The sequence below is a fragment of the Prinia subflava genome, chromosome 16, assembly GCF_021018805.1.
Source record: "Prinia subflava isolate CZ2003 ecotype Zambia chromosome 16, Cam_Psub_1.2, whole genome shotgun sequence".
Taxonomy (NCBI): domain Eukaryota; kingdom Metazoa; phylum Chordata; class Aves; order Passeriformes; family Cisticolidae; genus Prinia; species Prinia subflava.
The window spans coordinates 7399396-7456766 of record NC_086262.1 but is presented as its reverse complement, the minus strand read 5'-3'; the positions used below and the strand labels follow the sequence as shown (position 1 = coordinate 7456766).

The following is a 57371-nucleotide window of genomic DNA, read 5'->3' as shown; positions in this document are numbered from 1 at the left end:
CCCCGAGCTACACAAGAGTGACCTTCTCAATGCATCAAGCCGCTCGGATAAATCATTGCCAACTCTGCTGAAACGGTCCCGCTTTGGATGCTCTGACATCCAGTGGCTGCCGAAGTTAAAGTCATATGTGGTTCTTGCTCTCAGGGAAACATCACAGAGCTCCAGTTTTAGAAACGTAGAGTGCTTCCAGAGGATTCATGTCACTTTGGGTTTTTTAATGGAACTGCAGAGATAATGGTGTAAACTTCCAGAAAAAACGGCGAGGAAGCCCACATTCACCACTCTTTGGAAAGAAAAGCAGGAATTTTATGTCTAATAACATCTCTTTTCTGTTTTTAGAGACACCAAAATGTAAGCCTTGAAACAGTGTCAGGCTGGATGTTCTCATTCAATTGGTACTTGGATATGATTTAGAGATATTTCCTGTAAATACTCCCCTTAGTCTGGAGAGTGGGATTTCCAAAGATGAAACTGCTCTGAGGAAAGGTTTAAATTGGGAATTCATAAACCTCCAAAGAAGAGTAACCTTTGAGCCTTTGTATGGAAACCGTAAGGCTCTATTTGCCAGAAACTTGAAATCAGGTGATAACCGGTTGCAGAGTAATAGCTTGGCAAATGGAGAGCCAAATGTGTGAAACAGGATAAATGGAGTAATCTGGACTGCTCAACACAAGGTTTCTCAAGCCACTATACAGCCCAGGAGTGAAGAATCTGGACTGTGCTGTTGTTCAGCCATCTGACATATTTTCTTTCATCAGGAACTTCCAGGGAAAATGCATATCAGGATTGCTCTGTCTGCAAACAAACAAGTTCTGTGGCTACCCCTCAGTTCTCAGTGCTGGAAAGGCATCAAAAGAGGAAATCATACTTAGTACAAAGATCTGGGATGTTGTTTTATAATTTTGTTTGTTTTTGTCAGTGGCTCCCATCAGGAAACTGGCTCACACAGCTGCCACAAAGTGTCCTGGACATACAGAGAGCTCATGACTTCTCTTTTATTTCTGGAAAATTCCTTCGCCAGAGAGCCCAGGATTTGGGAAGTGCCAGTTTTCCAGAATCTCACATGAAGGTATCCTCCCCTGTCCTCTTTGGAATTCCCTAAAGGACCCTGCAAAGATGCAGTGCTGGTCATGCCATCTGATTCACCTGAAGGCAAAAGTCATTCCTCATGGACTAGGCTTAAGGAATGGAGGGGTAGGAGGGTTTGTATTTGTCCCATTTTACATTTCACTGATGCCTTGTATAAATCAGGGGCTTTGCATTTTGTTCTGGCTCAGTCAGAAAAGTAGTAGTTTTGGGAAATGTGAAATAGTTGGGGATAATGTGGTACAGCAAGTAAGACCAGCCAATCGATGGTAAAACCATAAAATTGGTATATTAATTGTGTTCAGCACTATCTGTGAATTCCATCTGTTAAGGTAGGAGAAGGTGGAATTCACTGAGGCCTAACAAAAAGCCAGCCCCATTCCAAGCTGCCTTAGGAAGCTCCATGGCCTCTGTGTACAATGCAAACAGTTTTACTTGGCTGCTTCTCTAAGTGCATCAGAACCATGGAAAAATGCACAGGAGTGCCTTAACAGCCTTGTCTCTTTTTTGCAATAGTCTAGAAATGCTACTTTTTACCTAGTATTTTTACTACTAAATAAAGCAAAACAGTGAAACAGATAATGTGATGAGTAGCGCTAAAGAATTTGGTGTTTAGTCTTGTCTGTTCTGTGTAGCTGCTTGGCCTTTTTACTTCTCCTACAATGTTCAGTGTGTTCCATAGCTCCTGGGTGCTATTCTCATGGCAGCCACGGTCCTCCCTCTCACCTGAATGCAGCTTCAAATAAGACATAAGAAAGAAAAACTCAGTACCATTGCCATGTACCTTTGGGGAGTCACAAACCTGGCTCTGGTCCCAACACTCAGCAAATCCAAGGGCTGTTAAAACTCTTGCAGGGTGAATCAAAACCTACTCCTGCCTCGAGTTTCTCTGCTGAGGCTGACTGAGTGGAACACGTGCTGCATCGAGGCTTCAGCTTTCCCAGGGTAGGAATAATGAGCACCCTCAGGACCTTGTTTGTAAGAGCTCAGTTTGGGAGGCCTGGGTGCTCCTGGCCCCTCTCAGTGCTCAAAGGAGTACCAGGCTTTTGTAAGCACAGCTAGAGCCAGATGGTTTGGGGAACAGAATGAGTGCTCTAAACTGCTCCAAAACGTGCCCTTGCCCTCCCTCTGTGGACACAGCCGACAACTTCCTTCATTTCAAGCCTCCAGCCATCTGAAATGCTAATCAGAGCACTGAAAAAGATTTGATTCTTCCTTTGGAGATATGTTAACAAAATCATCAAAGCACTTACTGTATTTTTCTCCTAACTCTTCCTTCCCCTCAGGGCACAGCTCTCTGTCAGGTTACAAAAAAGCGGTTCTCTGGATTGCAGAAATCAGCTCCCAGTTCCAGTTTTACCCATATTTGTTCACCTTAGCCACCAGCATCTTTAACAAGCTGTTGGCATCAGTAAAGATCTCAGTCAGCTTTTCCCTGGCTAGATTACTGACTGGGAATGTAAAGAGCATGTAATCAGTTTATACACAAAGCAGGGATGATGTTTGGCAGCAGATTTAGGGAGCAGTCAGGGTCATTGCTGGGGAAGGCCATTAAGCAAATATATATATACACACACATGTATGAACTTAAGTGTTTGGTGAGGTTCCACTGACCTCATTAGAATTGTTTGTATGGACTTAATCCAACTGCTGTGGTTAGTACAAAGAACTCATCTGATTCTCTCTGCTAAACAGAAATTACTCACATTATCATTTTTAATATTCTGGTTTTTAGATTACTCTGTTTAATTAAACTTGAATTCACTTGAATTTCCTTGTTCTATTTCCAGCTTCTGTAGCTAAACTAATTCAGAAGCAACTGTAAGAAAGAAAGTTTGAAATTCATGTATGTATCATAGAACAACAATGATTTTCCCCAAGAGTCTTATCTTCTTTACTCAGTGTTTTCTTCTCCCTTCAGGCCCAATTAAAATATCTGCAGTGCACTGCAATTTCTTGCCTTGTCCTTGAAGCAAAAACCAATGAAGATGAGGTCTCTATGTTTCATTTTAAACACACTAAAAATTGTTCACGTTTCCAGGTCTCTCAACAACTTGGACACAATGTGTCCAAGTTGTTGAGACAACTTTGTTAATTTGTTTACCCTAAGTAGTCCTAGAGAGGTGAGAGTGGCATTTTCAGTCTTGTTTCATTGTTGCTCCAACGAATTGGGACCTTTACGGATGAAGGACTTGTTTTTGTTTATGTCATGGATGTATTTCTGTCCTGCCCCCAAACCTCTCTCCTCTTTTCAGAATCCGTGGCTCACAGTAGAGCCTGTCTGAGGGGACATCAGACAAGATGCACATCAGAGGGCTGCAATCCCCATGCTAGAGCTCCTGGGAGGGCACAGCAGCTGTGACAGGGCAGAGGTTCTTCAGAGGAAGCTCTAAATAGATGAGTTTGTTTGGAGCCAAGACTGGTTTCTGATCCCAGTGAGGAACTGACTCAGGTCTGCACCTCAAGATGAGACAGTAAAGTCAGCAGCCAGTGAGGAATTACACAGGATATGTCTTATGGCAAAAATGCAGTGATAGACTTCTGCAGGCACTTACAAGCATTAGCTAAAAGCATTTCAGATTGCATGCCTCCTCTTTTCTTCCTTCTGCTTTCCAAAAGAAGGAGAAAGCCAGGAGCTGGAGTCAGACATGCACAGCTCTTCAAACAGCCTCTGTAGTAGTGAAATGTCCTTCACAGCCTTTCTTAGGTGGTTATTTTTAGGTGGTTATTTACACTGAGGTTATTGTTCTTTTCCTCCCAGTTACAAAGGAGAAGCTGTGTCAATGACCACAGGAAACAAGACAGCCACAGCAGGCCTTGTAAAACAGGTGACAGGAAGCCTCCTCTGAGCAAAACTAGTGCTAGGAGGGAAGGTGCATCACTGATGTCACACTGGGGAGGCTCACAGCATCATTCTAGCTGTGGGCTGGGTCTGCAGCAGCTGCCCTGGCGTGAGCAGGGACCACTCTTCATTTAGCATGGGAGGTACCTAGCAATGAGATCTCCTGGATGAGCTTCCTGCTTACCATAAACTTGTCAGATCCCTTCACAATACACAGAAGCACACACAGCACTGTACAGGACGTTGGTTTCTTTATTTTTTTTTCATTTTTAAAAATTTTTTTACAGGTAATACCATCAGTGCAGACGCTAGCGGTGCAGAGCAGATGTAAACACTCTCCAGCCGAGATCTTGAGAATGGAAAGAATTATACTGGATAAGCTTCAGTGGGATTTTTACACACAAACACCAATGGATTTCTTAAACATTGTAAACACTACGTTTTGCAATGTTTTTTCTTTAAAGAAACAACTCCTTATCAAATAAGACTAAAAAACACAGATGTGTACACACACACCCCCCCACACATCCTCCCCAAGATGTTTGGCAAACTATCTGTTCCTACCTATCTTCAAGCCTTTTAAAGAATATTACAGTAATTATATTTTTTAAATTTTTAAAAAATTTCCTACTATTTAAAACCTTCTATTTTGGTCAAAAAAATTTACTCTCATCTTTAAAGGACAACTGAATAGACATTAAAAAGATTCTCATAATGCACTACTATATGCCTTCTTTATTTTTTTTAAATACAAGCTGCAAAAATATTTCTAGCTATTTCCCTTCTATTAATACTGTACATAGAAAGCTGTCAGAGTTTTGCTACATTTCACACACAGGTTTTTTTTCTTAAACCATTTTACTTTTCATCCCACTATTTATTCGCTTATGCAATGCAACTACCCTGATCTGGCACTTAGTTGACATTGCAGTTACTAAACATTTAATAGAAACAATTAAACTTTGTCTTCAAGAAACGATCATGTGCTAGTAAGGCAAAATTCATGTGATACAAACACATCCTGGATCCCTATTTTAAGGTTATGTGCAAATATTTAAGCCATTTTAGGCTGCTGATTGTAAAAACTGCCTTTCGTAGGTGCTTGTTTCCTTGCTGAATTTAGAGTGCAGTATTACTGGGTTTACTGGATTTGGAGCTGCTGTCCTGAATTGAATCTCCTGGACAGCAATCTGGATAGTGTAGAAACCTCAGAAATTCTTAGGAAACATAGACCTCGTACATTCATTATCAGCTCAAAAAAACAGTTCAATGATTGGCAAGTACGAACACAAAACACAAAAAAAAAAAGGGTAGGGGAAGCCTTCAAGTTTCCTGATATGAGATGAAATTCATCTGTACTTCTGGGTGATGACATGAAAACATATAAACTTCACTAACCTCTGCTTTTCTCTTCATATATATATGTGTGTATATATATATATGTACACTTTATCTTCTCTGCAGTTCATGCCATGGTGATGTCCCCCCCAGACTGCCTCAGAGGAATCCTTCCCTCCACGTTGCACTCTTGACCAAGCAGCTGCAGCACTGTATGGCCTGCCACCAACTCGTGCAGTTTAAGGGCTCCACGTTGGTTTTGGTGATCATCACCTTGGAGCTGGAGAGGCAGACTCCTGGCTGGGTTGCTGTTACTACTGATCTGCTAAAAAAAGCACAGGTAGGAAGCAAAATGGCCTTTGGTCACAAATCCTGAAGGCAGGACATGATAAATGAATAAAGCCATGTGTATTTACAGCCAATATTGCACTTCAGCAGCTCCTGAGACCTGTGTCCTTGTTCTGCCTTTGCTGCAGACCTTGCTGGTGCTAACAAAAGGGAACAAAAGTGCAGTTCAGGGGTGGGACATCCCTTCAGCAGGGAAGGGAGGGGTCCAAATTCTTGGGCACAGACAGCCCCCTGCATCCTGAGCCAGGAGAGATTCTCTCATGATGGGAGAGTCTGAGAGCACCTACAAATCTGCCCAGTTTCCTCAACCTCCCTCTGAACACTGAGAAAACTTTTAAGAACAGTCACATTGCTCTAAAAATATAATCAGTTTGACTTCTAATGACACACATCAAGTTCTATTTTTTCTCTGTTTTAAAAACTTTTTACCCAATTTCATAAAACACAAGCCATTTATGAGAGTACACTTAAAAGGCTGAAGACCCAGGCTGTCAGCTTGCCATCCACTAAGGGTGAATTTGTCTGAAATAACCTGGCCTCCTGCTGTCCCTGCTGCCTGTTGTTTCCTGCAGAGATGAAGTACTTGCCCGTGTTCCTGTGTAGTAGGAGTAATAGTAATTATAGCAGTAGCTATCAGGAGCTCCTGGATAAGTGTTTTCCATCAGGATCAACAGCATATTGCTGCTATGGATCTACTGAGACATGCAGCCTGTCCCTACCCTCCCCCTAATTACAAAGTGACAGGAACAGTGGCCAGACAGGAGAGTAATTTAAGCAGAACTTAAAATGAATCTGCATCTTTATTTACAGGAGAACAGCACTGCAAAGAGCTTGTGGATCAAGAGTTAAGGTGCTTGCAGCCACCCAATGCTGTTTATATTTTCTATCCCATCAGCCAAGCTGTGCAGGGCATCCTAAGGCAAGGCTACCCTGCCATCACCCTTCTGAATGGAAGAGTTCCCCTCAAGGGTGCTTGAGGGTGCCTGTTTCAGCACCTTTCACACCTACTCCAGCCCAAATTCCTGATCAGACCACAGAGACTGAAGAATGCTGTGATGGATTCAGACACCTGCACAGTGAGGATGGGGATGTGAGTGCTGGGAGGATGAACACAGGAGGCTCGTGCCCTCAACTGAGCTGCCCCATCCTCCCTTACAGCCACCCAAAAAGGACTGGTGGAAAATTATTGCCTTGGAAGCAACACCTGCAGAACCAGGAGGTCCCAGCACACACAAAACAGCCAAAACAACAGGGCAGAAGTGTCGCTGTGCTTCTCAGAGGATGAAGACACTTGGTATTATCAGTCCATTTTCTATGTCCTTCCTAAGCAGTATGTGCTACCCCTCAGTTTTAAGATTATGTGAAGACAGAAAGCTGGGGAGAGGAAGGACTCGGTCACAGTCCTTCAGCCCAGGGATCCAGTTGGCAGGCAGCTACAAAAACCTTCATGGAGAACCAGATGCCTCAGAGTTTATTTTTGAAATAGCCATGATGAAGTTTGACAGATTGAGCCTTTCATCCAGCTCATACCATTGTCCTCTCATTAGAGCTGACCTGGCTTGGCCCATGGGAGCCTGAACAGGAGCTGCTGTCGAGGAATGGGCAGCCCCACTGCTGCCTCTGCAAGAGTTCTCAGATGGAACCAAGGCTTTGATTCAGCAGGAAGAAGCTGAATCAAACCTCCAGTTTTCCTTAAGGCCTTACCTTGTAATCCAGGGGTCTGGGCTTTGTGCTTTGTCCTGCTTAAACCATCATGGTTCTATCACAGTTTCTGTGGAATGTGGGGAGTCACTCCTTGTCTACAATCACTATTGCCTTGGCCTCTCACCAACCAGCATGTGCTAGTCAGGGTTTTTAATTTATTCTGTCTTACCAGACTAGACAATATAAAATGCCTTTAATAATTCCCCTCCACCACTAGAACCACATTATTTCTTACAAATTGCTTAATCTTCATAGCAAAGTGGTTTCACAAAGGTCAGATGAAACCACTCTTGCACTTTTAAAAACCAGCTTCATACATCCTTTTAAAATTAGTGGAGGTTTTGTTTTAAACAATAGGCATTTTTAGCCTAGCTTGAGGATATAATCCAGCCAGTATGAAATGGGTAACAGCACATTACCTGCCATCCTGTCACAGAACAGGAGGAGGTTTCATAGGGACTGGCACAGGCTAAATACCGAACAGGTGCCTCATGTAATGACATGGGATAAACTTGGAGATAGAGATGGGACAGCAGCAAGGAGACCCTCATGCTGTGTAGCAGCAGAGCTCATCAGTGCAAAAAGAAAGTTTCTGGCCTTCTTCCCTTCCTCATTGGTTTATCTTGTAGGAGAGGAATTCCTGAAGGCCAGCCATGCAGGGCTGATGTGCTGAGCAGCTGTTCACGCTTTCTCAAGAGTTAAATTTGCCAGAGTGAGCTCTGAGAACACAGCGAGCTCTGTGCGTGCAGGGAGAAAGCCACACTGCTCTTGAAACCACAAAGGAAGTGCCCAAATGTTCCAGTAACATCCAGCAACAGAGACTTAGTGCAAATAGCCTGACATGACTTGAACCACCAGTGAAATCCACAGAATTCCCATGGGCCAGGTCAGAGCTACTTCAAGCTGTAGGTGCTGTGCTGAGGGAGCTCTGCCCAGGCCTGGAATGCTGCAGGAGCAGGACTCAGGGGCTGGCTTAGAGCACATGAGGTCTGTGTGGTCCCCACATACTCAGGGGTCAGGCAGCAGCATGCTTGGGACATTGTATTTATTACCACAGGGAAGGTTTTCATTTAATGGCAGGGCTATTCCCTGCTCCTGAGCAGTACCTTCCTTTTCTCTCACAAACTGTGAGTTGACTGCCTGGCTTTTGGAAGGAGGTGAGTTGTCTTTTATAGTTCCCACTAAATAAAACATCAGCTTGGCCTGCCTGTTCTCCGTGGCCCTGGAATAGCTCAGATGAAAAGTGATGCCCACACCGATCCCTGCAGAAAACTGGGCTGTGTGATGGGTTCTGCCTCTCTCCCACTCCTCCCTTTGCCCTATCTCAAGCATTGTCACCAGCTGTGTTTACCCGTGGAAATGCCAGCAGCAAAGTTCTACATGCAGTAATTAACATGCTGTAACTTTAAACCACAACAATCCTAACCTCGTGTTTCACACTTTGAGCCTATGTATACAGTTCTTGCCTATAGCTGGACATGTTAAAACCCATGAACAAACCTTTCAAAATCTCTGCAGATCTCTATAATCAAAAGCCTACATTAACAGGGGTTAATTCTAAAAGATAAAGGCAGTGCTGGAAGTGGCTTCAACAGGCTAAAAATGTCACTTACCTTTGCATTCCTGCCATTGCTCAGAATGGAGCTTCCTACCCCAAAGACTGAGCTGCCAGGTACAGGAAAGAGCTGCTCTTGCACAGGACCATTCTTGTTACAGAAGGAGCTTTTCGGATAGTGAGAACAGCACCAATTCTCTTTTTTTCTTGCAGAACAGGGTTGGAAGCTTTAATACATTTCCCCTCCCTGCCTTGACAAGTAATGAGTGACAAGATGAACACTCCCCACACACAGCAGTGACAGGAACAATTATTTTGCCCAGTGAGTTTCAGAGAGGAGGACACCTCACCTGTGTGCCTGCCTGTTTGGACTGTGTGTACAACATGAGTTTATTCCATCTGCAGCCCAACTCACCACTGCAGATCCCATTTGCTACACACCAGTTATTGGTGTAAATGTGCCAGATTCAGCAAGTGCTGGCACAGGTCTGATGTGGTTACAGCTAGCTCTGTGAGGATTGTTGTTTTGGGGAATATTCATCCCCAGGAAAACTACAGAGAATGCTTATAGAGTATTTTCAAAGAGCTCTGACCTGGTAAGGTCCCTTCCCTTGGAGGATCTCGGCCCAGGTGAGGCATACCTCTCAAACCCAGAGTCCTCTTGTTGTTGTCTCAGTTCAGGCCACATTTCCAGATGCTTGAAGCTACCACCACCTTGTAAACAAAGCAGCAATTACACCTGAAATGCCCTATGGTAAGCACCCACAGAACTATTTTCTGTGGCTGTTTTAAACCACCTACAGAAACAGCAAAGCATTTCAGATCCACCATGCCCCCCCATTCACAATCCCCAGCTACAGGAACCATGTCACAGCTCATGCAGTCACCCAGGAGTCATTACAGGTGAGGAGGGAGCTGCCCCATTTCAGGACTGCACTCACTGGGTGTTTCTGACAATAAACCTGACTCAGTGTCACTAATTGAGGAGGGTGTGTGATGACCTAGGAGAAGAGTTCATTTACACAGCTCCACTAATAAAGAAACTCCTGTAGTCAGAGAATTGACCGAGAGACAAGAAAACTGCAAAGGGAAAAGTAGTGCAATAGTTACACCTCATTTGTGGGGTTGCATCTATACAGTTGTAGGGATTTTTTCTCCTGCTGATTGACTTTAGTGTGTTAAGTTGAATTTGAGCAGTACTTACAGTTCAATTCTTTAGGAAGGCAGAAAAGTGCACTGAGATGGAGAGATGCATTAACTTCTGGCAGGTCTCAGAGCCCCCTCCCATTCCTCCTCAGCAAAATGTGCAACTGGAATGCCCCTGGTGACCTAACTATGTTCATGACAAACAGAACTTAATCAAATCTTCTGAGCAATTTGGAAAAAGAACAAAAAGCTTCTATTCCCAATTCACCTATCCTGCTGGGAATCTAACTTGACAAAAGCTCCAAGCCAGATGCAAGCTCTGCCGAAGGAATGAGAGGCTGGCCTCAGAAGAGAACACAAGCAGGTTTAAAAGAGTCACCAAAGCAGCAGCAGCAAAGGCTGTGCCATAGCTCAGCCTGATGGTCACACACAGCTTCAGCCCTCCTGCGTTCCATGCAGGGCACCACAGGCATGAAGACAGAGCCCTCCTAAGCAGACTTCCAGTTCTGAATTCATGGCCCCAAGACCCAGCTGTGTCAGACCCTGGTCCCAATTCCCCTGACACAGGTGGTGCCTCATCCCTGACCAGGGTGGCAGCAGGGACAGGCAGGGATGAAGAGCTTGGGGTGAACGTGTTTGTCATGGGGTTTCATCCCTAATGCCTGCAAGTGGCAGGAGCCTCCACAGCTTCTCCGTGTGTCCAGTTTAATCCTTTTCAGACCTCATAGCTGTTACAGCTGCAATCTATTTCCCAGTTCTGGTTTGGGCTAAGGGCATCCAGAGGGTTTAGAGACTGTCCCTGCTCACACACCCTAGGGAGGGGCACTCAGTGCCTGGGGCAGCCAGGACCTCTGCAGCAGCCTCTGTCCCCTGGGGTGTCACAGAGACACAATCTCCTCCAGGGGAGCCTCGAGGGCTCCTGTCACACACCCACACTCCTGTTCTCAGCCTCTGTCCTGCTGTGGTCACACACCCAGCATGAGGCAGGGGCACAGGGTGAGGCTTCCTTCAGAGCTCCTGCCAGAGATTGGCTTTTGGCTGCTGCTGCCCTCCCAGCCTCAGGGCAGTGGGGAAAGCAATCGGGAAAAAGGGAGGGGACACTGGGGACAGCAGCTGCCAAGACACAGGGGTGCACAGGGGACATCACACTTCAATCACAGGGCAGCAGGGTTAAGGAGGGGAAACTGGGGTCACAGAGGGTTGTGAATTTGGACAGAGGACAATGTTCTGGTTATACCTGGTGTACAAACCATGGTTTTAACAGATGTTTGTTAAACGAGTCAGTTTTGTTTTTATTAAACCCAGCTTTGGTACAGGTCATTCCTGAGATTCATTTACAATGTTGTTTAAAACAAAGATGAACTGGGGCCTCTCCCTGTTCCTGTGTGAAGTTACTGGAGCACAGACATCACACTTTGTTTTCCCCCCTTCCTTTTTTTAAAAAAAGTATTTGTGTAAGGGGAAGTCAGTCTGTTACAAACACAGAACTTACACCAGGAACACCGAGTCTCCAGCTTTAAACCATTTCCCCTCCATTAATAAATAACATTTAGTTATGCTTTAGAATAGTTCCCTTCTCACCCATCACATCCCAGCAGGACAAGCAGAGCCTGGACTGGCCAGGCAGGGTTACCTGGCCCCAAAGCAGCAGAGGGGAGGTGGGCAAGGAGCTTGGGGAAGGGGTTATGGTGTGAGGCACCATCTGCAGCCCTCAGAACACTGAAGAGATGAAGGTTGGGGCATTTTGGTTATAAAACCTGTAAGTATACAGAAGCAAGCTGCACAGAAGAGTTATTGTTATGAAAGGTGAGAATCCAGCTGCAAGATCAGGGGTGTCAGGTTAGGGACATCAGGTTCCCCAGTTACACTCCAAAACCAGACTGAGGAGAGGACCTGCAGGACCCTGTTACTGCAGCAGCTCGAGCAGCAAAGCTGAAAGCTCCTCACACTACCCCAGCTTTGTCCCTCATCTCTCTGGAGTCAGTCAGTGTTAACTCCCTTGGGGTAAGAGCCCCAAATAAGCATTCTGGATTTAGTGCCAGCCGTGCAGCAGCGTCAATTAGCAGTTTACCTTTTGGCAAGTATCTTGGATTTCAACTTTACCAAGAAACTTGATTAACCAAACTTTTCCCCGTCAAAAGACACGGTGGATTTTAGTCCTTGCTACATATTCTCTTCTGTGCAATATATTGCAAGCTTAAAGGTGTAAGCACCAATTAATTTCTTCTGCATGAGATGTTTTGGCCTTAATAAATCTTCTAATTAACATATCTTCCTGTTGTTATGGAGTACGCACTGGGAAGACTAAAAAAGCTATAGAAAGAACAAAAGAGAATCAGTGTTTAAGTTTCAGTTATTTACATTAAGTAAAGACAGCATGAAAGGTCAAAGCACCAATCTATTGTACAGACATTTGAGTTTAACCCATTGCAACTTGGAGAAGGCTCTCACAGCTGGCAACATCTTGTCTGGAACTGGTAATCAAAGGATTGATTTAGGATTTTAATGGCAAAAGACTGCTGATGGAACATGAGGAATCCCAGGTGAGGGGGGCCCGCAGGAGCAGCCAGCCAGCACACACAGATGGAGCAGGGGCTTTGCACGGTCCCTGCCTCATTCCATCCCTCACAGCTCCACAGTCCTCCTGATGGGCCAGCTGAGGACAAGGTTGGGTTTGTCAGGCTGTTTGTCTCCTGAAGCAAAGCCCCACCATGTCCCAGGGCCTTGGCCACTGGGCTTTGGCTCTGGGATTGCATGGGACTCATGGGCAGCACCTACCTCACTGCTGAGCTGCTCCTCCAACAAACCTGGGCATTTCTCCTCAAAGAACCTCTAGGAGCTTTGCACAAACATTAATGAGTGCTCTGAACACTGCTCCTCTGGAAAGACACTTGCACATCATCTGAATCTCCAAGTGCCCCATCTTTAAAAGGACCGTTGGTTCCCCGAATTCTGATGGACCTGAATGCACATGCTCTCCCTGGTCTCCTACATTTGGCTTTAAAATGTATTGGGATGGAAAAGGATGTAAAGATTTCATACAAACCACTTGGTATCAACTGGTAATTACCTACTAAAGCTTTTGCCTGAAAGGTTTCCAGCTGCATATTCCTAAGAGGCTCTGAGAGGCAGTCAGGATCACCAGCCTGGTTTTTCTCTTCAAGCTGGAGCTGCAGGAACACCTCCCCCCAGAAGCACTGCCCCAGCAATCACTGCATCAGCCAAACTCCACACTGGCTGTGTCTGAAGTGCAGCTCTGACCTCAGTCCAACGCCAAATAAGCCCAGAAGGACCCAAAACTGAGTGAATATAAATGAGTTATATGCAATGTGTAGCAATGGCCCAAAGAGCAGACACTAAGAACAAACATTTGGGTAAAGCTCTCTAAAAGCAGAGCACCAAACTAAAGCTGTGCTCTTTTGCTGGCCTCGACCTGAGTGTAGCATCTCTTTCTCCAGACAAGGAACACAGCTTTGGATGCACCACCAGGAAACTTCTCCACCTCTGCTCCCTTTTCACCTTACCTTGAAATGAGCCTTCTGGGCACCAGAAAATCAGCAAAGCTGCTGGTACATCCCCCTGCTCAGTCAGATCTCACAAAGGAGATGTACCAACAAGCCTCAAAGCTCCTTCTGCCCAAACACTCATAGCTTGTGCATTAATATCTAAGAATTTCTCCCCAGATTACATAGGATGTACATTTCCACATACTCTGTGATTAGCTAGTTGTTAATTAATTAGCTAATTATATAATTGAATGTTCCCAATAGTCAGCCTGTGACTGGCAAGCTTGCAATCACGACACACTATTATTGTGACAGATAATACAGAAAATAACTAGATTGCACAGAAAATGCACCACTAAATAAATGACACCACAAAAACTCAAAATACATGTGAGATTTAATAAAAGAAAAAAAGTACAAAGTGAGTGGAAAGAAAAGAAAGAAAAAAACCACAAACAACCCACAAACCCCAGCACTCTGGGAATGACAAAGCAAAGGGATGCAGCATGTCCCAGAGGGCTGTGTCCCCCACACAGGTCCCCAGGGTGCCTCCACAGCTCCAAACCACCCCCAGCTACACCCCTGGGGCAGCCACCTCAGCCAGACCCCCCTCCAGAGACCCACCAAACACAGTTTAATTTAGAAAGCAGACAACATACAGGATGGTAAATGTTTAAATGATAAAAAATGGATAGTTTTTTCCCATTAATACCAATCTTTTACAGATAAATATATAAAACAGCTGAAAGATGTGTAACTGGATGGTTTCAATCATTTCTGAAGGGTATTTCTTTCACTTTTTCTAGCCTACAAGATTTTAAGTCTTCAGACTGAGTGAGAGTAGCATAACAACATATTTGTAATTTGTTAAATGAAAATAAGACACAGAACTACCCTACCACAATACTTAAATCTTGTCTCAGCCAAAAGAAAAAAACCAAGTACTTGGGGAAAAAATTATGACTGAGTCCCCTTGGGGAGATCATGATGTTGAACAAGCAACTACAAGGACAAGGGATGCCCATCACAACATAAAGTCAAAGTAATATAATAATCATCATCATGAAAATATTGTTACATACATTCTGAATGTCTTCTTCAGAAAATGCTGTAAATTTCTCCACAATGCCCATGGATTTGAAGACTTTTACTCTTTGTTATAATAATAATTCTTAACTACCTGTTATTCTAGGAAAAAATAATTGATCTCTGATGAGCCAGGGCAGAGAGAAATCATTTGCATAGATCTTGCTGGCTGCAGCACGAGGTCAGGAGAGAGCTGTTGACTGGGAACACACTGGGGAGGCAGCTGGGTGCACACCAGTACCACCAGTTACTGTTTAATCCCAGCACTGGCCTTGGGAAGCAGAACAATGGACCAAAGAGCATTGCTTGCTCAGGCAATTAGTGCAGCACAGTTTCTCTCATTAGCAAAAGATTAATAAAAAAGAATTTGCTACATGATTGGTCTGTAGTCAGAAATGAGGTGGAATTGTCTTCTTGCATGTAACAGAAGGTTGGGTCCCTTGAACGTGTTTGAGAAAACCACACTAACCCTCCTAACAGCTGATAGTTACTCTTTCAAATACATCTAACCTGGAGGCACAGCCTGAAAAATTAAATGTCCAGCTTTCAGCAGACTCCCAACAAGTGCAGAATTTTTATTCTTTCAACAAAAGCCTGTTCCAAAAGTACCAGTGAGATCTTTGTGAGGTTCCTTTCTAGAAGCATCAAACAACACTGGCAGCATATCCACAGAAAAGGCCAATGCCCATTGGAAAACAGTTTAACACCTGAGATGGATTTAGAAAAGGGGGAAGAAAAGCTGCTTTAATGGAATATGAGCATTAAAGAACCTCAGAATCCAGCAAAATGCTGCCCTGCAACAGCCTTGTGACAGCTCAGACCCAGGCCCTGCATCTCCTTCTGCACAGCACATCAGGAATTTGCTGATAGCCTAAAGACAAGTCTTTAACAAAAAACGAATCAGAAAAATCCTGTAACATTAATAACTAAATAAAAACACACACACTCACAACTAACACTTAGCCAGCCAGTGTTTTTATAAATTCTAAAGACATAATTCTAATTATGTGAGGCTTAATATAAAATATTTCCTTTCATTTAGCCTAGGATCTGATGGATGGATGGATGGAATTGGGTCCAACTATTTTTCCATGACAACACAGCTAGTAACTCTCTGTTCAGTTATTGCCCTGCCTATTCACAAAATAGCTTGAGTGGAAAAAATTAATATTGATCCTAGTTATTCCTCTAAGCTCAGTTGCCCAGGAAAACAAGGCTGTGATTTCTAGGCATGAGGAGTTGTCAAAAGTAGCACCTTCTAAAAGGAACAGAGCCTGTCAGCATAAATACAGCTCAAGAGCAGGGGATTTTCCTTATTAGGCACATGTTAGGTTTAAGGTTAAAGAGTAAAAGAAAAGATGTTGGCTTAAATAGTTTCCAAAACAGTAAATACTTTGGTAAGTGACAACTGAAATGTTACACAAATCCTGTAGTTCCACTTTATACAACAAACTCTTATGAAAAACCTCTCTATAAATGTTCTACTTTAGCAGTAAAGAAAATTCAAAACATTGTCCCATTAATTTTATTAACCACTCTCTCTCTCTTTATATATATATATATATAATAAATGATGTAGATAGTGTTTAGAGTAATTCAGGAATTAATACAGAATTACTGGAATGAGGGTTACTCTGACTAAGCTTCCTGCAGAAAGCCCAAATGTTGTGTTTTTCTACCCATTCTAAAAACTGACTTGAGAATTTTGTTAGAAAAACAAACATTTCAGCATTCTTCAGACCACTCCTCTCACTGTGCATGTACAGGGGAGGTCAATGAGCCTCCAGCAGTCACCTTGGCCAATTAAAAAAACAAAAAAAATGTAGAAAGCAATTATTTTAGCTGGTGGGTAAGACGAGTTCAGTTACGGTCACTTCATACACGGCTGCTGATTGAGCTGGGTTTAGAACAAAACATCTTACTTGAGGGATTAGTTGGCTTTGTTTAACAAAATGTACATGTAAGGTTGCTTCCTGCAAAGCTCCTGATAATTCTGAAAAGAAAACAGCAGGCTGGAACAGTGCAACCACCGGAGATGCTCATTTTCACTTTGGTCCACTCACACAATGTTATGAGAAGGGTCACTCAGGGTGGGAAACTCAAGCAACTTAACACATGAAAGCACCAAGTCCACTCTTGGCCTGAAAGTCTGTGTGTGATTAACTGAAAGAAACAAAACATAAAAAAGCATGAATTAAAGTTATGAAAATCAAACAAAAGCGAAGTGTAGCGAAGTATGTTAAAACAAAAAAAGGAGGAGGAGGAGGACAAACACTGCTGAAGGCTTCAGGTGAGAGCACAACCTGCTCAGCATCACCAACACTTCTCTTTCCCCCAATTCCTGCAATTCTTCCATCACAATTTTTTACTTATTAAAGCTACTAAGAACACTGCCTTGAGCCAGGAGATGATAGAGTTCAACTGCTCTCCTAAATATTTTACTTGAGCAGAAATCTCAAAACTCTGTACTTTGAGCTAACTCACAGGTTTGAAAAAAAAAAGACAAAAAAAGAAAAAAAACCCAACACCACCCCCCCCCCCCAAAAACCAAAACAAAAAAAACACACCCCAACAAAAAAACCCCAATGTCAAAGCATCCTGGTGGTGGTGCCCTCCTCTGGCTGTGCTCCAGAGCCAGAGCCCCCTGCCCCAGCACCATGAGGGGTCCCCCAGTGAGCAGAGCACAGCCTGTGGGTGCCCCTTGGACCTTTCCACCAAGCTGCCTCCAGTCCTGCTCCTGACCACAGCTCATTTCTGTCACTACCCAGAAGAGGGAGGGTCCAGACTCACATCTGGAGGTGAACTAAACCCAGCAAAGTGCAGGAAAACCTCTTCTGTGGCAGCCAGGAGCAGAGGGGAAGCTGCAGCATTTCTTGGCCCATGTTCACAGTCTGTCCCTGTTGCTGCCATCGCCTGCACAAGTTACCATTGAGCTCACCTTCCCCAGAGTCCTGGGTCCAAGAAAGCCCCAGAATTCAGCTCCTAATTCAGATTAAACCCTATTTGCAGCAAAGTATTTTACAAACCCTTTGGACTCTGTGTGTGAGGTGGGCCATGCCCAGAGCATGTCGAGCAGTCTGCAGAAGAGACTGCTTTGGTTTTAGCACCAACACATTTACATTCCAACAGAATACTCAAATAATCTACCGTGTTATCTTCCACAGGAAGAAACAAACTGCTAGGATGTCAGCACACAGAATGAGCTCCTCTGGTGCTGCAGCTCACAGCAGGGAAATGACAGAGCACAAGATCTCATCAGCAGTGAGAAGCTGAATGCTGTGCTGTCAAGCACAAACTTGGGTGTTGTTACTCTTCATGGTCTTTTTTTCTGGCCATCATTAAGAGGCTCAGAAAGCCTTGCCACCAGCCTGCTCTGGGTTTGATGGAATGCAGTTCTGACTCCTGAGCTCCTTCATGCAAGGGGAAGTAACAAAAAATGCTGCAATAGCAGAATTACAAGTTTGCATGACAGTGCTCCTTATTTTGCTCTCCAGCCACTGTTCCTTAGAGACTGGCTTAAACTGGAAGCAGGATAACCCCTTCAATATATTTTCCTTTTAAACCTGTTTGTCCCATTCCTGGTCTATCATTACACAATCAGGTGGGCTGGAACAGCAATATTTACATACCCTTCCTCCTGCTGGCTTCAACAGTGTCAATTAATGTGCAGCAAGCTAAGATAAGAACTCTGCCTTTAGGGGAAAAGAATTTTCTTGTAATCAGAACTGTACCTTGGAGCCCCATTTCACAACCTGAGTTGGCTGTCAGAGAGGCAAGAATGAACCCCACGGGACCATCAGCCTTTAGGGAATGGCCCCAAATGGCAAATCCCTCCCACCTGCAGCTGCCCAGGCTTCCCTGGGCAGTGCTCAGGCACAGGAGGGGCTCATCTCTCCTCTGCTTTAAGCAAAGAATCAGAAGGATGGGAATTAGGATTCCAAAATCCCTTTTTCTGTATGATGTTTAAACAACTGACCAAACATGAAAGCATCTGAGCAGACTCCCAGCTTTCCAGTGGCAGAGGAGGAGGACACTTCAGACACTTACTTTTTCTTGTCTTTGTCCTTCTTCAGTGGCTGCTGTGAGGTAGCCTGCAAGGAGTGGGACTGCAAGGTTTCCACCGCGACTTTCCGCCTGTTGAACATGTTCATCTCTTCCTCCAGCTCTCTCCTTTTCTCCTCCACCTTCCTTTTCTCTTCCTGGTGTATCCTTTTCAAGTGCTCAAACTTCTCATGCAGCTGGGGGGAGACAGACGCTCTGAGCACTGCATTCAGCTGGTTTTGGCTGCGCTGCCCCTGCCCAGGAGCCCTGCCACACCTCCCACACTGATCCCCTCCACAGGGACCCGTCTGCTGGCAGAATGCAGCACCCTGTGCCCACCAAAAGCAGGGGAGACACGATAAATTCAGCTCTGCCTGACACCCCACAGCAAACCAGAGGCAGCATGAGCCCTGGAGATGAGCACAAGGGATTTTGGTTCAGCCTGCAGTCCTGCATGGGGGATGGGGACATTGAAGGATCTTTTGCTCCTCACTGGTTCTGAGGATGGTCCATTTAGCTCCTCCCCAGTCCCAGCTGCTTCCTGAGGCCTCACACTGGGGACTCCACTGACTCACTCTGACTGGGGACCCCAGCCCAGTGAGCCACAAGAGGGAAGTCTCTCTGACAAGGATGCTCACTTGAACATTCTGCCACTGGCTTTCACTCCCCAGACAGCAGCCATATCTCCCCATGGCACAGGACAGGGAAGACTAATTTCTGAGACACCTAAACCAGTGATGTGTTTGTGCTTTGGCTGGTGAGGTTTGCTGGAATGTGCTTTCCAGGATTCATGCATCACTCAGACCCAGATTCCCTGCTGGCTGTAGTTTGGGTTCCTCATAAATTTTTGGCACACCTACCTCTCTCTCCTTCTCCTTCAGCTCTGCCTCTGTCTCCTTGACTTTGTTAACAAACATTTGTCTCATTTCTTCCTCTTTCCTCTGGAGCTCACCCAAGAACTCTTTCCTTTTGGTCTCGTATGTTTCTTGGAGGCTGGGGAAGAAAGCAAATGAAATCCAGACTCTCTGGACACTGAGGAGTTAGTGAAGGGGAAATGCATGCCTGTCTGTGTTGTTTAGAAAAACAGGCAGGGAAGGGAACATCCAGATCAGCTGCAAAGTTCAAACCCAGCACTGGTATTTTCCAGCCCGGCACTGTGGATCTCACCTACAAACCTCCCATTTTGGGGGGGCTGTCAGTACCAAACTCTCACTGTAAATGGAAGCTGGAGGTGAAGGCTCTCACCTGAAGGGCTGGCTGTCCGGGTCGGTGTCCTTGAAGCCCATCTCCTCCAGCTTGCAGCGGCGGTAGAGCTCGTAGTGGCGGGTGTGCGTCTGCTCCCGCAGGTCCTCCATGTTCACCCGGATCAGCATCTCCCGCAGCTTCACAAAGTCACAGTGGCTCTCGTTCTCCACTGACGGGGGAAGGGACACGTCAGGCAGCTGCAGGCGAGGTGGGGACACAGGGGCACAGGGACTGACTGCAGACACTCCCATCCCGAGGAGCCTGCCCTGCTCAGGGCACAGCACAACCCCCTGCATGCAGGGATTCCTGCCCACCTTCCCACCTGCTGGTGGGAACAGCAATTCAAAGGAGAGACTGGCCAACCCACAGAGGGCTGCAGGGGACACGCCTGCACTGCTCATCACAGGCACCTCCACACAGAGGTGCTGCTGGAGGGCAGAGCTGAGGAGGTGTCAGGGCTTGCCTGAGCACACACGGGGGTTTGGGGTGGGCTCGTGGCCCCTCACCTTGCACCACTCCCCACGGGTACTGCCGAGCTCGCACCAGCTTGTTCCCAACTTTCACCTCCTCCGTGCTGCCGACCACAGCGAAGGGCAGATGAGCCTGAAACAGAGCCAAGGGCAGGGACTCAGTGGATGGGGTGACCCCTCAGAGATCAGCCTGACCCTCAGCTCCCCCTCACCCAGCCACAGGAGCCGTTTCCATCAGTCCTTTCTTTGAACCTACCAATTCCTGACACTCAGAGCAATCTCTACTACAAACTACAGATTTGATTTTACTACAGAGAGTGGTGTCGGGCCACAGCACAGCTCACCAGCAACACTGTCTGGGCTGCACCAGCTGGAGAATATTGCAGGAACACCACGGTCATTCCTGCTCTGCTCCATCCCTCTGTCAGGCTGTACCCACCAGGAGCAGGGCACTCCCTGCCTTGCTGAAATCACAGCCAGGGACATCCACAAGCAGCCTTGGCACAGCAGTGAGTGTGTGGGCACTGCGAGGGACATGTGCAGGATACAACATGTACTCGCTGCTCTCCAAGGCTGCAAAGCACCAGGCACAGTGAGGAAACAGGACACCCTCCTCGGGATTGCAAGGGAGGAGCCTGCAGTGGGGGCTTCAGCAGGGTGAGGCTGAAAATCCTTCACGTTTAAAAAGAAACACATCCAGAAGTGTGGAACTTGTAGACAAGTAGCAAAATATATTTTCATTGGAGGAAGGAAGGGAAGAAAAAAAAAAAGCCAAGCAAACATGACTCCTGCTTTTCTCCCCAGTACACACAGCTTGCAATTATTTAAATAACAGTGAATCCTGCAAATTTTTCATGGTTTCAGCAAAAAAGAACTATTACAGTGAAAACACATATCTAGTCCACCCAGAAACCAAATGGTGACTGAATTAAAAAAAAATGGTGGGGGGAAGGGTGAAAGAAAAGACAAAGCATTTAATCAGAAACAGCTATGCAGGAAAATGTTCCTTTTGATGAAAAAGCTACTTTTAATTTATAAAATTAACAATGGAAATGTTTCAGTTGTTTCTACTGCCATAGCTGCACTCTGATTTGGGAGACAGGAAGCTTGAAAGTGTTTTTGCATGTGCTTCACGGTCAGGTCTGAATTTGATGTATGAATTTCAAAAAAGACAAAATAGAAATTAAATTTTTTTCTTTCTTAACTTTAAATTGGGTTTTCTCTGGTCAGCCTCCTTAAGTCACAATACTAATGTAGACCTTAACTGTCACATTTTATTCAAAGTTTCTTCTTCCTCAAATGCAACGTAGCCTAAGAACAGACAGAATTAATTTTGAGGAAAGTACTTTTCAAAAATTCAATAAAACGAATTCTAGAGCTAATTCTCCAGAGAGCCCCCAGATTAAACATGAGCCACATTTTAATTAATTCTGTATGCAATGGCCTTTAGCATCTATGGGACCCACAGCTCGACTTTTCAACAGATTCCGTATCTGGACATTCCCAGTGAAAGTTGCCCTTCAAAGGCGTTTTTGTGCAGCAGTTGAACTTGTCACAGCTTTTGGCAGCGATGGCACTGGCAGTGTTACCCACATTCATCACAGAGTTGATCTCAGCCACCGCTTCATCGTCCGTGGGGAACTGATAGATCTGCACTCCATTGCTGACCAGCTCGCTCATGATCTTGATCTTGAACTTGTGCAGCTCACTCTTGGAGATGGTGTCTGCCTTGGCAATGATTGGGATGATGTTCACCTGCAGCAGAGGGGAGGAAGGACAAACACCCAGTGAGCAGCAGCTGTGTTGAGCCTGGGGGTGACCCAGACCCTGCCCCACCGGCTGTTTTACATCTCCTAAAATCACCTTGGAGCTGTTTACACAGGAGCTGCAGCCCAGCTCAGCTGAACACTAGAGGGAAGAGTTCTTCCAGGACTCACTTGACTACAAGGCTTCAGATAAACCACACGCCCTGTACTAAGTACACGAGGAGCAAATCAAAGCCCCTGCCCTCGCCTGTCTTTGTTCCTCACATCCAGGGAGGCAGCCACAGTGCAGCTGTCACATCTGAGCTGTCACCCATCCACTCTGGCTGTGCTGACAGCATGTTCTACAAGACAAGCACAAGGATGAAACGCACACTGAGCTGATGTGAAGCCTTCCCATGCTCGAGTAGAAAGAGCAGGGACTCCTCAGATGCTCTGCCAGCAGCTGATGATGCTCTCCAAGGACTCCATGAGCCTCTTGGTGAGAATCACAACCTGGATTGTGGATTATATGGAGAAAGGTGCAGGGTGCCATACAGCTTACGTGGTTATTTTCTGCTGTTCTTGCTCAGCTTTGGTTTCACATCAGCCAGCAGTCACTATACCCCACACAACTTCATCCACCTGGGCTTCAAAGCCACCCACAAGTGCACAGTGGGGAGGTCTCCCTGTGCCCAGAACCCCTCAAGATCCAAAGTAAACAAGGGTCACATCCCACATCCATCAGGAGTGAGGGGGTTCATTATGCTCGAGAGAGCTACAGTGAGGCTAGATCTGTCACAGGAACCTGTGTTAGATAATGCTGCTGTGCCCAGAAAAACCAAGTGTGATACTGCAAACCACTGCTCAAACAAACTGCAGAACTTGTGTGTCTGAGCAGCAGCCAAACTCATAGCAGTGAAACACAAGAATTTAGACAAATAACAGGCAAGACTGATTTGCCACCTAACATTTGCAAACAGCCAACGTTTTTTGTCCTACAGAGCTGAAATTCATAGCAACCAGTCGGTCTCCAGTGGGTGCCCATTAAAATAAATGGCTTTACTTTCCCAGAACAAGTTCTCTGTAGGTCAGTGTTTTTCCCATACTTCTTGGGTTCCCCCTGCACCACTGCTCCCCCTCCCCTGTCTCTGTTTATTGGGTTAGCACTCACTAAACATAAAAGCATTTACTTGAACGAAAACAGTCTAAATTTGTTCATTGCAAATGTACCTGAGAGAATAAATTCCTCTTTTTCCCAGCCACTGACCTGGACTCTTTTAGCAAGGACCACAGCCCCCCACAGAAGGCAGCCAGCTGCTCACTCCACTGCTCAGCAGGTCCGTGTCCTCATTACAAAGGTCAAAGGGCCACGACCACAGCTGGGTGTCTCCCTGACCTGCTAAGAGCTGAGGAGGCCTGGAATCAGCATCTCCCACAGAAAAAGGCTCAGCTCAGGGCTCACATCCCTTTGCAGTCGGCCCAAGCAATTTCCACCTCCTTTTCCAAGGGGCACCAGCTCAGCCCTGCTTACAGCAGTGCAGGAGGTGCAGAGCCTGGAGCAGCTTTCCAGCAGCAGAGGAGACAGGCTCTGTGGTGTCAGCACCACCCAAAGAAAGCACAAACCAAGGTTTGAGTTCGAGTGCCCTCAATCAAATTTCTTGTCTTTTGAAAAGGCAACTCAGTGAACAGCTGCTGACACAGACTTCACAACACAAAGGGGTTTTACAAGTTCTGTTTCCAATAATCAACAGCCACATCGATACTGGGGAGGCATGGATATGGCATTTGAGAGTAGTCCTAAGTCTAGAATGGGTTCATTCCTTCAGAACACAGAGAAAGGATGGAACAGTTTGGAAACAAGAAACCAAGGAGACATGAGATGCTGCTGAACTGCACATCTGATCCTCCCTCCCCAGAGCACCCTCCACACACCCACCTCCATGCAAAGGACAAGCCTGTGGCACAGGGATCAGTGACAAACTGATAAATATCTAGCTAGACAAGAAAAGTCACCTCTTCTCCTGAACAGGTTTTAACACCACAATAAAAGGGAGGAATGCCAGAACTACATGAGGGTTCTCTGTCCACTCTTTTAACGCAAATAACGTTGATCTCGAAGGCAAAATCCTAGAGCAACATTATTGTATCTCACGGTGGAAGAGCAATATTCTCTATTTAAAGATCTAGTAATAAAATCATGCAGTTGACTACTGGCATGTCACCCCACTGAATGTGACAGGAGGGTGCAGTGTCCCCTTGCACATCATTCCATGAGCTGGAGGGCTTTGCTGGAGCTGGAATTATGACCAGAAGCAGTCTGTGTGTCAGACAGGACGGGGAACCCCCATGCACACAGACAAAAATGCACCTCCTCCTCAGGTCTTTCTGACCAGAGTTGCTTCTCATCTCCAAAAATAAAACTTACAGGAACTTGTCATTTGGTACAAAATAATTTTGCTAAGGCAGTAAGACTGCAGGCACTTCTGTCCTGTGACATCCAGCTGAATTTTTCCCCATCTCCAAACTGTTCCTGAATGCAAGCTGCAGTGAAGCCAAGAGGCAACTCCTACTTTGGAAGCCAAAGAGCTGAGGCACAGGCTGCCTGAGGCATCCCCTCCTGCCTGGGACGTGTCCCCTGTGGGAGGGCAGGCAGGCAGCCACAGCTCAGCACAGCTGACTGAAAGCCAGCCAGGGACACAGCAGCCAGCCCCAGGACCCTTATGGCTGCACACCCTGCACCACCACTTCCCATCACAGGGCTGGGGTTTAAATCAATAAATCACCTTCTCGTCTGATGCAAATGCACTATTATTTATCTCCTTTTCCCAGGTTAAACCCAGTGGAAAGTCTACACCTGTCAGGCCCTGTGTGCTTCCCACTAGCAGCCAGCCAAATTTCATCTACCTACAACCACTTGTGAAGATGCTTCTGCTCTCTGGCTCTAACTAAATACCCCAGATAGCAGCTGGCCATGAGCTCAGCCAAACAGATATTGTCTTACACACAATGGAAGATTCTGTTTACAAAACAGCTTTACCCAGGAGGGATCTTGTAAACTTTACACTAAAAGCAAGACTGGTTATTGAAATTGTCACAGAGAGTCAAAAGCCTGCCCAGGAACACACATCATGCCACTTGTGGGCTAAAGCAAAGGTGGAACTGAGCCACGGTCCTACAAACTCCCTGTTAAAGCAGCCCCAGAGGCTGAGCCAGCAGAGCACAGAGCAGAGCACTGCCTCTGATGTACCTCCCACCTCCACAGCCTCCATTCTTCAACAGAAAACCAAGGGCCACACAAAGCTCTCCCCGAAGAAGGGAGGTCCAGGTGTGCTCACAGGGCAGCAGACAGGAGCTGTGCCCATCCCCTCTGCTCAGCCACCCCTCGCTGCTCCTGCCTGGGGAGGGCAGGACTGCCTGGGCTCTGCTGCCACCCCGACTCCCTCTGCCCACCCCCCCCCAGCACAAATGGCTCATTTGTATGGGGAAGGGGCACAGCAGAGACCTGCACAAACCCTCAGGGAATGCCTGGAAAGCACCCTGATGTCCTGGGATGACACCGGGGCAGAAATGCAACATAAATCCCCGATGCCCAGAAAATATCAATGGGCTCCACTTGCTTATTCATTTCCATGTGCCCACTTGTGTGAGGCCACCACAGCATGAAATCCAGGATGTTCTCATGCTGTGGCAAGAAGGGAGATGAGAACAAAAGCATAAAATTACTTCAGAGAGGGTTATTAAAGTGGAAGTTTGGAAACATAAAAAGTTTGCCTGCACACAAAGTTTTCATCTCTGCACAAGTACAAAGGATTTATTTTGGTACTACCAAAGGACCACATTAAAGGCAACCACAGGGAGATGTAAAAAGTAGGGAATGAGAAGGAAAGGAGAAAAATGTTTTGTGGGACCACCAGCACCAAGGGGAATAGTGCAAAAGCTTTCCTCCAGAAATATTTCTGGGAATATGTAATGCTGGCATCATACCAAGAGACAAAAGTTTATTAAGGGAAAGTTTTCAGATTCCTGATGAAGTCAGTGTAACAGCCACTAAAGCTACAAACAGCCCACTGCAATGGGAAGCCAGTGCCTGCTCTGGACTGGGGCCAAGGAAAAGCAGGCGATGAGCCCTGGGTGGTCAGGGCAAGCAGCAGGGACTGCACGAGGGGAACTCAAGCCACCACAAAAACCCAGCAGAGCTGCATGTGAACAACATCAGAGAACAGAGTGCTCTCTCAGTGTAATCCAGGGGATCCCCAGGTCCTGCAGGGTCCCACCTGCCATGCCTGTCCCTCTGAACAGCATCTGCCACCTGAAAGGAACCACCCAGCTGCTAAAAGACTGCTCTGAAAGACAGGGAATTATTGACAAGAAGAGATTCTCCTGCCACTAGTGACCTTTGAAGCCTCCTGCAGCTCCCTGGAAGCCAGCTGGAACACCCAAAACTATGTCATAAACTTGCTCCCAGCTGTAGGAATAGAAGGAAGTATTTGGTTAGGTAACACCCTGCCCCCTAAGGCAGAATAGCTTATGCACAAAGAAACAACCCCAGTAGACCTTCTAGGACCCACTTTTAGGATTCCTATGGCCTTGAGAATTCCTCACTATATCTACACTTTAAGAAGATACTGTGATCTCCTACCCAGATCACTTGGCACTGCCAGCACTGCCAGCTCACACACTCCCTGGGCACCAGCACACACGGCCAACACTTCTCAGCACCGACCACCACCCCAGGACATCTACAGTGCTGGTGGCTCTCAGCCCCTCTGTCCCTGCTGACAGGCCAGGACAGCAAAGGGGACTCCACAATTTAACTGCTGAGCTGGAAGTTATCCTCACCTGCACACCCAACAGAGCTGCACCTGATGGCTTTGATAAATATCAGCTAATCTGGGTAAGATCATTACAGTAGAGGGACACTCTGGAATTCACACAACCAACTGTGAAACAGGTTCTCCCTGACATTCTTCAGGAAAGTCAGTGAGAAAAACAGCACAGGACCTCAGAACCACCAGGCCAGACAAAGCTTTGCCAGAGTCCTGAGAATGGCTCAGCTGCCAAGCAGGAAGGAGTCAGCACTTGCACAGAAGGAACAAAACCTTCCACATGACAATCAGTCCCGACAGAAGCATTCCAGAAGAGGGACCATAGTCTCCAGCCCCCTACCTTGCTGTCCAGCTTCTTCATTGTCACCAGGTCCAAGGACTTGAGCGAGTGCCCAGTGGGGGTGATGAAGTAGAGGCAGACGTGGATCCTCGTGTCGTGGTAGTTGAAGAGAGACCGGCGGATTTTCAGCTCTTCTTGCAAATAGTTTTCAAACTGCGTATCAATGTACTCTACGATTGGCCTGTAACTAAAACCATCCCATTAGCAAACCAGCTACTGGAGCACAATCTAAACCATCTAAAGGCTGAAGGAATTCTCCTAGACATTCCATGGTATCACTTAAAAATAAGTTACAAGACTCAAGCAATTTAGCTTTACAATTGGCAAAGTGTGGTGTTTACACACAGACCTTATAATCCAAAGGGTGCTGGAGATTCTTGAGGCTGCACTGCAAAATCTAAGGACAGTGGAGGGAACATGACTACTTCCCTGTATCAAACTGTACCCAAATTTCAGGGCTCAGCCATCTGTCTCTAGCAATGCAACATGACCAAGGAGACACCTTGGAATCCCAGAAAGCCATTACCTGGGGCTTGAACAAGATGTCTGTTGTAGTTAAACGAGACAAGTTCAGAACAGATAATTCCTGACCCTGCTCTGAGGACAGCTGGCTAACAGCTCATGCTCCTGGAGGACAGCAATCCTGCTGGAAAGAACTCCTGTGACCTCTCTCTTTGGCTGTTCTCCCTCTACCCTTTGTCCCCAGAAGCAGAGCCCCTACAGGCAGCGGCTCCTCTAACACACAGACACTTCTGCAGCGCTGCAAGGGGAGCTGCAGGCAGCGGTGTCTAAGCACGAGGCAAGCCCAGAAACGCCGAGCAGATGGCACAAGACCTGCCTTTCGTCTTTATTTATCTGATCCCCAAATCCAACGGCATCCACGATGGTCAGCTTGAGGTGCACGTTGCTCTCCTGCAGGTCGTAGGTGCGCGGCCGCAGGCGCACCGCGCTCTCGTAGTGGCTGGCCTCCTCTGTCTCAAACGTGGTGTTGAAGAGGGTGTTCATCAGCGTGGATTTCCCAATGCCAGTCTCACCTGGGGAGGACACATCATCAGCTCCCTGCAGCACGGATTTGCCACAGGTACTTCAAAGCACATTAGAGAACTAAATTGCACTGTGGAAGGCCACCCCTAATTGTGGACAGACATGTAATTGTCACACGGGCGTCTGCCTTCTTGAAGGCACCCCATGCTTAAAGCAAACAACATAAAGCACTTGGGTCTTGTCCCCCAGTGTCACACAGAACACATCAGCACAGCAAAACACACTATTTTCCTTTCCATGACCCCTGACTTTGCTTGGGATGCTGCACTAGAGAAGCTGTGGACAGGACTATTTTAGTTGCCATTGAAGGACACCGGGGATGCATCACAAAAACCTCTATCCCAGAATATTTGGCTGACAACCTGTTTGTGAGCCAGAAAGGCTCTGAACTGCTGTTCCTGGTAATGAAACAAGACTGATATTTTCCAGTTTGGCCTACAAGGGGCCTCGTTTAAATTCCTTATTCACTACACACAGCCCTATTAGTCATGGGGGTAGAGAGAGGCAAAATCCAAGGAAATAACCTTCTACTCTCTGCTCACTTTGCAGGCAGTCCATCCTGCTATCACTTCAGCAGAGACAGGCCTACAGCAGATGCACTGGTGGGAGAGCAGAAGGGTGGGAAAGGTTCTGCTCCACAGAGCTGCCACATCTACTGCCAAGGGCTTTGGACTCTCTCCTTCTTCCAGCACCTCAGGCTCTGCTCTTCACAGGAGAATAAACACCTCAGAGTGCTCAGAGTGGGGCAGAGGCACACACTGCTTCCCACCAGCTGTGGCTAAGAGTTGTGCAAGGATATAAAGCCAGCTGGTGCTCTAGATTAATCTGAAAGCAGACATATGAAGAACTCACTTCCTGATGTAAGCTACATTCATTCTCCTGTTCAGCTGTGGGCACTGTTGGAGTAGGAACTGGCAAACAGGGTGGGGCTTTTTCTCTCTTATCCAAAAAACATTTAGAAAAAAGCTAAATGAGAATGTAGGAATATTCATTCTGGTACCTCCAAGAATTACACTAATTAAAAACATACTGACCTCTGCTGCAATTACCCTTCTGCTAAGAACAAATCTGTGAATTTCAACAGTGATTTCAGCCATGCTTTTTATTTGTGATGTGGATATGCAAATGTGAGTTGGGTACAGCACAGACACTTTGTGTAAGTTGTTAGGGAGTCACTGCACAGTCTATACAAAGCCATAGGAGCTGCTGTCTTTTGATGTATTTCTGTTGGTCTAGCAGGTTAAAATACTTCAGACCTCATACAGCAGACAAGAACCAGCCAAAGCAAAAATGATGCTCATCTCACCACTGAAAGGAACTGGTCTAGTACTCCAGCCAGCATTGCCTGCTGGATCACATCAATACCAAAATTAATAGCCAAAAATATAATGAGGTTATTTTAAAGTTAGTAAGGAACACTCTTCCTCCCTTTCCAAGCACAGAGAGGACCATGCTTCATGCCCTCTGACACCAGGGAAAGCACTGACCAGGCACAGCTCAGACAGAAACCTCTTGTGCCCAGATTTGGGGTACAGATTTACACCCAGAAATTACCAAGTTATCAACAGCAGCTCTCACATAACCCATGGTGCACCTCAATGTACCTACCTAGACATCATACCCAGGAAAAGCTGCTCGTGCCAGCCACCCCAGCTTGCCTATGGAAATACTTAACTTGCTGTATACAGCCTTCCTTTGATCCTTCCTACTGCAAAGCTACTGCAGCAGAGATGATGAGCAATACCCCACTGATCACAGAAATTCTCCTGGTTTGACTCAATGTGCTTTTTAAGTTTGGCATTTCTGACTTGCTTAGGTCACTGCCAAGGCTCATGGCATAGCAGGACACTCAAGAAATCCTGGTCCCACCTCCCCCCTGGCTGCAGGGGACCGTGCTCACCCACACAGAGGATGTTGAAGCTGAAGCCTTGTGTGACAGACTTGCTGACCAGCTGATCGGGGAGGCTGTCGAAGCCCACATGGCCCCCCAGCGAAAGGCTCCTCTTCTCTTCATTCTGGCAGGGAGAAGAAGCCAGATTAGCAAAGTGCACTGAGATGGCAAATCAGACCGAGGAGACCAAGATCACCCACCCTCCTGGGCACTGCAAAGCCCAGCAGTGCCCTCAAGAGCTTGGCACACTTGGCAAAACCCCAACAGCCACCAACAACAGGAGAGAGGGTATGAAATACTGATCTTCATGGGGAGTTTGGAGAACTAAGCTACCAGGCTCCAAAGAAAATGCTAGTGTGAGCTTCAGCTACACGCAGCTGGGAGAGATTAGCAAAGGAAAACCTACCACGGCGCCTTTTAGCACTCATTTCTCTTTGACTTTTCTTGTGTTTTATTTTCTTAAGCCCTCCAGCAGTGAATTCAGCTCGACAGACTGCATTTCTCCCTCAGTACTTGTCTTTCCCCTTTGCTGTTGCCACAAGCAGCGAGGTTTGTTCACTCAGGCGCCGGGGTGCCGGTGGCACAGGAACCCTCTTGCTTTACCATCTGTGACCACACAGCTTTCCACGGCTCCTCTGCTGTTCCTGTTCCTGCCTCCCCCGTGTGCACTTTGCTCTCCCTTCTGTTTCCTCCCTCCCCCAGAGAAGCTGATCACCTGTAGACGCTTTGCTTAGGAACTAAGACAACAAAATCCGAGCAGACAGCAGCTCTATGACCTGTGCTATACAGGAAGGCAGAGTAGAGCAGCTATGAAGTCCAGCAAAGAGAGGCTGACAGAAGAATAATTTCTTTTTCTAGTGGCCAAAACCAGGAAAGTTTGGAATTTCAACAGATGCACACCTTTCTGCACAACTAAGAGTGATGTCTGAACCCAGGGACCAGACCACCACCCCTGGAGCTCCTCAGGCACTGTTACCCACCCATGGAAAAGCAAGGAGATAGGACTTCAGAGAATAAATCGTGATTCATTCACCCTCACAATTTCTTTGGTAGTTGATTTTCTTAATCCCCAGCACATATAGAAGATGGGAATGGAAAAAATGTCTGCCCTTGGTTTGGCTCTGGTTCTTCTGTTTGTTCCTGACAATTGAAACCTAATGTCCCAGCACTAAGACTGAGAGACAGGAGCATCCCTGAGAAGAGCCTAAGCTGCCTGTCAAACTCAAATGAAGTCAAGGGGAAAATAAATGATGTGATAAGCCTTGCGTATTGCTGTGTGCCTGCAGTAAGATTGCTAAACAAAACACAAACCTTTGTTCAACTGCATTTTGAGTCAAAGCCTCCTCTAACTCTGCTTTTGGTAGAACAAATATTCTCAGCCTTGTAAAATAAACCATTTAAATCACAAGAACAACTTGTGAACGGCTGAAACAACTTCTATGCCTCACACACAAACCTTCTGGTTGTTCCACTTAGCTTTTACCCACTTTCAGATTATTTTAGCCCAGCGCTCTCCCAAGGGACTCCCTGGACAAAACCACAATTGAATCATAGCTGGGCTCCTGTGATCCATCCTACTCTGTCCAATCACAATCAATCACACTCACTAACTTAGTAGAAAGAGCAATCATTTAAAGTTTCCATGTGTAACTGATGTCAGCAATTCAGGTTTTGAGACGGCCAGAATTTAGGTGAATTAAAAATAAAAAAAGGCCCCTAAGACAGGGAGATCTCCAAGTTTAACTTTCCTCCATTCACCTGTCAGCACAGGAAGATGCTACAACACAGATCCCAGCACACAGGGTGTTTCCAAAGTGAATCTGAGCTGAATGCTGAGCTGTGGCTCTGCCATGGGCTGGTACCACCGCCCTGGAAGGGCAACCTGGGACACGTGTGCGCTGGGAGAAGACTCAGAGCTGATTAGCTCTGGTTTTCCCCTTGAGGAAAAGGCTGTCACAAGGCACAGAAACCACTGCGGGCACCAGTTGAGCTCGGGGGGGCTTCCTCAGGCTCTCAGCCCAATCTCTCAGCCCCCGCTTGTCATCCTGCCCGTGTCCCTCTGAGGCACCAGCACAGAGAGCTCCAGCGCCATTCCCAGCACTGCAATGCGGTGACAGCCGCGCACGCTGCTCCCACACAAACTCACCCGCTCTGACGGGCACACTTGGAGTCTTTTCACTTGAAATAATAAACAAAAACAAGCAAACAAAAACACAAACCAGAAGCCTGGAATGACATTTCGGATGGGAAATAAATAAAGGCTGCCGATGGCTATGATTAGGCTGAAAGTGCCTGAGGCTGGGAGGAGGTTTCCAGGCAACAGGCAGCACCAGTGCTCGAGATTTTAAAATAGGCTCCAGCTCAGCAAGGCTGCATTTAAATAGGCTCCAGCCAGGCAAGGCTGCATTGAGAACTCAGTCATGCCTTGGCTGCAGGAAACCCAAAAGCATCCACACAGGGCTTTTTCTCTTCTTTTTTTTGGCACTCACTCGCTGCTCACTACAGGACAGGAATACACCTACTCAGAACTGCCTGTCGTCTCTCAAAGCTGCTAAACCAATGAGCCAAACTTCAGCGGAATAATTTTTGCCAGTGACCTTGAAATGCAATTTCCTTTATTTCTGTAAGCAGCAGAAATAACCTGGTTCAAGTTCAAGGCACTGCTGATACCAAAGCAGAAAACCATTTGCTGTGCTTGCAGCATGTTCAGCTGTCACTCAGCTCCAAAGGGATTTTGCTGTGTTAGGATAAACAATGGCAACAGCTGCTGGGAAGTAAAAAGACTAAGGAAAATAAAGAAAGGGGAGAAAAGAAGTTTTCACTGTTTTATTCTTTCCCTCCAATCCATCGAGCCTGCAAACATGACAGCCTTGTGAATACAACCACCACTGCTCACTTGTGGAGTTTGGTGTGTGGACCTGTGCTGCAGAGGAGCCTGCCCACACCCTGACGAGCAGCCCCGGAGGAGCAGCCCCGGAGGAGCAGCCCCGGAGGAGCAGCCCCGGAGGAGCAGCCCCGGAGGAGCAGCCCCTCTGCCTCGCTGCCACAGGCCAGGGTGGCTCAAGGACAGCTTGAAACAGCTCACCTGCTAGTGAACACAAGGTCACACCCCAAATAGAACTGCTTCCAGCAGAAGCGGCCAGCCTGCCACACTCAGCATAAATAATCAATCCAGAACACAAATGCTGCAATAAATGAGGGCAGCAGTAATGCAGCAATAGGGTGTGTGTGTGTGTGTGTGTGTGTGTGTGTGTGACTGTGTTTTTGTTTGTTTAAACAAAAACTAAGGATTTCAGGAGAACTTTCTCCATACCTTGTAGCAGCAATGAGACTGCCTTTCAGGACAGGAGCTGGGCAGGTCATATGGCAGAGCCAGGTGGGATCAGCCACTGCAAGAACCAGGCAGGAACACAGCCCTGCCCTTTCCAGTTGCACTGGTCCCTGCAACACCCCTGCCCTCCACAGCACTCAGTGTGAACCAGGTCCTCCAGCTCATGGCCTGTAGAGAACTCTGCTGCTTCTCACCTGGCAGGACCCCATCCTGGGCTGCAAATAACCACGGGGCAGCCAACCTTTCTTGAAGCCCATTTCATCATTACAACATGATAATTAAGAGTCTGCAATGGCTCCAGGTGGGAACTCCCACCTCAAATAGCAACTGCAGCCCTGAACATCCCTTCTTGGGTCATTAATAACATTCTATGATGGGGCAGCTACCACGGTTTTACTTGCAGTCTTTGAACTTCAAAGATTTCTGACCCTTGAGCTGACCTTCAGGCTTGAAGCAAAGAGCCAAGGGATAAATCATACTTTGAATCTGGAATTTTGTAGGAAATGAAAGATTCATCATAAGAGCAGAGCAGAATTTATGTATTTTCAAATCCTAAGTCTTTTAAATGTTTTCACAAATGTTCTGTCCAGGCAACAGGCACAGAAATGGCATCTGGGGGCATGGCCACAGGAACAGCAGCCATCCCAGAGGGACATCAATCTTTAGCTCTGACTTAACTGCAACATCACAGAACCCCTTCCTTAGCGTGCAGTGGAACGACAGACACATCCTTGGTAGCACAGATGGACACATTTAGCTGAGCACCAGAAGAACTGAAATGAAACCTCCAACCTTAGTGCTTCAAATGCACTGTAATGCACCAGGCACCACAGCTCCCAGACACACCCTGCTGGAGGCTGAGGATGCATTTGGGATGCACACACCAGCCCATCCCTGTGGCCACAGCAGCACAGAGCTGCCAGGGAACCAAAACCTGTGCTTCAAACCCACACTGGCTTCCGAGCCCATCCCCAGCAGGGTTGCCAAGGCTGTGCCCTGCGGCAGGACCGCAGGGCTGGCAGGAAGGTGCAGCAGTGTGGCCATGGGCAGCTGGCCACAGACCACATCCACTGCAGATGATATGTTATTTGGCCCTTTACTGCAAGTCAGACAAGAAAAGGCAGCAGAGAAACACAATCAGAGAGGCCAAATCCGGATCCCCATAAGAGGGCCGGCCAACACAGCATCACATACTAATTAAGCTCTTCTTCGTAGACAGTGATTAAAGAAACCTGTGGGCAGTGCACAGGCTTCAGCTTCAAACTGCGTGCCTATGATTCTTCAAAATATAAAACCCGATCACAGTTTCTCTTCATGCTTCACCTCCAAATTAGCATCAGTTTCACTCTGCGTCATTACATTTTTCAGCAGCTTGTTCCAAGAAAAGTGGTTTTACCACTGCCTGCACAACCCAGGGGAATGTCAGCAGTGGGACCAGCTCTATGTTCAGCTGCCCCTCAGCTGCAGAGTGTTCCTAGCTGGGGCTCCTGGTGCAGAACAGAGCAGCTTAGTGCTTTTAGATGTGCTGCCCCTGCTTCCTTTGCTTTCACCAGGAGCACTATAAACAGAGTGGACCTTGTATAGAGAAGATCATTCTGATATCAGTTGGTTAAAAAAACAAGTATCTCTAGAAGTATCATCTTTCAATTAATCCCACCACAAAATTCTCCTTAGTGACATATGCTTGTGTTTCCTGCTTGAGACAACCCTTGGGCTTTTTTTCCTGAATGATGCAGGTGAAAGCAGATGGGTAAACAAAAGCATAATTGAGTGCCACAATCACAAATTGTGATACTTATTTTTAAGAACCTGGCATGATGGGACTTGTAATGCAAGCCCTGGGCCCTGCTTCATCAGCGTACAAGCAATTGGTGAATAAAACCAAGAGGGAAAACAAAAAAGTCACATGGTTTAGCTGATAAACAGTGATGACTCTTGGACGTATACCCTGAGGGATAGCACAGAACTTATCTGAGCTGCCCTTTCCCATTTCTACAGCCCAAAAAACATCAGTGAGAAAGATGAACAGCTGACATTTTCCAAGGCCAAAGAGCAAAGACCTACAGGGAAAGAAGGAAGGAAATTAAGTTTTCTCTCCTTTCTGCTACATGAATAGGGCTTACACTTGAGCAGTGACCTTCAACCCAAAGGTGTCTGCTGCTCCCAAGGGCTCCCTCCAGTACCTCTGTACCACAGCCCAGGATGAGTGGCCAGGCTGCAGCTCTCCACATGCCAGCCCCACACAGGGAGAAGCTTGTGTCTTCCAAGAGCTCACTAGGCAGCTGTATTTCAGATCCTCCTCTTCCCAGGGCTTTCCCATTTACATTTTACACACATACACTTAGAAAATACAAAGAGGCAACAACACAACATCTGCATGGCACTTTTCCACAGCACTTCAATTCCCACTATTGAGGCACTTCTGTTTCTAAATTCCTCGATCCTGGATGTCACCCTGACCTTACACCATGACAAATGCTCCAGTGCTTTGCAGCCTGTGTCCAGGCATTATTTGTGTCACACTGTGCCCTGCAGCAGGTCTGTGGCACTGGTGATTCCAGGGGAGCACTGCTTTGCCCTGCAGGGAACACGTGCACATGGAGTGCCAGGCACACACAGATCCTCTCCCCTCATTTACAGTCAAATCAAAACAAAGAAAACCCAGTGCTAGCAGGCTGCAGGTTCCTGACCAGACTGACCAGGAGAGCAGCAGGAGGAGGAGCAGGGAAGGCTCCCCAAAGGCTGCCAGGCACAGCCACGCTGCTGCTGCAGAGCTGGGGCTGCTCAAGGGGCTGGCCCTGCACCCAGCACAGCTGGGGACTGCTGCTGGCCACAAAACAATGACTTCACCCTCTTGATGCCCTGTCCACAATCCACAACAGTGTGTGCAACACAAAGATTAATACACGCACTAGGGGGGTTTGTAGGATGCTGTTCCCTTGTCTCCTGCATGGAAAGACATGGAACCAGGAAATCATTCCATCCTGATGCAGGGAGTCCCATTCTGCATGTGAGCAGAGAAAGGACTGAGTGATATTTGGCTGTTTATCCAGCCCCAGCAGAGCAAGCTGGTCCCAGGTACAGGCTCGTGTGTGCTGGCAGGCAGAGCCAGCCACAGGCACAGCCTGGCCCCTCTCAGGCTGGGCACTTTGGGCAGCAGCTCCACAAACCACGGAACAGAGGGGCTGCTTCAGGGGCCAGCACAGGTAGGTCCCTAGCCCAACCCCACAACCTCCCCAAATCTTGCCCAACGCTGCAAGATTCCTCACAAAGGCACTTGCAGTTATCATCATTTCACAAGTACACTGAGTCATGGAGCAGTTGAGTACTTGCCTAGAGACCTTTGGGCAAACAGTGTCAGAAGCCAAATTCAGCTCCTTTGTCCAAGCAGGCACTCCCTGGGGCTTGGCTCAGCTTCTGGATCGATGCAGAAAAATTTGACAAATTACCTCTCTCTGGAGAATCTCTCCATCTCTGAATGCTGGCTCAATAAATGCCACTTGACATTTGCGAAGTGACAGCAGTGAGTACAGACTCATGTTTCCATGAGAAAATATCTCTTTTGCCTAGCTCAGAGCTGAGGGGCAATTAACAGCAACACCACACCTCACGTAGGAAAAACACCTCTGTGGTGTGAGCAACATTCAAAATACTCACTAACACACACAAAAATATTACCTGTCTTGTACTCTCAGGCTAATGACTATTAGATGTATAATAGTATCAGTGAATGAGAGTGCACTTTGCAGCCTATTAAGCAGAAGGAGATGGTCCAAGAGAGGTAATGAGACCAGATTTGACAGTGAGAGGATTCTGAGCATAGTAAGTCTTAACAAAGGGCTCAACAGGGGTGGAGTAGGCATGACCTTGTGAGTGCCTTTGGCACTGGAGACAAAATGAACCACACTCAGCTGGGGCTGGCCAGTGGAGCTCTCAGCACCTCCTAGGCTAAAATCATCACATCTAAATGGCACCTAATCTCAAGGAGATTTGCAAAGTGCAAGCACACACCCAGTTCAGTTAAGCATGGGCTTAAAATTTCAGATCCTCATCGTGGAGCACTTAATAACAGGCTGGGGAAAGAAGAAAGGAATTAAAAACAAGCCCACAGGTGTGAAGTTTCTGCTGATTTACCACTTGTTTTACAGTACCAACAATAGAAGATGAAGAGCTTCATCTTCTCTGCTGCCTCCTGCCCACCCTGGTGGTGGTACATGGTTACCAGGATGCATCTGAGACCGTGAGCCTTCTGTGCCTGTGCAGGGAGGGGCAACTGTTGTTTTTCCCTGTTGTAGCAACCCTAAAGAGCTGTAGAAGGTAACATGGTGATGCCTAACACTGCTCTTCCCTCCAGCAGTGGCAGGGCAGAGCCCCAAGTGCCTTCTCTTCCTCCTGTTTTCCAGCACTCAGTACACAGGAGCACAGTCACATCTAAGCCAGTGCGTGGGACGCTGTGCCAGCCAGCCATCTCCAGTTGCTGCATGCTCACAATGAGCTTCCAGCCTACACTGGAGTCCCCCCAAAAAACCTTACACTAAACCAACACAATTCCCAGCCCCCCCTCCCTCCCCTAAACCACTCTTCTAAGAATGCCAAGAATTTTCCCAGACACTCAAGCCTTTATTCATATCCCTCCTGGCTCCCAGCTGCACTGCAGGCAGGCAAAAACATCACTGAAGAAACCACATATGGAGTCACCACCAAGACATGCCAAGTATAAATTAGAGCCACTTTATATCACAGAAGCAAGAAGGCTCAAGAACTGAGGTTCTTGCCTTGCCTCCATTTTTAAGAGCTCTTCACAAACTTTAAGACCAGCGAGTGACCAGTGTGAAGTGCAATGCTCAGCACCAAGGGAAAACAAATATTTTAAAAAATCACTGGGCCAGTGCCAGCATTTCACAATGTGCCATGTGCCCCAGGGCAGTCTCGGGGAGGCAAAGGCTCTGCTGCACACCAGCAAAACCCAGTGCTGAACACACACTGCAGCCTCCTCCCACAAGCAGGTGGACAGGGAGTTAAGAGAGAAAGCCAAGCTCCTTTGAAGGGAGGAACTCCTTAGGCAAACTCCTTAATTGCTTTCCTGTATCCAAGGTGCCAAAAGGCTCCGGGTTCCTGGGCACACCTCGTGTATCCCAGCAAGCAGCCGGACGCAGGGCACTCCCAGCTGCCAGCCAGGAGCAGGGACATGCACACTCCACGTGTCCCCTTCTGCAGCAGCCTGCTCCCTGTAACACTTGTGAGCACACAGCTGAACCCAGGGCATCGCCTTCAGCTGCACCTCAGCCCCAGCAGTCTTTCCTCCTTCGAAAAACCACAACAAACCGCAGAGCACAAAATAAAAATCCTACACACATCTGCAGAATCAAATGGCACAGGCTTAAAACATCAGTTTTTGCTGATGCTCACAGCCAAGTCCCAAGGGAGAGTAAAGCTCCTCATCTTCTTATACCACACATACAAGATGATCCATTCACAACCTGTGAATTCAACATCAATTTTAATTTTCTGCAAACAAACTGACTGTTTCTGGCTTAAATTCCTCTCTTTTTTACACTACAAGCAAAATTCCCACATGCTTCTTTTCTTAAGCTGTTATTTAGTGATTTCCCTATAACATTTATAAAGCCTAATTAATTAATTGTGAGGTCTTTCTTAATCAAGAGAGGATTAAATGGGCATTTTGTCTCTATCACAAGTCCTGGATGAGAGTTTACACGGGAGCAAAGCAGGATTTACCAGGCATTATGTATACAGTGTTCTGCAAACATGAAAACTGCCTTTGAGAATAAGGAAAGTTGGTTAAAATAATGAAAGCTATGGAACCAAAAATGAAAGACATTTCCTCCAGAATGACCTTAAAGGATGAGAAAGTTCAGCTTCTCGGCAGCCTGAAAATTCCATCCCCCAGAAGCTATTCAAAACCAAGCAAAGTCCAAAACACAAATAAAACTTTTTAAACAGACTGAAAAATAAGATCCTGAAATACAGACAAACAATGCCACCCAACACTGCCCTAGTCAGTTCCTTTTTAAAATTATTTATTCAGAAGCTGCTGAGGCTTTTCATTTAATGGACTTGCCAATTAACCCTGTCCAGAGCCTAATCTTAGCCCTTTATCTAGTACAGACTTTCCCCAAGTTCAGCCGAGGCAGCGATGCATTCCCAGCTCACACTCAGCTGCTCTAAGCTCAGGAATCTCTTTGGTTTCCCAGCATCCTTCCATGAGGAAGAGGAGACACTTGGCAAACACAACTGCCTGTGGGACAAAGCCAGGAGATAAACTGGGAGCCTACCCTTGGGGACTGGAATGAAAAAGGTTAGGAGCAGTTTAAAAGAAGTATTAAAGAGGGGAAAAAGGATCTGGATCCCCATCACTCCAAACAAGCCATGCTGGATAGCAGTCACCGAGGTTATTTGCTTTAGTTACCACTTAAAATAAACATGGCTAATTCCCACATACATTTCCAGAATTTATTGCCCAATTACAATAAATACTATTATCCAGTATATTTTTAGAGAAGGGAACAGAGATATAATGGGAATCCAAGAGCTTTTGGCCACTACTGTATGCTTTTTCCCAGTTTGCCTTATGAAACCACCCCACAGTATCTCCACAAACAGATCTTCCAGCTACTGACCACATCTTCTTGTAATAATGCCTGGAAGACATTAAAGAGAGAATATCCCACAATATACCACAGGAACTCAGCTCCTCTGAGGAGTAAACCAGAGTCATCATACTAATAAGCTGACTGCTATGTATCCTATTAACACATGCCTCCAGAAAGCCTCCAAGTGTATTAGTACAGAGTACCTTTAATCTGCAGAATCAAGGCAATGGAAAAAAAGGAACAAAAGGAACAAAAAAATACCCTCTCTTTGAAAAATACACTTAGCAAAAAGATAAGCTGAAAGGGCTATTTGTTCTTTATGAAAATACAGAATAAATCTATATTTAGGAATATGAGCTGGAAGCACCTTCACTGCAGAAAAAGGGAAGAACATTGCTGCCAGCCCTCCTCAGGCAGCGTGTTCCTGAGGCAGAGCTGAAAGCCAGGATCAGTGTGGCTCAGGATGGAAGGCTGCTGTGAGCAGGGTGTGCACCAGAGACCTGGCAGTGCCCTCCTGCCCCCGGTGCCCCCACACTCCGGGCACCCCAGGAATGCACACTCTGTGCAACACAGTGGGGACATCTCCTCTCTCAGCAACAGACCTGAGGATTGCAGGGGAGATCCTGGCAGACACGAGAAGGTTCCATTTTCCAGCATCACCACAAGCTCTGGGAACATGCTCCACAGCAGCCACAGCTGAAGGCATGCCTGTACAGCGGGCAGACATGAACTCAGCCCAGCAGAAGCCGAGGGCTGTGCCTCTGTTACAGCCAGAACCGCTGGTTGCCTGTGGAGGACTTGATGCATTCCCTCCCCACAGGTTTCCTTGCACACAAAATGCAGACTCAGCACAGCACCTCATGCGATGGTGAGGATGGGAGAGCCCCAACCCTTGGATGGCAATGCAGCCCAGGCTCTCTGGCTCCACAGCCCCTGTGACAGTCTGCTTGGGAGGCAGTGCAGCCAGAGAGGGCAAGAGCCGCGGGACAGGGCGCTCCATGGGAACCTTGCTCCAGCTGTCTGACATCTCTGGAATGTCATGCGTGTGGGAGATGGACACTTCTTGGTTTCACAAAGGAATCTGAACATCTAAAAGTGGCGCCTTCGCAGCCCTGACCTGGTCAGCCACAAGCCGAGAGTGGCGATTAGGGCTGGATCCAAGAATCCTGTGGTTCTCACTGACACCACTCCTCTCTGCAAGTCTCCCATCACCCCACTGGAAGGATGCTGATTCCCTGTCTGGGTTTACCTTCTGCATCCCAGTGTCACAAGCTGGAGGTGCGCATGGCTGCTTGTGCCAGAGAAGAGGCTCTGGAAGGGAAGCACATGGCTGGGACTGAGGACAAACAGCACTTTCAGGGTATTTTTTCCTCACTTGGGCTGCTCTGGGAGAAGAGGTGGGCTCTCTTGGCTGTCTGACACTTTAATGATACATGAATACAAATGCAAAGCTTCAGGTATAAACCCAGAGCTCACTGCTGCTACACAGATGTGGGGAAGAGGAGAAACAAGCAGATTCTGCATAAACACAAGGCCCACCTCAACAAAACAAGTACGGGATGGGACAATGTTATTTCCAAAGGCTGCACCAACAGGGCATCTGAAACAAACAGGGCAGCTTCTCCCATCCACAGCCTGAAGTGCGTTCAAAACATTCTGAAAAATCAAAACTAAACTCACAAACGTGCCCTCACCCTACACAGGTGGGGTGAAGTGTGCAGCATGCCCACGCCCTGTTTCCTCAGTCCCATCGCCTCCCAAATTCCTTCTCTCAATTGCACAACCCAGGAAAAGCCAATTCAGCATCATGCCAGTTTCTCCCCCTCCCAAGCTCCGAGCCAAAGGAGCACGGGAAGGGAAGATGAGCGTGACTATCACTCCTGCAGACAGAAAAACAGCCCAGTGATGTGGCCCTGGGCTTGCACAGTGGTGCCTTGAGATGACAGGACTGGGGACAGCGGGGGCACTCAGAGACAGGGCTGTGCCTCTCCCCGCAGCTGGAGACAGCACTGGTATTCTGCCACAGAAGATAATATTTAGGGAGCTTCTGGCCTTCCAGCAACGCTGGGGACTGGCTGACAGCTGCCACCACAGCACAGACGACAAGCCCTGACACCGTGCCGCCCTCCTGAAAGGGAGTTATTCTTCAGGCTCTCATTTGTTTTGCCGATGCTGAGGGCACACATGGCCTCAGCCTCTGCCAGCTCACGTCCTTCCACCCACTGCCTCAGCACTCACTGCAGATAGGAGTGGTTCGGAGCAGCTCTGGAGCTCTCATGCAGAATAACGTGTTGCATCTCTGCTGCAGGAGGAAGAGACACTCGGGATTCACCAGCAGTGACACCACCAGAGCAGGGAAGAGGAAAAAAAAACACTAAAAAAATCTTAATCTGGGCAACGTTTGTACCCAGTGCATACATTGAAAATAAGTGTTTAACTGCCATGGGCTGTGGTTGAGTTAATTGATTCTGTGGTTGAGGCAGTCAGAGCTGGCTCCCTGTGTGAGGACAAGCAAAATTCCAGGGACAGATCACAGGGCTCGGAGATGCAACCACCAATTTGTCCCCTCCAGCGGAAGGCCATTTTCTGCATCGTTCCATCCCAAAAAAGCATAAGTTACAGGCAGAAGAGCTGGCCAGCACAGGGTGGGAAAGGGCTGCTCCTGCTGGGTTGGCTTTCTGGTGCCTGCTACCAGCTTGGAGAAAAATCTGTCACTTGTGCTCCACACTGCATGGGGGACCATTTGAGTTTTTCTAGGCAAAAGGTAAAATAACTGAATAGCAGAAAGAGACAAGGAGATTTAATTCTGGAACTTCCAAATGGTGCCAGCTGCCTGGGTGAAAAAGAGAGCAGAGAGAATGTCTGAATTCAAATCAGCCTCGTTTTCCACTGGAATTGAGCCATGGAAAGGTTTTCCTTAGGAGTTCGTTTAGAAGAAAGTGAAAGCCTGTGCTTAGGACCTGCAGTGATAAGACTTTTGGCCATGAAACACAGAGCTGTTCTCAGCTCACTCCTCAAGCCCATCTTTCACAGACTAAGGCATCTGTGGGTTTAGGCTGTGCAGTCATTAAGTGAACCCTGAGCTTACAGAAAGCAGCAGCAACACATTAAGTTTATCACAATGTAGGCAGTTATGGCAGGACACCCTCTAAAGGTTCTTCTCCTCCCACAGAGCCTGGAGCAGGTGACAAGAAGGCAGTGGTGTGTAAACAGGTAGAGCTCACACACAGCTGACAAACTTGCCAGATCCTCCCTAAGCTCAGCAACTCGCTGAGACAAAGCAAATCCCACCATCTATCTCCAGCAAAGAAGATCCTCTTCAGCTTTCCTCTGTACAAAGTGGTGTTTTTTCTGCAAGACCTTCTAAGGGACATTAATTTATTGTAAAGCTGCCAGTGCCAGCCTAGCTGTCACTCCCTTACATGAAGGGAATTCTCAGGATTTCACACAGACAGCTGTCCCCAACCACAGCTCACATGCTGCCATGCACATGGCTCCAGTGCTCTCTGCCCCGGGCATCAATGTTCACACATCCCTGCCCATGCAGGCAGCTGCAGTGTCCACACAGAGCGATCAGCCAAAAGTCAGCTTTTCACATTAAACTCATCTGAGCCCAGCCTTGGGACTGAGGACACCAGCTTCTTCTCACAGAACTGCTCTGTTTGGAGCCCACTGCCTTTGCACCACCATGTCAGGCTGTGGGTTACTGCAGACAGTTGAGTAACAGCATTTTCTGAGGTCAGTGGGTCTTATTTAAAAACAGAGAAAGCAACAGATTTGGGAAAGCAGAAGTCTTACAGTCTCAGTCTCACACCTCATCCCATTTATTCTGCTATGCATTTCCACTTGCTTCCCTGTCACTTTTTCTCCCTTCCAGTTTTTCCAAGCTCCTTCAGAGCTTCCTGCATTTCCCTGCTGCATTTCAAGCACCTTCTGGCTTCCACTTTCACAGGGTGGTTGGGCTGTCTCCCACTCAGCATCCCTGCTAATACTGCTAGTGTATGCTCCAGCACAGTCACCACATGTGCTAACTCAGCACTGGCCAGCACAGGCAATGGAGAAGCTCTGAGCTTTAATGACAAAATAAAAGTATTTAATCAGTGAACCAAACTTTATCAGTTTTCCTTCCACCCTGCTGGTGAGCAGCTCTGGGTCTCCAGAAACAATGCCTGCAGCCCAAGCCCTGAACACAGCCATGGTTACCAGAGCAGATGAGCAGAAAACTTCAGTCTCCAAGGGTTGAAGCAAATCTCTCTCACAACACTACAGCCACAAAAACAAAGGTGGTGTTGAGCACCACTGGTGTGATCCTGCTGCCTCAGAGGCAGCTTTCCATGGGCGAGCTTCCTTTCATCTGTTTTTGTTGGTCATTTCCAACAGCAGCACTTGAAGGAACCTTATTGTGCTGGAGACAGAGGACTGTACAAGGGAAGCGTGCATCTGGGGAGTTTTCAAAACACATTATCCAAACCTAAGGATCACTACATTCCAGGATATCAGTGTCAGCTAGACATTTATAAATAGCTTCACCAATCACGACCCATTGTGCATCAAAACCCTACTTCAGAGGCTTTTTCAGCATTACTTCCTACTGCAAATACAAACAGCTGGTAAAAATAAATGAATTTATCATCACCTTTGCTTGGCAGTGACAAGCTACTCCCACATGGACTTCATGCTCAGGAAGCTAAGGTACAGTAATATAAAATGGCAACAAGAAACCTGTAAGCTCTGCAGGAAGAACAGCTCAGAACACCTGAATCATGAGGTTTCCATGATACTGCTGGAGGAACAGCAGCTGAGATGCAAACTAGGGGTGAAGGAAATGGCCCTGGGACAGACACCTGCCCCACATCAAATGGAAATGAGATGTTGCTCTCCCACCCTCCTCTGCCACAGTCACAGTTCCAGGCAAAAGGCAAACTGAGATCACCAGACCTACCATGCCTGCAACTCCCTATAAACCCATCCCTGCTCCCTGCATAGAGCAAGCAGATTTCTTCCTAATGGAGCTGGGCACTCAAGCCACACTGGAGCCCAGCCATTTCCCTCTGGAGCCCAAATGAGAGCCAAGCGCCCTCAGGAGGTTTTTTCCTCTTTCCTTTTTTTAAAAATAAAAGTGACAGAGTATTGATGTAAGTACACCAAACATTCAAGCACCCACACCAAAAAAGCAAATTAATTTAATTTTCTCCAAAACTACGCAGTATTTTAAGTTCCTGTAACACCTATGAAAACCAACACAGACAGCAGCAGGCACACCAAATTAACATTAAGAGTATTTTTATATGACACAAATGCAGAAAGAATTGCAGTGAGAGTCTTGGTGTTTTCATTCTCCACCACTGTCCTTACCTTAATCTACACCTCCTAGAGCCTAGAAACATCAGCTCTCTTACATATGAGCCCAAATTCAATTTTCATTTATGCAGGTTTTAAGTAAGTTACAGTCTTGAAAAGTCATTCCTGAGATGGAAAGTTTTGGGCCAGGATTCAAAGAAATGAAGCAGGGTTTGAGATCCTTGGCAAAAAGTAGCTTACAGAGAAAACAGTAGCAGAGACTCATTTCTGCTCCAACACCATGCCTATAATTCAGACAGCCACCACTGCTGTTCCCATTTATTTAGTAATATCACACCAGACTAGTTCGACTTTGGAGAGCTATGCTATTTAATGCGGTAAAAACATTTTCAGCCCTGAGAGCGTTCAAGACACAACACCAAGCTATTTAACGAGAACAGCCTTCCAACAGCAACACAAAATTCAAGCTGGAGGCAAAGAATAGTTTCGGGCCGGCAGATTTTAGGCAGATTGACTTCCGATAGCAGTTATACAACATGTGAGCTGCAGAGAAGCGGCAGTGCACAGGTCACGCTCCATATTTGCTGTACAGCATTCCACATACATTGGCTCAGAGAGCAGCCAGCCTCAAGGGTTTGCTTTGCCCGTGTTTAAATCAGAGTGCCTTTCGCTGTATTATATACACACCGCTAGGTTACTACTGCAGAGTGTTTGGATACCAGCGCTATGTAAACAATCGCTGTTTGGGAAGGTCTGACCCCATTTCCTGCCGCCTGTCTCGGCGGGGTGATGCATGCCTGCGGACACACGGACCCGGACACCTTTATCAGCATCCCGGGCGTGGGCAGCAGTCCCCGAGCGTGGCCGTGCCGGTGCCAGCACCAGCGGCGGCTGCGAGGCCCCGGAGCCCTTCAGCCGCCGTTCCCTCCGCCCACGGCGCGGGCAGGACCTTCCCGCAAGGACTTTTCCCGCACCCGCCGCGGGCACCGGCAGCGCCGCGCTCCCTCCCCGCGGGTCCCCCGCGGTGCCCCGGACCCACCGCCCGCTGGGTTATTCCCCCCATCCGAGCGACAGAGAGACGCCGAGTTGCGCGGTGGAGGAGAGGCGCGTACGCGAGCGGGGCGGTGCTCACCGAGAAGCGCTCCAGGTCGGTGGCGGCCATGGCCGGGGCTGGTGCGCTCCGGCGGCAGCAGCGCTGCTGTCGCTGCCCGCCGCGAGTGGCTGCGGCTGAATGGATCCAATATGGCCCCTTCCTGGAAACTCCCTCCGCCCGCCGCAGGCGCCGCCCGCCGCCGGACCGCCGGGGCCGAGGGGACGGGCAGGCCGGGCCGGGGCGGGCCGGGGCGGGGATCAGCCTCTCTCGGCCGGGGATCAACCTCTCTCGGCCGGGGATCAGCCTCTCTCGGCCGGGGATCAGCCTCTCTCGGCCGGCGGGGCGGGCCCGCCGCCCTCAGCGCGGCACGCTCGGCCGCGGAGGGGAGCGGAGCCGGGGCACAGCGGTCCGGCTGCCCCCACCGGGGCCAGGTGCCGGTCTGCGGGCGAGCACATGGCACGGGTGGCCCTGGCAGGAGAAGGGGGCTGTGAGCGCCCTCAGAACGGGGCAGTGAGGCTCCTCTGCAGGGGTCACACAGCCCATCTCGGGAAGGTCTCCAGCGTTCAGCAAGGACATCACAAGACACACAGCATTCAGCAGGGCAGCGGTGCCTCTGTCACACAGGGAGCCACACCGAAGGGGCAGCTGCAGCGTGCGCGTTTGAGCCGGGACACGAGGGCTCACGGCCATTAACGCTGTCCGTGTTTATGCTAATTTAAAGTATGCAACATAGGGCTGTGGAGTGTTTCTCCATCGTTCCTTCCCACCTTAGGCACAGAGCCAGGGCCACCGGCAGTCTCTGTAACGCAGGCGTTGGTGTTTCTCGAGCTGTTAGCACAGCGCGGTTTCTGTTGCTTTCTGGTGCCCTCTGCTGCAGTGCAGCTCCCCAGGAACAGCTCACCACAGCCATGCGTGCTCGGTCGGGCTGCTGGGTCACTAGAGCAGACCTGCACCGCTAATCTCTGCTGCCCTGGTTTTGTCTGAGGCTTTTCTCTCTGTCCCTGCTATGTCCTCACCTTTCCATCTCACCCTGTCTCTTGGAGCAATCCACTCTTCAGATTTGGAGAGCTGGGTTTGGTCAAAGAGACCAAATACCTCTGCTACAACGCTCTTTGCAATGAAGGGACTCATCAGGATCGTTTTGAACCCCACAAAAAATAATTCTTCCTCCCATTTATCCTGTTCCACTATAAAAGGGGGACTCGGGGAGAATTCTTTTGATAGATTTCTCGGACGAAAATAAAGCGCAAATGCAGCAATATTATATCTGAGGACCGTTTATAGATAAAAAAGGGGTGTTTTTACTAAAGAGGGATAGGAAAAGGAGCAGAGGGGGGAAAAGAGAGAAGGAGAAAGAAACAGAGGGCAGGGACAGCGTTACCACGAGAACCCCGCTCGCCTGTCAGCAGCAGCTCCGCAGGTGGACCGTGCTCAAACCGCGGTGCGTGTGCGCAGCTCCGGGAGCGGGCTGGGCGCGATTTCCGAACAGCAGCAGGCGGCGTGTGCCCTCCGCCGGCGGGAACGGGCTGCCGTGCCCACGGGCACTGCTGGAGCACCTGCGGGTCCCCAGGGTCCCAGGCGGCGGCCACAGGCTGGTCCCTGCAGGCTGGTCCCTGCAGGCTGGTCCCTACAGGCTGGTCTCTACAGGCTGGTGCGGCGAGCAGCGCCGAACAGCGGCGGCCGTCGCGGTTAGGCAGGAGCAGGGTCCTGCTGTGGGCTCGCTCGGCTGGGCGCAGCCTGGCGGCGGCCGTGCCCGAGAAGCACGGCAGGGCCGGCGGTGCCCGGGAAGCACGGCAGGGCAGGGCAGGGCGGGCCGGCGGTGCCCAATAAGCACGGCAGGGCAGGCCGGCGGTGCCCGGGCAGGCTGAGGCCCGGCCGTGCTCAGCGGCGCCCGCTCCGTCGGGAAGGCAGCGGAGCACGGGCTCGTCCCGGTGCCGGGATGGGTCAGGAATGGTGGAGCGGGGCAAAGCAGGGACTGGCAGGGCAGCAGGACCACAGGGAAGAAAAGGCGGGGGGTAGAAGGGCCAAGATGACCCTCCAAGAAACCCAAAGCACAAAGGGCTCCTGTTGTGTCACAGTTAGCTGCTTTTACGTGCTAGGGTTCCTCCCACAGCTGATTTCCCGGGCATTCTTCCCCGGCGTTTGCCCCGCCGGGCAGGGAGGGGTCACTCACAGCCCGACCCTGGGGTTCCTCTGGCCCGACTCGCTGCCAGGAGCCTCCCCGGGACAGGGCTGCCAGCACAGTACAGCCCCTATAAGAATATGACACATGTGAGAAACGATGCTCAGTCTCTCAAAGTTTTAGAAGTTTAATAAAGGATAAAATCCAGAGCTGAGGTGCTTGGCTATCTGCCAAAAACATACAGTTAGCTTAAAACAATGTTCTTTATATACTGTTACATTACAGGAGGTACATGCATATTCATAAGAGTTTATACATATTCAAACATTCCTTTGAGTTTAGATGTTTTTTGACTGGTCTTTGTGCCATCTTGTAGATTAAAACAATATATTTGATTTCTTCTCGTGGTTCCATCCTGTTGTTTTTACACTCCCTGATAACGACGAGTCAGTAAATTGGGTTCTGGTTTTTGTCATTATTATCACTCAGATAGTCCACAAATGTGAGGAACTACCTAATTATCTTACACCATTCTACGAGTTAGTTGCATAAAAGCATTTTAACATCACATAGTCTTTATTTTAATATTATGCTACAGCCTAAGAGATATTTATTAAATTACTATTTATTATTTATATAAGCTGTATGGTGCATACATAAACTCACAGATTATACTATACCAAAAAGCACTGAAAAGGAAATATAAATTGTACCATATCAACATCTCTGTGCTTAATAAAAATATGCAAAAGCTAATACATAAATGTGAAAGCCAACACTATATTGTCATTTATAACACATATATTGAGGCATAAATAAAAATCAGATTGGTCCCTCTCAGAACCACACAGAGGAGTCAAAGAGAAGCAGTGTGTGCACAAAAATGGAGCAATTTCTGTGCAAGTTTAGAGGGCCCAGTAGAAATCCCCCAGCAGCTTTGGGGACTCTCAGAGCCCTCTCTTTGCTGTCAGGCAGCATCTGCTCAGCTGAGCTCCTCAAAGCTCATCCTCAGGGCTGCTCCTCCCTCGGTGCACACACCACACACAGGGCAGTCACTGGGTTACAGCAGGTGTCTGTATTCTACATCTCACATCTCTGATTCTTCCTAAGCCTCCTTGGCAGGTGTTCCAAACCTGCACAGTGCTGCAGGAATTCTGGGAAACACTGTTCATTCCAGAAGGGCACTGTGCTTATGCTGGAGAAATAATACAGGATATAAACTTAGATGTAGCTGACTGAAGTGGGAGGGCAAGGGTTAGAGGGATCAGAGATTAGGAAGAAGGTTCTGTTCTCCCTTTAAGCAATTTCAAGATATTTTCTGAGATGGTGTAATCCAAATGATTTGCTTTTTGAAATATGATATATCTAGTGCAGGTCAAAGGAGCTGTTTTTCTTTCCTGAGCAGACTGCCTACAACCAAATTAATTCTGCTAATCCATGAATTAGTTGTGGATAAAGACAGGTTTTTTAAAATGCACTTCTCTAAAAAGGTCGTTGCTGAACACCATCTGTTAACTTTTTCTCACCAAAAATTACCAAAACCACCCCCAACCTTTTTGCTGTCACAGTCACAGCTCTTAATGCTGCCAGGGAGAGCAAAGCCATCCTGCTGGTCCTTGGCACCTGAAAACAAGCCTGAGCAGGGCTGTAAGCTTGCTGAACCTTTTATTCATTCACCTCTTTCGAGTGAAACGTTCCTGCAGACCAGACATTCATTTTATCACCTTGTTTCTTTGGCTGATTCCCAAAGGTTCTCCAGTTCTCCCTGGCTCCCTCAGCAAAAATGTGGAAGTTAGAATCTGATATTTCTGCGTACAGATGCAAGTCAAACAATTAATACAGAATTATTAATTCTGTATTAATACAGAATTAATACAGAAGCAGAGTTAACTTTCCAGGCTGCTTTCATATACAAACAAAGAAACAAACAAACAAACAAAACAGATGAAAATACCCGGAAGGGGTTTTTTTTGTTTGTTTTTGTCTTTTTTTTTTAACCTTACAATCAGCTTTGTGAGTCCTTATTTAAGACAATGTAAAACTCTTGCTTAACACATACCTAAATGCCATAATGCCAGGTACTTTTGGAGAAGCAATTGACTTTTCATTACCATCTCTATTCCGTTACAATAAAGTGCACAGTGTAACAAGACAAGGCTCACAAAAGCTGATTCCTGTCAGGAAAATTAATCCACAAACACCAGAAGTTTATGTCTAAAAAGGAGACAGAGAAGTCCTGTAATTTTATTTGAATAAAGGGAGAGGCCATGGGGCATTTCCCCTGGGGTCTCTCAAGATTTTTAGAGGGTGCAGCCTCCTTTTTGTCCTAATTTCCCGGCCGCATTTCCCTCTTTCTTTCCCCATTGGCTGAGGTACTGGAAAGCTGCAGACTTCTTGAAATGCCTAATACCCCTTTCTAATGTATACCCCTCAGTTTTTCTTTTTCCTTTGTTCTCTGTTCTTTTTCTCTAAATCCAGAGATGTAGCACAGTCTTGAGTTAATTAGTGGAGTTCTATGGAATTGTGGTTTCCTGAACTGCTTCTTTTACCTCTCCATATCTGGCCTTATCTACCACCAGGCCCACAGTTTTTTATTAAAGACACCTTCTTCTCATTCATTTCACTGCCAAACAGTTGCTGGTTTCTGTGAGCTGTAGGTCAAATGCAACGATTCACAGCACAAAGGAAAATGTGAGACAAGACAGATCAAGAGCCAACACTGCTGCCTCTGCTGCCTCCTGGCTCTGAGCTGTGCTGCTCAGACCTCCTGGAGCTGCACTCCTCTGTCCCTTTGTCCAGCAGTGCTGCCACCAGCGTGGGGCACATCTCTCTGATAGCAGAGGTCTGTATAAAAGCTTCACAGTTATTTTTAAGCACCTTGTTATTTCCAAAAGCACTCTATTTCTAATGCCAAATCAAGAGCAACCCTGCTGATTTCAAAAGGTTCAGTTGCATAAAACTGCTTCAAGAGAAGTGACTTGGATTTGGTGACTCCTTTAACTGCTAATTGTTATGCAAATTATTCCTAATAGCTGCGTAATTAAATTTACATTATAGTGCTGGATGCTCCTGCAAGGACTTTAAATTTCATGGTATATTTGTAGCTGCTAAAACCACAGTGAATTTAAGGTGAGCTGTGGGTTTTTTACAGGTGAAGATCTGGGACAGAGAGCACAAAGGACTGGAAAAGCACAAAAATGTCCCTGGAATCTCTTTGTCCTGGGGAGAGCAGGGGAAATGCCCCTCTCCGCATGGATGGTGGCATTGCAGCAGCACAGTTCTGATGGCTGGGGAGACCAGCAGGAGGTGCTTTATTTCTTCACATTGTGAGCACAGGTATAGGCAATGAAAGTGGAGAGAAATAAATGCTAGCACACAGCCCCTTTGACTTGGTAGGCAGACACAGAGCAAGAGATCATCCTCCCGCCACATGAGTACAGAAGCCAGACCAAGGCCTTTTCAGGACGGCTTCAACTTTCAGGGCTGAATAAAATCCTTCATTTTTAAATCCAGGTGGTGCAGATAAACAGATCTCCTTCAGGGTTTTCAACACTAGCCAGAGGAAGCAGCTATACATTTCTCACTGTCTGTCCTGGGGATTACTAGAAATCAAATTATTTATAGCTACTGTTTTAGCATCAACACCGCCAAACACTTTATTAAACTTTCATTAGTTATACTGACAATATATGGAGCTCATAAGGCGTTTCTACAGAAGTGCTATCTTTCTAAGCTGGAAGTCAGTAGGAGCTGTAGGTCCATTTCTGTACAGAAACAGACCTCAAACTTCCCTGCCTAATGCTAAAGTGCAGCAGAGGGTAGATTTAGATTGGCTATTAGAAGAAAACTCCTTGTGAGGGTGGTGAGGCCCTGGCACAGGGTGACCAGAGAAGCTGTGGCTGCCCATTCCTGGAATTGTTCAAGGCCAGGCTGGATGGTCCTTGGAACAGCCTGGAATAGTGGTAGGTTGTCCCTACCCATGGCAGGGAGGCTGTGAGATTTAAGGTCCCTTCCAACCCAAATCATTCTATGAGCTGATGATTCTATTACCACACTGAACCTCACGCCAGGTTTGCATTATCCTGCCAAAATCCCATCAAGTTCGCAGGCACCATCTGAAAAACAGAGGATGCTTGGGATGAATCCTTGCCTCATCTATGTGAACAAGCAGTATTTAATAAATACAGACTCTGAGAGACACAGAAAACTGTTTGAATGGCTGCTATTAAGAAACATCTGAACTGGTTACTGAGGTCCTTGAGTTAGAGCTGAATCCTTCTCATTTATGAGAAATTGCCTTTTATCTGTAAATAACCCCCCTCCCCTTCCCCCCTCCCCCCCACCCCTTCACAGACCTTTGCTCAATTGTTTATCTATGGTAGGTTACTGCATTTCTCCATGGAACAAAGAAAGAGCTATTTTCCCTCACAATGTGTGGTCTTTGTTTCACATGAAAATATCAACAAGAAAAGTGGGAAATCATGGGCTTTGTCATCCTGTTTATTCTGGGAACCCTGATTTCATTTTTGAGGAAAATAAATTTCCCTTGAGGTAGAAGTCCCATCTGTAGTCATTACCAGCTAAGCTTTGCCTTTCTACAAAGCAGCAGCATCCTGTCTGACTGGGACTGTCCTCCACATTCCCTTTTCTTCCTCTTTTGCTTCCAGCCTGGCATCTCATCTTCCCTGTGACTCTGAGAATATCATGCAGGAAACAGTGAGACCTCGGGTACCATTTCCTTCAGTTTTGGGCAGTAGAAATGTCTTTGCTTTGGCTAGATACTGCACTTGATCTCTCACTTTATTTCCTGGTTTTATATGGTGTGGATAATTACAGTCATATAACCTTCACCTTCTTCCTCTGAGGGGGTGGGAAAAGCTCCCAGGTTCACTATGCAGTTTACTTCACTGTAATAATGATAATTCGAGTTTGGGAAACCTCTTCACAGGAAAGGTAACTAACTCTCTTCAGTCACATGGTTATAAATAGAGGCCAGCTCTCTACAGCCTATGGCGCAGAAATAATAAACTGCAATATTTGTGTTTAAAAAAGTAGTAGTAAATTAATCTAATAATGGGTTTATGTATATTGTTTTTGTCTCAGTCAATAAATGAAAAATATCAAGGCAGTTGGCTTGAGATCTCCTACGAAGCAGCCCACAATATTCTGTAAATAGCCCCACAAGAAATACTTGCTTTGTAGGTTTATGGTGACACAGAAAGAGGTGAAACTTCTCATGCTTTTTTAAGGCTGGAAATTTTGGATGACTGATGAATATAACACCCATAATGTTACAGGATTTTATTATCTATATTAATAAATTTCATTTGAAGGGTTTAATTTCTGCTCCATAATCTGATCAGTGTGATGAGCACTCAGCAGACTGAGAGGAGCTCATCAGAGCTGGTCCCCTGACACTTGGCACTCATCCTGAATGGTGGGGAACCAAAAGGCATCAACACCTGAAGGGAAAGGCTGACAAACAGGATGTGTGTGGTCTGAACTGGTACAGCTGATTAGCCAGAAGGGTTGTTTTCTTCTTTATTACCGATAGTATAGGAGGTTAATGTGTTAGGTTATTAAGACCCGCTGAAAGGCTGTGACAAAGAGCACAAGCACATGCCATGGGTTGCCCATGAAGAGAGTGCCTGTGGGGCAGGTGGCTGGAGGCATTACCTGGGCAAAGAGGTCATTGTGTCAGGGCAGTCAAACCAGAACAACCAGTTCAGACTTTGCATGGCACGAGGTGCATATGTAAACATCCTGGCAGTGTGTCCTTCTGCTCTGCAGCAATGGGGAATGGCAGGATCTGCAGAGGGGAACAATCTCAGTAAATCCCCTTTCTGGACCTTGACCCGATGCAAGCGCTCAGAGAGGCTTGGCTGTGTGAGTGCAGAGCAGTGAGGTGTCCTGGGAGCCTGGTGCAGGGAGATCCCTCTGCAGGAATGGTGCTGGGCTGGGGATAAGACAGGTGGGATGTGACTCCTTGTGGGTCTCAGAGGATACAGGGGTGCAGGGGTGTGATGCTGTGCAGACAGGGACAGAGTGCAGTGAGCTTGAGACCCCCTCCTCTCCCCCTGCCCCCTGCCATGCTTGAACCAATTCAAGCAACTGGAGCAACTTCTCCTTTAACATTTGTAACATAAGAAAATGTTTTTTATAAGAGCCTGTTCTTCTGAATCATTTTCCCTCCTCCTCGCTCTCATTTGAAGATATGAACTATAATCCTAGGGTACAGCTGAAAGTTTGCAATGCAAAAATCACAGACTGCTGAGATTTTCTTATGCCTGCAAGGGATTCTAGTAAGTATCTGAACAGTGAAAGCAAGGCACAGCAATTAGTATTTGGATGCAGGGTCATTTTTAGCTCTCTACACAGGGCAGGCAATGCCATGAGCTATAGAGCATTGCAGAACACTGCTCAAGTGGTTTCCTCAGCAAGGGCAGGGGTGCTGTTCAGGCCATGTGAAAAGGCAGTAATAGAAGGTGTGCAATTCACATAGAAATACAGAACTAATACAAGAAGATTACACACTATTATTATGTGAAAAAGCATTAGAGCAGCAAAATTATTTTGAGGAACTGGTTCAGTGCCAGCTCGTTAGCAAAAGATTAAATAGTTTTGCAGACATTTGCACAAAGATGCAGAGAGAAGGGGAAAGAATGCCAAACAATCTGTGGGAAAAGGCTCTTCTACCCTCAGTGAAGGTAAGTAAGAAGCAGAAGGGAAGTCAGCATCAGTGAGGAGGACACACCTCACATTGCCTTCAAAATGGAGACTTTGACACAGCTGATCATAGAATCATTAAAGTTGTAAAAGACCCCCAAGATAACCAAGTCCAGCTTTTGACTAAACACCACCATAGCACTAAGTGTCCAGTCATTCCTTGAACACTTCGGGGATGGAGACCCCACCACCTCCCTGGGCAGACCATTCCAGGGTTTGAAATCTTTACTGTAAAGAAATTTCTTCTGATGCCCTGAACCTCCCCTGGTGCAGCTGAAGGCCGTTTCCTCTTGTCCTGTCACTGGTTGCCTGGGAGAAAAGGCCAAACCCCACCTTCACACAGCCTCAAAAGAGGCTGGGCACCTGTAGAGTGATAAGGTCTCCCCAGGCTAAAAACCTCCAGCACCTCAATGTCCCTCCTGAATTGAGGGCCCCAAAATTGGACACAGCATTTGAGGTGTGGCCTCACTAGTGCTGAGTACCTGCCCTGCCCTGGTTCCAGAGTACCAGACATGCCCTGGTCCTGCTGGTCACATATTGTGGATACAGACCAGGATACCCTTGGCCTTCTTGCCCACCTGGGCTCCTGCTCAGCCACTGTCAACCAGCGCCTCCAGGTTCTTATCCACTGGGATGCTTCCCAGCCATTCTGTCCTCAGCCTGTGGCTCTGTAGGGGTTGCTGTGGCTGGAGTGTAAGACCTGTCATTTCACCTTGTTGACCCTCCCACCGTTTGCCTCAGCCCATTGATCCAGCCTGTCCAGATCCCTCTGCAGAGCCTTCTCACCCTCCAGCAGATCAACACTCCCACCCAACTCGGTGTCATCTGCCAGCTTACTGAGGGTGCTGTGCAGCCCCTCATCCAGATGATTAATATTAAATTAATAAAATAAATAAAATAATTTTATTATAATTAATAATAATGTTATTAAATTAATAAAAATATTAAACAGGACTGGGCCCAATACTGAGCCTTGGGGAACCCCACTAGTGACCAGTGACCAAGTGAATGTGGCACCATTCACCACCACTCCCTGGGCTCAGCCATCCGGCAGTCTTTAACCCTTTAGAGAAGAGTGGGCTCCAAGCCATGGGCTGCCAGCACCCCCAGGAGAATCCTGTGGGAGACAGTATTGAAGGCTTTGCTGAAGTCCAGGTAGACTACAGACTTCCCTACTAGGCAGGTCACTTGGTCATAAAAGGATATTCCATTTTATTAAATTCTCAGACTGAAAACAACTCCAAATCTATTTGCTGTTTCTTATCCATCCTCATACAGTTAGTTTAATCTGTCTTCATACCACACTGACTGTTCATTCTGCTCTCAGTTTCTCTTGCTCTTCTCCTAGACAAACTGTTCAGGCATCGAGTTAGTGATCTTAACTGCAACATTCAGAGGCGGAGAAAACAAGTTTGCAGGCTGAACATCCCTCCAAGAGATCCTCAGTTCTCCTACTCTGCCTGGGGAAAAGCATTTTTCTGGAACTTATTTTCTCCTGTAGGGCAGAGAACAGTAATGTTAAATGCTTAAGCACAAGTAATTGATAAGACAGCGGAGACAGTTTCTCTATAGAAAGAGAAACTCTCTTCTCCTGGTGGATATGAATAGATGCAGCCACGCTTTAAATATTTAATTGTTTAAAGAGACACATACATCTACATTGTAGATGCAATATAGATAAAATATACAAATAACACATGCTTTTATAATAATAATAATAATTTATGATTCTATAATAAATATATAAATGTATATACGATGATATATAGTATCACACAGAGGTCAGTATATTTCAACAGACTGACCCATCCACCTATCTTCTGACTTATTTTGAAGCATCAGCCTCTTGCCCAGCAGGATCACAGGTCCCACAGAACACCTAAGCTTTTCCAGGAATGAAGACCAAACTCTGCAGTGTTTCCTATCCAATGCTGCTCCACTTATTTGCTACTGTAACAAACCAAAACAAAA

General features: G+C 47.2%; 1 protein-coding gene across 3 annotated transcripts; it reads right to left on the bottom strand.

The window, feature by feature from the left end:
- Nucleotides 1-13904: 13904 nt before the first annotated feature.
- On the bottom strand, nt 13905-46749 carry SEPTIN8 (septin 8). Of its 3 annotated transcripts, none has more exons than XM_063413267.1 (10): nt 46592-46749; nt 30223-30337; nt 28117-28312; nt 27279-27465; nt 21961-22122; nt 20404-20500; nt 19898-20066; nt 19513-19645; nt 18659-18849; nt 13905-16774 (listed from the first exon to the last, which is right to left on the bottom strand). In XM_063413267.1, the coding sequence occupies exons 1-10, from the start codon at nt 46619-46621 to the stop codon at nt 16771-16773; spliced, it is 1284 nt and encodes a 427-aa protein (XP_063269337.1). In that variant the 5' UTR covers nt 46622-46749; the 3' UTR covers nt 13905-16770. The 3 variants fall into 3 exon arrangements, with proteins under 3 accessions (XP_063269337.1, XP_063269338.1, XP_063269339.1); XM_063413268.1 differs by having other exon boundaries at nt 27279-27459; XM_063413269.1 differs by lacking the exon at nt 46592-46749 and adding an exon at nt 30620-30767.
- Between the last annotated feature and the right edge of the window lie 10622 nt (nt 46750-57371).

Coding starts and splice junctions, on each gene's coding strand:
- SEPTIN8 (XM_063413267.1), bottom strand. CDS start 46,621: ATGGCCGCCACCGACCTGGAGCGCTTCTCG. Junction 19,646..19,897: donor CCGGACAGCCAGCCCTTCAG/GTGAGAGCCTTC, acceptor TTTCTTCCCCAG/CCTCCAAGAAACATACGAGA. Junction 18,850..19,512: donor TGAAGGAGAAGGAGAGAGAG/GTAGGTGTGCCA, acceptor GTCTCCCCCCAG/CTGCATGAGAAGTTTGAGCA.